A 72,089-nucleotide genomic window follows, 5' to 3' on the forward strand; every position below is an offset into this window, starting at 1 on the left:
CGGGGGATAGCGAGAGGAAATTGTGTGCACCATGACACAAAACTCCCTCTTATCCGCCACATTCCGGCGGCCGAGGGCACAGCTGGGTGCCGGAACTCCCAGTTCCGCCAGCCAGCTGCACGGCGACGTAGATCCCAGGGGGCCACCTGTGTCGTTGTGCCGACGTCCGCACCGCCTTCAATCCGCGCACTGGCCATGCGTACGCCGGTACTACGATGCAGGAGGTCCTCTAGGGTCCGAGACCCAGCCTTAACGGTCCACCTCGAACCTTCATGGATGGCACTTTGAGCCCCGGCATCGCTGCCTTTTTTTTTTCAGCGATGCAGGCAACGGGATTCGAACTGCCGTCCTGAAGGATACGAGATCAACACTCAGGCCGCTAGACCACCGGAACGGCACACCGTTTACAGTTTTTTTGTCGACCAGTAGCTTGGCCAGCTAGGCCGTTGTCGCCGCCCATGCTCTCACAGTTCGTTCTGCCGACGAGACAAGACGTGCTCCACCCCGCTCTGGCCATGCTTATGCGCACAGGAAGCCGCCAGTCACGCTGGCTGCGCGGTGACGCTACACTGTTCGTCGACGACTTTGCCGCGGCGTAGAGTAACAGGGTCTTGCCTCTAATGCACTCCAACCATTACATACGCTTGACTGGTGCCATTTTGTCCACGGCAACGTGATGTACACGGGAAGTACGGATGCGTTATTTTGTAGGTAGTGAACGCATCATTCGTATGCGAGACATTCGTGAGGAAAATAGTCAGACTGGACACGCACGGCGTTAATTCAAGGCAAGTTTATTTCGAAGCCAGTAAACGTTCTTACACGAGGCAAACCATTTTTCTGGTTGTGTGAAACAGCGTGCGCGCGCGCGCACACAAAAACACTTCAATCTCAGCTCTGCAAGAGCGGAAAGGCGGTAGCTGCTCGAGAAAGACTGTCCTCATTTTAGACGCAGAACATACATCTTTAAGGAAGCCTTCGGAATGAACAGCTGCACGCTTGGGCTTAGCCGAAGGACAGGGCACCCGAGAAATGCACGCTGTAGAACTACAGTAGAGCACCAAACGATCACACGGTTTTAGAAGAGAGTTTGCAGACATCCGTACGTTAAACGTAATCTGATTTGTGGGACGTCACGCTGTGCATCCTTTGAAGACTGTCAGTTTACCGCACTAGAACAGAAACGCAAGGAGTCCACAAAACAGACCGCCGTCTGGTGCCTCGTGCCGAACGTATCCACGCCAAGACTACCCACTAGCAAATACCTCGCCGTTGCTATGGAGAAGAGTCTGGTTAGGCCTACGGGCGCCGGAATCGCAGGCTGATCTCTGAAATTGCAGGAGCTATGCGCTAACGTTTCAGGAGAGTTCAGAGGAAGCGCAAACTCAGTTTTATAGGTACTGGCGACAAACGAGTCTCAGAGAGCGGTTATCAGAACATACGCTTAAGCTGGAGCATGTTCGACGCTACTAAGCGTACGCAGACGTCCGAACCTGAAACTCGTCAAATACCGTACGTTATCATAGCGCACGCAAACCGCAGAACCAGACTAACGTTCAGAACGTGTGAAGGGTCGACGACATTTCTTTACGTACGTAATGCTATTCTTCGGTTGCAAACGCTAAACTGAAATCGTCAATCGAAGCATCTCTAATTCTGAGATTGCTTAGCTCGCGCATAATGCCAGTGGCACGGTTAACTACCGGCTACACAATCGATAGGCACCAGTTCAGGCGCGCGCGTCATAAGCCATCGCGTAATTTTTTTTTTTTTTCAGCGTACTCAACCTCTGGAGAGTCCACAAGATTCCCTGTGAATGGTATTATAAGTAACGTGTCCGACCAGACTTCGTTGTCCGTTAACGAGACCTCTGGTTGCGGAAGTCTCCAAATACTTACTTTGCAGAGCTTGTTCAAAGCACACAACACTAACGCGAATACTATTAGGGAGTAGTTAACCCTGTAATGCCGAAACACATTTCTACATCAAAGAAAATTCCTAGAATTTGATCTATTTCTCGTCTTGGAGGACACATTTGTACTGAGAGTAAGTTCAGCAAGCACTCGTTTGCAATTAGATTCGAACCTAATCAAAACAGCCACATGGCTCTAACGAATTCACGAATTGAGTGAAGGCACCACTTGACTTCAGTAAAGAAAACAGGCTAGCTTCGGGATGTTCAACGGATCTCGTCCTTCCCCCCCTCCTCCTCCTCCTCCTCCTCCTCCTCCTCCTCCTCCTCCTCCTCCTCATCCTCCCTCTCCTCCTAGCCGTAACGAGAGATCGCTGGGAGAGGCCTTCGTCATGTAGTGGACACAAAAATGCCCTGATGGTGAATTAATACGACTACTTGTGTTCCACGTGCGCAAATTTAAATTACGAAGCCTCAAACGCGCACTATACAGAATCTGCGTTGTGCAGTACTGGGTTAAAAGGGTGCAAAAACACCTTGGTGACTGGATGAAGAACACATTGCGCGAATACGCTCCCGTGAACATCACATTTTGCCGTCGTGCGTGGTTTTCCGTTCTTTGGGCCATTCATGCCATCCACCAACGTTTCGCTCGTCGCGTTTCCTCTGCCGTTACCAACAGGGTAACTCCGTAAGCCTGTGTTACCGAGCTCTATTTGAATGACCCGCCCTAACATCTCCTGAGGCTACCGAAGATCTACCCCGCAAATACTCATTAGTTAGACTCGCGGTACGAAAGCGCGAGTTGTCTTGCACGTCATCGGCGCTGAACGCCGCCATCGTCGTATTCTTCTGGCCTTGTGGCCAGCGCTGTTTTGAGTCTTTATTTTTGTGTATGTGTGTGCGTAACCAGGCGTTTGTCGGGATTTCCAGCAATGGTGTCAGTTGCCTCGTTGTCGTGATGATAGATGTGGCCACTCTGACGCCGGTTCGATACTTGACGTTCCAGTTGAACTTCTCCAGCCTGGGTCAGCGGCTGTTCGGCGGTCCGGCAGCAAGTTGCTCCCGATCGAGGGATTGTCGTTCCAAGTCCGTGGTGGGGAGGTCCTCGCCATCATCGCCACTGACGATGAGCACATTGCTCTGAACGTGAAAAAAATAATTAGAGGGCTGCGAACACCTTCAGGCAGAAAAAAATTGATCGCGGCCTGTTTTCCTCAGTTTTCAGGATTTTGCCTACTGTTCGATAGACGGTAGGTGCTATCGACAATGGGAAGAGGAAATTTACGGACCCTGGTTCCTAGCGCCGGTCACAGTGGGCCGACCATGGATATAAGATAATAGAAAAATTGATTATTAACCTATTTATTTATGTATCTATTTATTAATGTACAGTACCTAACAGGCTACTCATCGACACAGTGAAAGGTACCTTTTTATTGTTAATGACAACGTGTGGTTACAAGTCCCCCCCAAAAAAGAAAACGTATGATTCAACATGTACGGTAAACAACAGTGATATTGAAGATACAACACATCATAACTTTCAAAAAATTTAGAAAGAACGTGGCCTAAACTGTCTACGAGGAAATATCACAATGCACATCGCCCAGCAAGGATACAAATGGCACCGTTCAGAGAAACTGGACGAAGAGCCATTATCTAAACCTTCGAACGCCGCAAAGTTCTCGCGCGAAACCACGTGACGTTCGGTGACATGCACGCAGCGCAACCCACGTGCTCCATGCGGGAGAATTCTAGCCTGGAAATATGAGCCATCTTATTGGCCATCCTATTAATAGGATATAACTTAGAATATTTCAAATATTGAGTTGTCAGTGGCATACTACTGCTTTGTGAGGGTAGCCAAAGTTTGTAAAAAGCATGAGTCCTAGTAATGAATCGGCCCAGTATGTGGATTCTGATACTGAAACGAGTGCTTTTTATCCCCTCCGACTGCAAGGCACACATCAAGCTAGCTTAACGATAGGCACTCCAGAAATTCCATGCGGTTGACATGAAGGCCTAATTTTTTTGCTATTCGGCTGCATTTCCCATTTTAACCGCTGTACCATCAGCGTAAACAGCAACGTGACCAGAAAATAATCGATCGGAATGCCTGTAGCGTAACCTGGCATACTACTGTGTTACATGTTGCTCTCGGTGAGCAGCAGTATGAGGAAAATGAAACAAATTGTTTCATGAAACAACTCCATTCAGAATAGTTTCCCACCATTCTGACACAAACTGTGCAAATTGACTTGTGTAAGAATGTCCCTCACCTACAGCTACAGTGGCTCAGGCCAACGTCTTTCTAATTCCAGTTTGACGAGAAAAGGTGTACACGTCACAAGATATCAACAAAAGGTTGTACAATAGCATTGGATACTTAATATTCGAGGGAAAACATCGTTTTTTATCCCCTTTGGCAACATTAAGTTCTCAAAGACTGTATAGGCTCGTACAGCTACACAGCCTGCTTCATTGCGTAACTTCACTTGTATGCCTAATATGGCTGCGGGAAAAATGTAACAGTGCTCTTGCTCGAATAGTATATTTGATCACAGATTTGCGAATTTGAAACTACTCGAGAAATATTGGAAAAATACTGTACTCAGAAAGTTTGACAATTTGATTAGACGACTGAAGTGAATCGAAAAATACCCAAGTTGCTATCTAATATTTTCAAATATTCGCCCACCCTCAATACCGCGCGAATTCATACCAATCAGTCATACCGTTCACACTGCTATTCTAAATGCCCACAGGCAACGGTTCGCACGTATCTCACCTTTGTGGATGTCACGGAGATTTCAGTTTACAACAAATACGTCAACTGCTTCCTTCAGCCCGACGTACAGCTTCCTGCCTGCTCCGCAACAAGCCTGCAAACTATTTCATTTTATTCAACACAGCATTCAAACTCCCCAAATATGTAATAGGCAAATCCACTTCGCATTCCTGTCACATACTCCATCATTGCTAATCCACCCACGCCTCACATCTATTGCCCTTGGACAGTAATGACCATCCCAGGGCTGAGCGTGCTTCTCACTGAATTCTTCAGTGATATTGACTGCGCTGCATTTAGGTTCAATGCTTCACTGAAATTCCCTATCCAACACCATGGTTGTCATTTACTTTCCTTCGTTGTTGCTAACCCACACTGGAACTGAATGTACAGCTGAACTGCAGCCTATCAGTGGCCTGTGCCATTTCTCTGGCCGCTTCACCAACTACATTAATATATAAGTGAAGTGTGAATCCATAAATATTGAGTTCGCAATATTCTATATTTCCTTGTTTGTACAATTTAAGATGTTCTAAGTTTGCAGCATTTCAAAAGCCGTGGCAACGGCTTTGTTAACTAGAGTAAAGGACCTTGAAGAGGAGCCCGGCTCAGTAGAATTTTTGGATGTCAGAAACAATGGGTTACAATTTCGTTTGCAGAAAAACTAACCACGGAAAATATACCTGAGTACATCCTCAAGTAGCCCTTTCTGATTGATAATTACGGCGAGAACAAATGGCCAGGTAGGGCAAGCAACAGAGATGGTCACAGGTAGAAAAACGCAGTATTGAAGCACAAAATTACAGTTTGTGCAGAATGGCCGAAGCAATGCACTCAATGATAGCGTTATTCCACAAGTGACAGAACAACAAGAGTCATGTGACGATAACGCATCACAAACTCCACAGCATATTTCATTCTACCTGAACTATCTCTCTCACCACACTTGACGGTTAAAAACATGCAAGGTTCGAGTTTCGTTGAACATTCGGCGATATCCAAATGCATAAAAGTTAGGCGCCACCAACATATTCATTTGTCAATTGCGTGGACGCACGTCACAGCTTCTGTAAATCCAAATACAGCGACACTAACCAAACACACCACTTAACGAAAAAAAAGAATTGTCGTGGAAAAATACGTAAGCCTATAGCCCGCTAGAATGCCTTTCCAGCCTTGTTCTCCCTTCTCTAAAAAGTTGTAACGGGACGAAAATATCACTACGAAAACGGGACGCAAATATAATTCAGCCCGTTAGGATGTCTGCCCAGTCGTCTGTGTATTTAACTAAAAAGCTGCACCTGGATACACGTGGCAACTTCTGCAAATTCAAATATACTGACACTAACTAAAGGGAATACAAACATTTAGAAAAAATATTGCTGAGGTAAAGCATAGCTTAATAAAGGTTGTTAGAATATACGCCCAGCCGTCTTCTGACTACTCTAAATACTTTAAATGGAAGGCCATATCATCACCACTGCAAATACACATATACCAACACTAATTAAAGCGAGGAATACTGGAATTTACGCAAAATCATTGTCGAGGAAGAACATGAGCCTATAGCCCGCTTGAAAGTGTGTCCAGCCCTCCTTGTATTTAACTAAAAAGCTGCACCTGGACAGACTTGATGACTTCAGCAAATTCACATACCTTGCCCCTAATTAAAGGCAATACAAAAATGTAGGAAAAATATTGCGGAGGTAAAACATAGCTTACTAAAGGTTGTTAGAATGTACGCTCAGCCCTCTTCTGACTTCTCTAAATACTTTACTGGAAGGACATATCATTACCACTGCAAAATTAAAGCACTAATTAACCAGCACTAATTAAAGCGAAGGACACTGGAATTTACGCAAAATCATGGTCGACGAAAAACATGAGCCTATAGCCCGCTAGAATGTCTGCCCAGCCCTCCTTGTATTTAACTAAAGAGCTGCACTTGGACAGACTTGACGACGTCTGCAAATTCACATACATTGACCCTAATTAAAGGCAATACAAAAATTTATGAAAAATATTGCGGTGGTAAAGCATAGCTTATTAAAGGTTGTTAGAATGTACGCCCAGCCCTCTTCTGACTTCTCTAAATACTTTACTGGAAGGACATATCATTACCACTGCAAATACCCGTACACCAACACTAATTAAAGCGAAGGACACTGGAATTTACGGAAAATCATTGTCGAGGAAGAACATGAGCCTATAGCCCGCTTGAAAGCCTGCCCAGCCCTTGTTAAGGGGAAATTATTCTTTGCCTAATCGTTCATTTATCGCGTTAGACGGCTTCTGCGTGTCCCCGGGGACTCTTATTTGCGGAGAACCAGCGCCTTAGAGGCACTTTATTTTTTGTTGGAAAAATGATGTTTTCATGGGCTATAGGCCTACCATTTTATTAATTTTAAGGGGAAAATCATTCTTTGCCTTATCGTTCATTTATCGCGTTAGACGGCTTCTGCGTGTCCCGGGGACTCGTATTTGGGGAGAACCAGCGCCTTAGAGACACTTTATATTTTGTTGGAAAAATGATGTTTCCATGGGCTTACCATTTTTTTAATTTTAAGGGGAAAATTATTCTTTGCCTAATCGTTCATTTATCGCGTTAGACGGCTTCTCCGTGTGCCCACGGACTCGTATAGGTGGAGAACCAGCGCCTTTGAGTCCCCGGTTTCTCCGGGTGCCCGGGGACTCATATAGGTGGAGAACCAGCGCCTTTGAGTCCCCGGTTTCTCCGGGTGCCCGGGGACTCATATAGGTGGAGAACCAGCGCCTTTGAGTCACCGGTTTCTCCGGGTGCCCGGGGACTCATATAGGTGGAGAACCAGCGCCTTTGAGTCCCCGGTTTCTCCGGGTGCCCCCGTGTGCCCGGGAAGCTCAAAGTCGAAGCATTCATCACGCCCCCTGAGAGCGCACGTCCACTGAAACTAACACATCGATGAACGAATTTGCACAAATAAGTTATCGCTGAGAAAAACATCAGGCAATAGTCCATTTGAATCTCAAAGCACTGCTGTTCACTCATATCTTTGGAAAGCTCAAATTGGATGCATCAAACACTACCTCAGCAAATGCATTTACACTCACGGTAACCAAAATGATTGAAAAATCAATTTGCCAAGTCAGCTGTTGTGGTAAAAAACAAACATATAGCCTATTAGAACCTCGATGCGCTCCTGTACCCTCATTTCTTTGAAAAGCTTAATTACGACGCATACTACCCCCTCTGCAAGTTAACATATCCTGACACTAACTTAAACGCTTCATTAACGAATTTGGACAGATCACTTACTGCTAAAAAAAACGCCAATCTCAACGCACTGCTGCGCAATAAAATCTCAGAAAGGCTATATTGGATGCATACAACACTGCCTCAATAAACGCAATTACACTCACGGTGACTTAAATGATTGAAAAACCAATTTGCCCGAATGAGTTGTAAAAAACATCAGCCTATGGGCCATTAGTACATAAACTCGCTCTTGTTCCGTCATTTTTATGAAAACTTTAATATCGACGCATTCATTAAGCGCCTTCAACATGCATATACTAAAGCTAACTTAAGCGATTGGCAAACGAATTTGGATAAATTAGTTACCGCGGAAAAAAAAACGCAAGGCTCCTCGAATCTCAACGCACTGTTGCTCACTTAAATATCTGAAAAGCTCGAATTGGATGCATACAACAGTGCCCCAGCAAACGCAATTAAACTCACGGTAACATACATGATTGAAAAACCAATTTGTCCAAATGAGCTGTCGTGGTTAAAAAAAAACATCAGCCTATGGCCGATTAGAACCTCGACGTGCTCCCGTTCCCTCACTTCTATGAACACCTGAATATCGACGCATACAATAAGCCCCTTGCATATGCATATATACTAAACTAACACAAACAATTGACAAATGAATTTGGACAAATTAGTTACCGCAGAAAAAACACCAAGGCTGTACCCTGTACCAATCTAAGAAATTGCTGTTCACAAACACACCTTAAAAGCTCAAATTGGATGAATACAACACTGCCTCAGCAAATCCAATTACACTCACGCTAACTTACATTACTCAAAAACCAATTTGCCCAAATGAGTTGTGGTTAAAAACATCAGCCTATAGCCCATTCTAAATTCGACGCACTCCTGTTCTCTCACTTTTCTTAACGCTAAATATCTACCCGCACCTAACGCACCCCTGCAAACGAACATATGCTGACACTGACCTAAATGATTGATAAACGAATATGCACATATTAGTTACCGGGCAAAAAAAAAAACACCAAGCTATAGCCTGTTCCTATATCAACGCACTGCTGTTCACTCATATCTCTGAACAGCTCAAATAGGATGCATAAAACACTGTCTCAGCAAACGCATTTACACTCAGGCTAATTTACACGAATTAAAAACCAATTTGCCCAAATGAGTTGTGGTTAAAAGCATCAGCCTATAGCCCATTAGGTCTTCGATGGGCTCCTGTTTCCCCAATTCTCTGCAAAGCTGAATTTCTAAGCATACATTACGCCCCGTGCAAATGAACATACGGTGACACTAACCTCAATGATTGACAAACGAATATGCACATATTGCTATCACAAAAAAATAAAACGCTAGGCTATAGCCTGTTCGCATCTCAACTCATTGCTGTTCACTGATATCTCTGAAAAGCTCCAATTGGATGCATACAACACTGCCTCAGCAAACGCATTTACGCTCAGGCTAATTTACATGAATTAAAAACCAATTTGCCCAAATGAGTTGTGGTTAAAAGCATCACCCTATAGCCCATTAAGTCTTCGACAGGCTCCTGTTCCCCCAATTCTCTGAAAAGCTGAATTTCTAAGGATAGATTACGCCCCGTGCAAGTGAACTCATGCTGATACTAACCTACACAATTGACAAACGAATAGGCGCATATTAGGTATCGCACAAAAAGGAAAAAACGCTAGGCTATAGCCTGTTCGAATCTCAACTCATTGCTGTTCACTCATATCTTTGAAAAGCTCCAATTGCATGCGTACAACACTGCCTGAGCAAACGCATTTACACTCAGCTAATTTACATGACTGAAAACCCAATTTCCCAAAATCAGTTTGGGTAAAAGCATCAGCCTATAGCCCATTAGGTCTTCGACGGGCTCCTGTTCCCCCAATTCTCTGAAAAGCTGAATTTCTAAGCATACAATACGCCCCGTGCAAATGAAATATGCTAATACCAACCTAAAAATTGACAAACGAATAGGCGCATTTTAGCTATCGCACAAAAAGAAAAAAAAACGCTAGGCTATAGCCTGTTCGAATCTGAACTCAGTGCTGTTCACTCACCTTGCCTAAGTGATAAACAAATTAGGGGAAACTACTTTTCGCAAACATAATCACCCAAGAACCCTCTAAGAAGCTCACTGCACTCCTTTTCATTATATTCTCTCAAACACTAAAACTGGACGCTTGTTTCACTACTCCTGCAATTGCATTATACTGCCACTAACTTAATTGTTTGTAAAACGAACTTGCTCAACTTATAGCGGAATAAACGACAGCCTATTGAAAGTTTGTACCTCACCGCTTTCCCTTTGACTGACACATCTTTAAAGCTAAAATTCGAGGTACACATCTTTCTGCCGACAAATGTACGAATACTGATGGTAAGTCGCCTAAGGGATAAATGAATTTGGGCAAATTACTTTTCGCAGAAAAGAATCAGCCTTTAGCCTCCTTAGAAGCTTGGCCTACTCGCTTCACTAAATTCTCTCATAGGGTCAAACTGGATGCTTGCTTCACTGCTCCCGGAATTGCACTTATACTGCGACTAATATGTTTGAAAAAGAGTTTGCTAAACACACAGCGGAAAAACATTGAATACAGAAAGTTAGCACTCACTGCATTCCTTTTGGCTGAATTATCTGCAGGGCTCAAATTTGAAGCATAATTCACTCTGCCTTCAAACGTACGTATACTGATACTAACTTGAATAATTGATATACTAGCTGGGGCAAATTATTTTTCGCAGAAAAAAAAATCAGTCTCTGCACCCCTTAGAAGCTCAGCCTACTCCTGTTTACTCAATTCTTTGAAGGGTTCCAACTGGACGCTTACTTCACTACTCCTGCAATTGCAATTATACTGCCGATAACTTCCATGTTTGAAAAACAAATTTGCTCAACTTAAAGCAGAAAAACCGACAGCCTACAGAATATAGTACCTCACCACATTAATTTCGGCTGCATTATCTGCAAAACACAAATTTGAAGCACAATTCACTCTGCCTTCAAATATACGTATACTAACTTGAATAATAATTATACTAACTGGGGCAAATTGCCTTTCCCAGAAAAGAAATCAGCCTATGCACTCCTTAGAAGCTCTTCCTACTCCTGTTCACTCAATTCACTGAAAGACTTCAACTGGACGCTTACTTCACTACTCCTGCAATTGCAATTATACTGCCACTAACTTAAATGTTTGAAAAACAAGTTTGCTCAACTTATAGCTGAAAAACCGACAGCCGATAGAATATAGTACCTCAATACATTCATTTTGCTGAATTATCTGCAAAGCACAAACTTGAAGCATAATTCACTCTGCCTTCAAATATACGTATATTGATACTAACTTGAACAATTAATATACTAACTGGGGCAAATTACTTTTCCTAGAAAAGAAATCAGCCTATGCACTCCCTAGATGCTCTGCATTCTCGTGTTCAATCAATTCCCTGAAAGACTAACTGGACGCTTACTTCACTACTCCTGCAATTGCAATTATACAGCCACAAACTTACATTTTAAACAACAAATTTGCTCAACGCATAGATGAAAAACCGACAGCCTATAGAAGTTAGTACCTCACAATATTCATTTTGTCTGAATTATCTGCACAGCGCAAATTTGCAGCATAGTTCACTCTGAAATATACGTATATAGATACTAACTTGAATAATACAATAACTGGTGCAAATTACTTTCCCCAGAAAAAAAATCTGCCTATGCACTCCTTAAAAGCTCTCGTTACTCCTGTTCACTCAATTCCCTGAACGGCTCCAACTGGACGCTTACTTCACTACTCCTGGAATTGCAATTATACTGCCGATAACTTCCATGTTTGAAAAGAAATTTGCTCAACTTAAAGCAGAAAAACCGACAGCCTACAGAATATAGTACCTCACCACATTAATTTCGGCTGCATTATCTGCGAAACACAAATCTGAAGCATAATTCACTCTGCCTTCAAATATACGTATACTAACTTGAATAATAATTATACTAACTCGGGCAAATTACCTTTCCCAGAAAAGAAATCAGCCTATGCACTCCTTAGAAGCTCTGCCTACTCCTGTTCACTCAATTCCCTGAAAGACTAACTGGACGCTTACTTCACTACTCCTGCAATTGCAATTATACTGCCACTGACTTAAATGTTTGAAAAACAAGTTTGCTCAACTCATAGCTGAAAAATCGATTGCCTATAGAAGTTAATACCTCACCACATTCATTTTGTCTGAATCATGTGCAAAGCACAAATTCGAAGCATGATTCACTCTACCTTGAAATATACGTATATTGACACTAACTTGAATAATTAATAGACTAACTGGGGCAAATTACTTTTCCCAGAAAAGATATCAGCCTATGCACTCCTTAGAAGGTCTGCCTACTCCTGTTCACTCAATTCCCTGAAAGTCTTTAACTGGACGCTTACTTCACTGCTCCTGCAATTGCAATTATACTGCCACTAACTTACATGTTTAAAAAACAAATTTGCTCAACTTCTTGCTGAAAAACCGACAGCCTATAGAAGCTAATTCCTCACCACATTCATTTTGTCTGAATTATCAGAAATCCACAAATTTGAATCATAATTCACTCTGCCTTCAAATATACGTATATTGATACTAACTTGAACAATTAATTTACTAACTGGTGCAAATTACTTTCCCCAGAAAAAAATCTGCCTATGCACTCCTTAATAGCTCTGGTTACTCCTGTTCACTCAACTCCCTGAAAGGCTCCAACTGGACCTTTACTTCACTACTCCTGCAATTGCAATTATACTGCCACTCACATGTTTGAAAAACAAATTTGCTCAACTTATAGCTGAAAAACCGACAGCCTATAGAATATAGTACCTCACCACAATAATTTTGGCTGAATTATCTGCAAGGCACAAATTTGAAGCATACTTCACTCTGCCTTCAAATATACCTATACTGATACTAACTTGAATAATAATTATACTAACTGGGGCAAATTACCTTTCCCAGAAAATAACTCAGCCTATGCACTCCTTAGAAGCTCTGGCTACTCCTGTTCACATAATTCCCTGAAAGACTTCAACTGGACGCTTGCTTGACTACTCCTGCAATTGCAATTATACTGCCACTAACTTACATGTTTGAAAAACAAGTTTGCTCAACTTCTAGCTGAAAAACCGACAGCCTATAGAAGTTATTACCTCGCCACATTCATTTTGTCTGAATTATGTGCAAAGCACAAATTTGAAGCATAATTCACTCTGCCTTTAAATATACGTATATTGATACTAACTTGAATAATTAATATAGTAACTGGGGCAAATTAATTTTCCCAGAAAAGAAATCAGCCTATGCACTCCTTAGAAGCTGTGCCTACTCCTGTTCTCTCAATTCTCTGAAAGGCTCCAACTGGATGGTTACTTCACTACTCCTGCAATTGCAATTATACTGCGGCAAACTTCCATGTTTGTAAAACAAATTTGCTCAACTTATAGCTGAAAAACCGACAGCCTATAGAATATAGTACCTCACCACACTAATTTTGCCTGAATTATTTCCGAAGCACAAGTTTGAAGCATAATTTACTCTGCCTTCAAATATACGTATGTTGATACTAACTTGAATAAACAATATACTAACTGGGGCAAATTACTTTTCCCAGAAAAGAAATCAGCCTATGCACTCCGTAGAAGCTCTGCCTACTCCTGTTCACTCAATTCCCTGAAAGACTAACTGGACGCTTACTTCACTACTCCTGCAATTGCAATTATACTGCCACTCACATGTTTGAAAAACAAATTTCCTCCACTTATATCTGAAAAAGCGACACCCTATAGAAATTAGTACCTCAGCGCATTCATTTTGACTGAATTATCTGCAAAGCACAAATTTGAAGCATAATTCACTCTGCCTTCAAATATACATATATTGATACTAACTTGAATAATGATATACTAACTGGGGCAAATTACTTTTCCCAGAAAAGAAATCAGCCTACGGACTCCTTAGAAGTTCTGCCTACTCGTGTTTACTCACTTCCATGAAAGGCTCAAACTGAATGCTTACATCACTACTCCTGCAATTGCAATTATACTGCAACTCACATGCCTGAAAAACAAATTTCCTCCACTTATATCTGAAAAAGCGACAGCCTACAGAAATTAGTACCTCACCGCATTCATTTTGCCTGAATTATCTGCAAAGCACAAATTTGAAGCATAATTCACTCTGCCTTCAAATATACGTATCCTGATACTAACTTCAATAATTAATATACTAACTGGGGCAAATTACCTTTACCAGAAAAAAAAAATCAGCCTATGCACTCCTTAGAAACTCTGCCTACTCCTGTTCACTAAATTCCCTGAAAGGCTCCATCTGGACGCTTACTTTACTACTCCTGAAACTACAATTATACTGCCGCTAACTTACATGTTTGAAAAACAAATTTGCTCAACTTATAGCTGAAAAACCGACAGCCTATAGAATTTAGTACCTCACCACCTTCATTTTGCCTAAATTATCTGCAAAGCACAAATTTGAAGCATAATTCACTCTGCCTTCAAATATACGCATACTGATGCTAACTTCAATAATTAATATACTAACTGGGGCAAATTACCTTTCCCAGAAAAAAAAGATCAGCCTATGCACTCCTTAGAAGCTCTGCCTACTACGTGTCTCGGACGTGTCTCGGTCTTCCGAGGTGTGCGTCTACAGCGGCAACGATTGTTATAGCTCGAGATCACCCAATATCAACGTACTTGGTAACCGACGCTCTCAGAGCGCATATTCGCCACGTTGCCCGACTACCTTCTCACCACCTTGCAGCTCTACCCGCAGAAAGGACACACGCAACTATCAGTCGTATGATTGTTGCCAATCGCACCTCATTGCCATGGAACTACTTGCCTGCAGCAAGACCATCCTCACCTTTATGGGGCCTGCACAGACCTCAAGTACGCCTCACCATCCCAGGAATCACTAAGAAGGCTAACATGCCGTCGTTTGCCCTGAAGCAGGCCACATTAGAACTTTTACATGAGGTGCACAGTGGCCGCGTACACGTTTACATCGATGGCTCAGTCACATCTGCAAGTTCAGCTGCTGCTGTGGTGATACCAACAAGATCCGTTGAAATACAGCTAAAAACGTCGCATGTATCATCAACGACAGCTGCTGATCTGGTAGCCTTGCGTGCGGCTCTTCATTTCATTCAGGAGGAACCACCCCATGCATGGTCAGTCTTCTGTGATTCCAAGGCAGCCCTACAGAGTGTACTCTCAGCACTGCGCTATGGATCACGTGAACAGCTCGTCGCAGAGATCAGAGAAGTACACCATCGCATAGTTGACGAAGGACACGATATCATATATCAGTGGTTGCCTAGTTACTGTGGCATACACGGCAATGATCGAGCAGACGCAGCTGTCCGATCTGCCCATGACGGCGTCAGCTGCGTTGCCATTCCTCTTTCGAGGGCCGACGCAGCGAAAAAACTTGCCGTACTGGCAAACGACCTGACATTAGCTCAGTGGAATTCATCCGATTTCACAAGTGCACGACTTCATACCCTGGGCCCTAATTTACAACGCCGTATTCCGCCCGAGCTTCCACGACGCGACTGTACCCTTCTAGTTCGTCTATGGCTTGGAGTAGCATTTTCAAATACGTACTCCTTTCTTATCGGAATGTCTAACAACCCACTTTGTGACTTCTGCGGGTGCAATGAAACAATCGCGCACCTTCTTTGTGAGTGCTCTCGTTTCGACCCGCAAAGTGCAGTCCTCTCAGCCACCCTAGACAAACTGGACAAGCGCCCACTGACAGAAAACAAGATCCTTGGATACTGGCCTACGCGAACATCAGCGCGATCGGCTATGAAGGCGCTGCTGCGGTATTTAAAAGACACTGGACTTTCTGACAGATTGTGACTTCACTGCGTGACGCAGGATTGTACGGTGCACTGCATAACACTAGGAACGCCTTTGCGGGCTACGTGACAGTGCTAACAGAAACAGTTTGTGTGTACGTGCGTGTGTGTGTAGTTTTTTTGAATCCTTCTCTCTCTCACCTATCGCATCCCCTTGCCCCTCCCCCAGTACAGGGTAGCCAACCGGAGATAATCTCTGGTTAACCTCCCTGTCTTTCCTTTGCCTTTCTCTCTCTCTCTCTGCCTACTCCTGTTCACTCGATTCCCTGAAAGGCTCCAACTGGACGCTTACTTCACTACTCCTGCAATTGCAATTATACTGCCACTAACTTACATGTTTGAAAAACAAATTTGCTCATGTTATAGCTGAAAAACCGACAGCCTATAGAAGTTAGTACCTCACCACATTCATTTTGCCTGAATTATCTGCAAAGCACAAATTTGAAGCATAATTCAGTCTGCCTTGAAATATACGTATACTGATACTAACTTGAATAATTAATATACTAACTGGGGCAAATTATTTCTCCCAGAAAAAAAATCAGCCTATGCACTCTTTAGAAGCTCTGCCTACTCCTGTTCACTCAATTCCCTGAAAGGCTCCAACTGGACGCTTACTTCACTACTCCTGCAATTGCAATTATACTGCCACTAACTTACATGTTTGAAAAACAAATTTGCTCAAATTATGGCTGAAAAACGACAGCCTATAGTAGTTAGTACCTCACCGCATTCATTTTGCCAGAGTTGTCTTCAAAGCGCAAAATCGACGCATGCATTGCTCCTCCTGCAAAGGTACGCGTACTGATGATAAGTCGCCTAAGGGATAAAGGAATTAGGGCAAAGAACTTTTCGCAGAGAAAAATCATTGTATAGCCCCTTTAGAAGTTCAGCCCACTCACTTTATTGAATTCTCTGAAAGGTTCAAACTGGATGCTTATTTCAGTGCTCCTGCAATTACACTTGTACCGCCACTAGCTGGCGGTATACGAATTTGCTCAACTAATAGCTGATAAAGCAACAGCCTATAGAAGTTAGTACCTCACCGCATTCCTTTTTGCCTTGACTATCTCATCACTATTGTTATCATCATCAGCCTGGCTACGCCCACTGCAGGGCAAAGGCCTCTACCACACTTCTCCAACTACACCGGTCATGTGCTAATTGTGGCGATGCTGTCCCTGCAAACTTCCTAATCTCATCCGCCCACCTAACTTTCTGCCGCCATCTGCTACGCTTCCCTTCTATTGGAATCCAGTCCGTAACCCTTAGTGATCATCGGTTTTCTTCCCTCCTCATTACGTGTCCTGCCCATGCGCACTTTTTCTTCATTTCAACTAAGATATCATTAACTCGCCTTTGTTCCCTCACCCAATCTTCTCTTTTCTTATTCCTTAACGTTACACCCATCATTCTACTTTCCATAGCTCGTTGCGTCATCCTCAATTTAAGTAGAACCCTTTTCGTAAGCCTCCAGGTCTCTGCCCCGTAGGTGAGTACTGATAAGACACAGCTGTTATATACTTTTCTCTAGAGGGATAATGGCAACCTGCTGTTCATGATCATAAAATGCCTGCCAAACGCTTCCCAGCCCATTCTTATTCTTCTGATTATTTCCGCCTCATGATCCGGAGCCGCGGTCACTACCTGTCTTAAGTAGATGTATTCCCTTACCACTTCCAGTGCCTCGGTACCCATCGTAAACTGCTGTTCTCTTCCGAGAATGTCAATCATTATTTTAGTTTTCTGCAGATTAATTTTTAGACCCACCCTTCTATTAGCCTCTTTAGATCAGTGAGCTTGCATTGCAGTTGGCCCCCTGAGTTACGAAGTGCAAAGCTCAAATTCGACGCATGCCTCACTCTGCCTGCAAATGTACGAATGCTGATAGCAAGTCCCCTAAGAGATAAACATGTTTAGGCAAATTACTTTTCGCTGAAAAAAATCAGCCTTTAGCCCCTTAGAAGCTCAGCCTACTCGCTTCACTCAATTCTCTGAAAGGTTTAAACTGAACGCCTATTTCACCACTCCTGCAATTGAAATTATACTGCCACTAACTTATATATTTGAATACCGAATTTGTTCAACTTACAGCTGAAAAAAAAACGACAGCCCATAGAAGTTAGTACCTCACTGCATTCCTTTTGCCTGAATTATCTGCAAAGCTCAAATTCGACGCATGCATCACTCGGCGTGCAAATGTACGAATACTGATGGTATGTCACGTAAGGGCTGAAAAATTTGGCCAAAATTTCTTTTGGCAGTAAAAATGAGTATTTAACCCCTTAGAAGCTCAGCCTACATGGTTCACTCAATACCCTGAAAGGCTCAACCTGGACGCCTATTTCACTACTCCTGCAATTGCACTTATACTGCCACTAACCTATTTGTCTGAAAAACGAATTTGCTCAACTTATACCGGAATGAACGACAGCCTATAGAAAGTTAGTACCTCACTGCATTCCTTTTGACTGAATGATCTGCAATGCTGAAATTCGAACCAGACATAACTCTGCCTGCAAATGTAGGTATACCGATACAAACTTGCCTAGTTGATAAACAAGATTGAGCAACTTACATTTCGCAAGAAAGAAAATCAGCCTTTAGCCTAGACGCTTAGCCTATTCGCTTCAATCAATTCGCTGATAGGCTCTACCTGGACGCTCATTTCACTACTCCTGCAGTTGCACTTATACTGTCACTAAATTATATGCCTAAAAAACGAATTTGCTCACCTAATAGCGGAAAAAACGACAGCTTTTGAATGTTTTCGTAACTTACCGCATTCCGTTTGACTGAATTATTTGTAAAATTCAAATTCGACGCATACATCGTTGTGCTTGCAAATGGACGTATATACTGAGGCTAACTCACCTAACCGATAAACGAATTTGGGCAAATTACTTTTCGCAGAGAAATATCAGCCTTTAACCCCCTTAAAAGCTTAGTCTGCTCACTTCACTCAATTCTCTCAAAGGGTCAAACTGGACGCTTTCTTCACTTCTCCTGCAATCGCACTTATACTGTCACTAACCTGCATGTTTGAAAAACGAGTTTGATCAGCATATAGCTGCAAAAGCGACAGCATATAGAAGTTAGTACCTCACCGAGTTACTCTTGCCTGAATTATCTGCAAACCTGAAATTCGACGCATGCACCATTCTGCCTGCAAATGTACAAATACAGGTGCTAAGCCGCCTAAGGGATAAAGGAATTTGGGCAAATTACTTTCCCAGAAAGAATCAACCTTTAGCCTCCTTAGAAGGTTAGCGTACTAGCTCCACTAAATTCTCTGAAAGGGTCAAACTGGATGCTTTCTTCAGTGCTCCTGCAATTGCACTTATACTGCCACTAACTTATACGTTTGAAAAACAAGTTTGCTCAGTATACGGCGGAAAAGCTAAAGCTTATGGAAGGTTAGTACCTCACTGCATTCCTTTTGACTGAAGTTTCGGCGAGGCTCAAATATGACTCATAATTAGTCTGCGTGCAAATGTATGTATCCTGATATTAACTAGAATAAGTGATAAACAAATTGTGGCAAATTATTTTCGCAGAAAAAAATCTACCTATGCACCCCTCAGAAGCTCAGCCTGCTCCTGTTCCCTCAATTCCCTGAAAGGCTCAAACTTCACGTTTACTTCACTACTCCTGCAATTGCAATTATACTGCCACTGACTTACATGTTTGAAAAACGAACTTGCTCAACTTATAACAGAAAAAAGGATAGCCTATCGAAAGTTAGTGCCTGACTACATTCCCTTTGACTGAATTTGCTGCGAGGCTCAAATTCAACGCATAATTCACTCTGCCTGGAAATGTACATATACCGATGCTAAGTCGCCTAAGGGATAAAGGAATTCGCTAAAATTGCTTCTCGCAGAAAAAAAATCAGCCTATAGGTCTCTTGGAAACTCAGAGTACTCCTGTTCACTCAATTCTCTGAAAAGATGGAATTTGACGGTTTCTACTCTATTCTTGCCGATGCGCGAATACTGCCACGAACTTATTTGTTTGAAAAACGAATTTGCTCAACTCATCAAGGAAAAAGCGACAGCTTCTTAAAGTTCGTACTTTATCGCATTCTTTTCGACTGAATTGTCTTAAAAGCTCAAATTCGACGCATACATCACTCTGCTTCCGAATGAACGTATACTAATACTAACTTGTCGTATAATTAAACGAATTTAAGCACACTACTTTTTGCAGAAAAACAATCAGCCTATCGCCCCCTTAGAAGCTCACCGTATTCCTGTTCACTCAATTCTCTGAAAGGCTCAAACTGGACGCCTATTTCGCAACTCCTGTAATTTAACATACACTGCCCCTAACTTAAATGTTTCAAAAACGAATTTGCTGAATATACAGCGGAAAGAACTAAAGCCTTCAGAAAGGTAGCACTTCACCGCATTCCTTTTGACTGAATCATCTGCAAGGTTGAAATTCGACGCATACATCACTCAGACGGCAAATAAACGTTACTGATACTAAATTGACTAATATAATAACGAATTTGGGCAAATTATTTCAGCAGAAATGAAATCAACTTAGAGCCCCCTTAGAAACTCATCGTATTCTTGTTCACTCAATTCTCTGAAAGGCTTAAACTGGACGCTTACTTCACTTCTCCTCTAATTGCAATTATACCGCCATTAACTTATACGTTTGAAAAACCAGTATGCTTAACATACAGCGGAAAAAATAAAGCCTGTTAAAAGTTAGTACCTCGCCACACTCCTTTTGACTTAAGATCTTCAAAGCTCAAATTCGAGGCATACATCACTCTGCCTGCAAAGGAACGCATAGTGATGCTAAGCCGCATAAGGGATAAAGGAGTTCGGGAAAATTACTTTTTGCGGAAGAAAATCAGCCTTTAGCCTCCTTAGAAGCTTAGCGTACTCGCTTCACTCAATTCTATCAAAGGGTCGAACTGGACGCTTTCTTCATTGCTCCTTGAATCGCACTTATACTGCGACTAACTTATATGTTTGAAAAACGAGTTTGCTTAACTTATAGCTAAAAAAAGCGACAGCCAATAGGAGTTAGTACCTGACCGCGTTCCTTTTGCCTGAATTATCTGCAAAGCTCTAATTCGACACATACATCACTGTCTGCAAATGCAAGGATACTGACGCTTAGTCGCCTAAGGGATAAAGAAATTTGCCAACAGCCCCCTTAGAAGCTCAGCTTAGTCCTGTTCATTCAATTCTCTGGAAGGCTCAAATTGGACGCTTACTTCACAACTCCTGCAATTTCACTTATACTGCCACTACGTAATTGTTTGAAAAACAAATTTGTTCAACTTATCGTGGGAAAAACGACAGCTTATAGAAAGTTAGTACCTCACCGCATTTCTTTTGACCGAATTATCTGCAAAGCTCAAATCGGACGCATACATCACTATGCCTGCAAATGTACGCATGCTGATGCTAACTCGCCTAACTGATAAAGCAATTAGGAGAAAATACTTTTTGCAGAAAAAGAAAATCAGCCTATAGCCCCCTTAGAAGCTCATCCTACTCCTGTTCACTCAATTCTCTGAAAGGCCCAAACCGAACGCTTTTTTCACTACTCCGGCAATTTCACTTTTACTGACACTAACTTCATTGTTTGAAAAAACAAATTGCCTCAACTTATAGCGGAAAGAACGACAGGTTATAGAAAATTAGTACCTCACCGCATTCCTTTTGGCTGAATTATCTGCAAGGCTCTAATACGACGCATACATCACTCTGCCTGCAAATGTATGCATACTGATACTAACTCAGCTATGCGAATTACTTTTCGTTGAAAAAAAAATCAGCCTATGGCCCCCTTATAATCTCAGCGTACTCCTTTTCACTTATTTCTCTTAAAGGCTCAAACCGAACGCTTTTTTCACTACTCCGGCAATTTCAGTTTTACTGACGCTAACTTCATTGTTTGAAAAACAAATTGTCTCAACTAATAGCGGAAAGAACGACATATTATAGAAAGTTAGTACCTCACCGCATTCCTTTTGATTGAATTATCTGCAAATCTCTTATTCGACGCATACATCACTCTGCCTGCAAATGTATGTATACTGATACTAACTCACCTATGCGAATTACTTTCCGTTGAAAAAAAAAGTCAGCCTATAGCGCCCTATAATCTCAGCATACTCTTTTTCACTTATTTCTCTTAAAGGCTCAAACTGGACGCTCACTTCACTACTCCTGCAATTGCACGTATACATACACTAACTTATATGATTGATAAACGAATTTGGGCAGATTACTTTTCGCAGGAAATATATACGCCTATAGCATCCTTAGAAGCTGAGCGTACTCCTGTTCCCCCAATACGCTGAAAGGCTTTAACTGGATGCTTATTTCACTATTCCTGTAAATGCACGAATGTTTGCACTAACTTATATGATTGATAAACAAATTTGTTAAACTGAGTTATAGCGGGAGAACGCCAGCCTACATACAGTTAGTACCTCACCGCATTGCTATTTACTGAATTGACTGAATCCACATTACAACCCCACAGAATCAGTCATTTAGACAGGATCTATGCGACAACTTTCTCGACGACTAACAAGTCTAGCTCGCCTGCCCACTATCAACCATGAAATACATTCACTTCGTAGCTCGCGTACGACCATTCGACAGCCTTGGCCATAACGGCAAGGTACGAGGTAACGGCAAGGTACGACGGCTCATTGTGAACGTGAGGAAACGCTCAGCTTAGGCCCCGGCGTAGGCTGCACGCTGGTCTACCTGTATCCGCACGTGCAGTCGGCATTACATGGCCATGGACCTTCCCGATGCGGCCACTTTTCTGGGACTTGTGGTGCTGGTGTTCTGCCCGAGTGACGGCTACGCCGTCCACCTCGAGGAGAGGTTGCGGGTCGCCTTGGTGGCTACGGCGGGTGTCACCCATTTGCTGAAGGCTCGAGCAGCTCGCGATAGTCGAGTTGGCCGGTGGGGCGACGCCAATGTATGACTGCCCGAGGGTCCAGTGGTCCTACAGAAGAACTGCACAGAGGTGAGCGGACAAAGGCAGGCGATTAGGTTGTGCGTCGCGCTGGGAAAAACAAGGTTACGGTTGCTAAGAACTAAAACTTGATGATCAAGTCATCTAGACTCTGAATTCTGCGATGAAGCGAAAGTGACATGTATCGAAAGACATCGTAAAATGCGCGACTTCCGGTTTACCCTCACTCCTGAAGCCTTTAAAAAACAGCAGTTTTCCAGCACTCCAACAGAGAAAAAGATGACCTGAAGACTATGCACTGCATTGTCTCACTTCATTCATTTGTACTGATTGATGTTCAATTTACACCATCCTTAAAAGAAACGATTGCTTAGTATCCATATTGAACAATTAATTGCAGTTTAAATACAGTTGATGAGCGTATGTAAATTATTTTTTATGCATTTTAGACATGTTGTTAAAAAATTGCAGAAGTTTACAAAACTAAATTAGATATCAACTTTACAAATCTATATTAATGCAATAGAAAGCAATATCACAATTCCGTAAGCTGTACCCAATAACACATCTAGAGTGTATTAAATTGACATATTACAAACAGTTCTAAAATATAGTATTATTTGTGATGACATTTACAAAACCCCTCTAAACTTTGTAATAACTTCCCATAAGCAATAAATTCACTGATCAGATTCATCAACTGAAGATCTTTAACAGCTGCAGCGTAGTGAACAGTGATATCTGTTCTTGCTGAAAAATTACGAATTTGAAAACTTTCAGCTTCTATTTTTGTAAATTACTGATTATCATCAATTTTTTTTATATCTGAGTTTCCAAACCAACATTTTCCTGCCTAGAGTAGCTATTATTGAACTATCTCTCATAATTTCCACAAGTTTTCTTTTTTTTAATGGTTGAGCGGTTGTCTGGGAAGAGCATTTCTGCAGTTTAGATACATTGGAATCGGGAAATCAGAATTGGCTCCGAGTTAAAGCTTTTTATAAAGGAAGCAAACTTTCTTATGTGGCAGATGTACTATCTACGCGTTAAGCTCGTGACCGATATAGAACACGAATCATGTTGCAACGATTGTCAGTTCAACCCTACAAAACTCTGCAGTTGTGATGCCAAGCGTATAGCACAAATAACCACTTTCTCACCATCTCATCGTACTGCCGAAACTTTGTGTACCCCTGTTCATGAAAGCAGAAACAATACTTAGCAGGCATGTCTCTTTGAAGCCACTTATGCGATTGCTTTCGATAAGCTTGAGAGACTTAATTATTGACATTTTATCTCTCTTCCCCCATCTAGCCCACATATGTGATAGACACTAGAAAGTATTACTTGCCATGCTCGAAATTCAAATTTTCAAACTACTTTATTGAGAGAGAATAGGTGCAACTAAGTTGCTCTTGCTTAAATCTTGCACTGCTGAGAAAAGAGATGTTAAGTGTATACGTGTCAGCGCAGTGTGTGTGTGGCTGTTGCTTTGTGAACAGCCTTGAAGCGCTGCTCTTTCTCTGCCCCACGACCACTTCGCAGTGACTGTCTTAAAAATTAGTTTTTTTCTCTCTCAGATCGCACCTTGTTCTATTCTTGCAAGTCAAAGAGATATGCGGCATTGTGACAGACAATCACAGCCTAGTCTTGTCCGGATATCACCGCGAGGTACCCACTGCGCAGACATCATCAGCCTGGTTAGGCCCACTGCAGGGCAAAGACCTCTCCCATACTTCTCCAACTACCCCGGTCATGTAATTATTGTGGCCATGTTGTCCCTCCAAACTTCTGAATCTCATCCGCCCACCTAACTTTCTGCCGCCCTCTGCTACGCTTTCCTTCCCTTGGAATCCATTGCGTAACTCTTAATGACAATCGGTTATCTTCCCTCCTCATTACGTGTCCTGCCCATGCCCATTTCTTTTTCTTGATTTCAACTAAGATATCATTATCTCGCGTTTGTTCTCTCACCCAATCTGCTCTTCTCTTATCCCTTAACATTACACCTATCATTCTTCTTTCCATAGCTCGTCCTCAATTTAAGTAGAACCCTTTTCGTAAACCTCCAGGTTTCTGCCCCGTAGGTGAGCACTGGTAAGGCACAGCTGTTATAAACTTTTCTCTTGAGGGATAATGGCAACCTGCTGTTCATGATCTGAGAATGCCTGCTAAACGCACCCCAGCCCATTCTTATTCTTCTGATTCTTCTTCTTATTCTTCTGATTAACAGGATCGCAGACGATCCTGATCCTTTTGCCGTTGAAGCTCTGTTCATCGTCGCGCCAATTATCCACATCGCACAGAAGGTGAGCAGCCCCGGTGCCTCTCCAGAAGCTGGCAAGAAACTGGAAAGAACCGCAGATGACGCAAGAACTCCTAAGAATTGGTTCATGTGTCTGCTACTTTTGTACGTACTTCCCGGTGTCGCGACTGGAAATGCTTTTCTCTGGACTTTGTCGCATCCAAGCGTAATTTGTTTTCTTTTTTTGGAATACTGAACTTGACAATGTACTTGCATCATTCAGGTTAGTTTCAAGAGTCAAGCTTGCTCATTGCCGTTGACACGAACAAGAGACAAAAGGAGAGCTCGCTTCATGGGTGGGAGCTGCAGCCAGAATGGCTCATCGGAAGTGAATAAAATGTGCAGTTAAGAACGGTGACCCTCCTACGTGGCACAAGCCTGTTCTCTGTGCCACAAATTTTATCACAGCTGTCTTTGCCACCAGCATCCTCCGCATCAGCTATTTAGTCATTGGCTAACCACCGACTCCAATAGACTATGCTGCTTTGCGTGAGCTGTGCTGCTTGTTCCAACACTTCTGCCTGAAGTTCTATAACTGTGCATGAAGTGCTTTTGAAGCGTCATTATGTTCCACTTTGCAGTCTTCCACGCAACTGTGCATGTTGAGTTGCAGCAATCTAGCTTTAGAGTGATAGTATGGAGGATATCTTTGCGGTGCTCAATATTTCAGACCTACCATCTTCCTCAAGAGGCCATCCCGACTTGCTCTGCGATGTCAGTGAGTTTCAACAATGTAGGTGTGTTTCTTCCACCGCAACACTACTTTCTCCTGGTCCTTTGGTGAGATCTTGCGGCATGCACCACGTACGTTGTTCTTTAAGAACTTGCAGCGCCTGTCCACCAGTGCTACATGAGAGCCCTCAGTTTGCCGCAACTTCTGATGATAATGCTCCTTACAACGATGTGCGTAATAATGACTACGCACTCTCTCTTCGACATCACAGGCAGCAAAGCCCACTGTGTGAAAAGGAAGTTTTACGGCATTCAGCTGCTGTACGAAAAAGTGACATTCAGAATAGGATGACTCCCAAAAAATTATAGGCCTAATTTTGTTTGTAATTTTATGGTATCACTACCTTTTCTCATGCTATGATAACTTGTTCACTGAAACAGATCCTTGGTGCAAAATGTGCTGCATGAAATATAAAGGCCAATGGCATGAACACGACGAAGCTTTACAACGTCTTGGCTTGCACCACCATCGATCAGGTAAAAGCCTTGAAAATCGCAGCCTGCTTCAAAACATTCCAAAGTAACAGGTAACATGAGGGACGCTGTACTATGTTGCTCGGGACAAAATTTCACCACAGATTTTCTAGCCGGAAAGCGGAGTACGCGTACAAGATAAACTTCACTGCTGGGATTCTAGAGTGACAGCTGTACAAATTGAATCAGCGCACACGAAACATGGAGAAGAAGATCGTTATCTCACACGTAAAACTTTAGAGGAAACGATTGCAAAGTTTAAAACCACGTCAAACACATACTGGGGACAACGCAGAAGATTTCACGGTTTTTTCCGATCAAATTTCAATTGCAAGACGGCGTACCGCTACTCTTCCTACATTGTTCATGATGCGCTGCTCATCAAGATAAGTTCTAGAGCTGCCAGTTTGGAACTTTCGTGGTCGTAACATTAGTCGGGTGGGATAATTGTCGCTGTGTTAGTTAGAAATTGTTACTTGGAAATTATGTAAGTTTGGTATAGCGTCTAGTTCAAGCTACATTGCTAAGAAGTGGAGTGCTCGGGTTTAGAGATTGTGAAATAATTTTACAGGCACTTAGTAGGCTTGCAAAGCGAAGGGCTAGGAAGGTTATAACACAAAAAGTATCGTCATCAATGAGCTCACCTCACTGGACTGGCTCGTACAGTTGGCCACGTTGCTGCCTCCCAAGCTGGACCTAGTAAGTATGCACGAAACACCGGCATCCTCTTTGCACGACACGACCAGGTCCATCACGTGCCGGCCGTTCACGGCAGCGATGAGCCGTAGAAAAGAAAGCAAAGCATTGCGTACGTATGTGAGAAGCACGGCAAAAAGATGTGACAACACGAGACACTGGGTTACTAGTCTGGATGCATCAAACTCCACTATGCTCTCAGATTTCGCCATGTTTCTTTTTTCTTTCTCAGAACATAAGAGAGGGCTTCACCGCCTTATGAACCAATCGCACTAGGAAGGATGGTGAATTCGTTAATGCAGCCTAACCTCTCGATGTCCAGAACAGCTCTACACCATCCCCACGAGGGCTTCAGCGAGTGTAAACCATAGTCGAAAGCACAGTCCTGGACACGAAATTAAGTCTAACACGTGATGCCATCTGGCATGTCTTACGCGAGCAAGAAACACATCGCCCCATTTATGGGCGTCACACTCGTGATTCACCCCGTAAGGAGCTATATACTCCCGCTGCACAAACGACAGGGCAATGATCCCCGACATTGGTCGACTGTTCTTTTATTACTCAGCTTGTGCTTTCAAACACTTGCGCTTGTTTGGAAGCTTTTAAATTTATTTCTTCGGTTTAGTGTTAGTTATTCACCTACGAGCACCTTATTTTAGGCCAGCTGACACGCAAGGGCAAGTGCATTTCCATTCTGTAACGGGAGAGTAATATGATGAGGGGCATTAATTAGACGTCTTTACTCTTTGTTAAGTAATAGTTGGGTATATACTAACGGGCAAGAAGAGGCCAACTCAAGAGAAGCACACCAACAGAGCGCCAAACCACAGCAATAAAAAAGAAGTCGTGCAGAGCCACCGCCAGACGCGCTTGGTAGTTTTCAGTGAATGCGGATCAACTTTCCGAGACTCCACAGGGAGTGACCGATGGACGGACCATCCGAGTCGAAACCACAGGATCGTAGACAAAAAAATCTTCGCCTTAAGATTGAATAATTCTACAGAAGGCGAAGATGAATGATATTTCTCTTTACAGCGAAAGGAGAAAAGGGAGGAACAAAATGGCCAGAAGTAGCTTTTTCCGGAATGACCTCGGTCATCCAGTCTATGATACCATAATTCATTTCATGACAGCACAAACAAGGGAGCCTGCACACAGTACAAAACAACTGAAGCAATGCTGACGCACGACAAAGCCAACCGACATATGTATTTACGTCTAGTATTTCTGTCGCAATAATTGATTCAGGTATTGTGGCTATGCCAGGTTAGAGTTCCTCTGAACTGAGGACTATAACTGTATTGTTGGCAATGGGGCTCCAAGAGCAAATTCTACTGCATTTGGCTCACGCTCATTCGACATTTTGTTAACGAAGCGTCAAGTTTGTGCCTGTGCAATGTTTGCGGACTTATCGTCAGATGTAACCAATCCTACCTTCCGCCACGCCACGTAATGACTGCGGTGCGTGTAATGTGCTTTCCCACAAGGATCTATTATTGGAGGTAACTGGTGTTTTTTGTGCCGAGAGTGACGTATATGTCTCTGCGCTTTGTAATTTTTTTCTGTTATGGAAACGGAGGTTGAAACGTATGAAATGGCTGCTTCTTTATTGCGACAGAAGTTATATGAACAGCGTAGGTGAATCTTCACCGTTGTCCTAAGCATCCTCATCGTTGGTATGTCTTGTGTAAAATCCAAATGCAATGGGATCACACCCAGGATGCCATACCCTATGGGTGCGAGGTAGAGCGTACTAGATGAGCAGAAAAGGATGCGCAAGGTCTTATCACGCAGAAGTGGGGTGACGTGGGTGTGAAATCACTTTATTTTTTGTGGGAGGTTGGCTTCCTATTTATGACTTTTTTACCCTCACCTTCTGATACCAACGCTATGAGGTGCAAGAGTAACCAGACAAACTGGTGTGGTCAGATTGGCCAATTCCTGAAAAATAAGTAAGAGATATTCGAGAAGAGATATGCCGGCTGGTCCTATCCTGCACCACCTGGCTGTGCGCACTGTCTTTTTCGCCAGTTCACAAGAGAAGCAGCATGAACGATGGGGAAGCGAAGCCTTGACCTTCTATTTTGTACGTCATCACATAGCGAGCTTGTCAGAGTCAGGAATGCTTTCGGTCGAGCACGCGCATAGGACCGGTGTGATTGCCTCCGAAAGTGACGGCCCCGGATGTTTCTCCCGAACCGCTGGCCGTCCAATCCTCGATGATAGTTATTAAGCCATGTAGTCTTTATACAGCAATGACAGCTGAAACGCTTTGACAGGGGCCGTGGTGTTTTCTGACAATACAATAGGCTGATTGACAGCAAATGATGGTGAGTAAAAGAAAAACAGGCAAACGAAAACGAAGCATGCAAACGTAGTGCTAACTATCAACAAATAAGGCATTCTGTAGAAGGCGAGTATATACTGTCTCATCAATGTGAAAAAGCAAAACGGAGCAATGAAGCGCAAAAGTATAGGTCGTGCTGAATCGCCAAGGCCATCCACTCTAATAGTGCGATTCCTCGCGTGAGACAACAGCCGATGTCATACGATGCTAACGCACAACAAGTCCACCCAACATATGCTTTTTGCCTCGATTATCCCTATCACCGTAGTTGATTCTTATGCATATGCAAGAATTGAGATTCCTTAAACTTTAAGTGATATCCGCATGCCTTGAACTTCGACACCACCAGCATATTCTTCTGGCATTTGGCTTATGATCATTCGACCTTTCCTTAACACAGCGTGCAGCTTTCCCTACGTGATGTCAGTCGACTGATTGTGCAATGTCATAGATTTCAACTTCCACCCACGCCACCTAAGGACGGTGGTGCATGTGATGAGCTTTGTAAGACGGATCAATTCTTGGTTATAACCTTCCAGCTTTTTGGTTCCGGCATTCTCAAGTGTATATGATCATTTCTCTCTGTTAAAAGTAAGGCATGACTGATATGTCATGACTGAGCTAACGGAATGAAGGAGTAAGGTTTAAGGCTGACATGCAAAGAATAAGCCAACGTTGAACCGCCTAGCCTGAGAACGTAATTCGCAATCGGCAGTTGGCCCCTAGAACAACATTTATCAAGGCAAATTAATCAAATGTGTTTCTGCTCAAGGGAAGGAAATTTACAGGAAATGATTAGATCGCATTTATCACGCTTTACCAAACAAGATTGGCAGCATACACCTATCCTTCAGATGGGTACAATGACTGCATTATATGGGTACAAATATAAGGACCCGAGACTTCGAGATTAATAAGAAATCTTGAGAACAGGGGTAGCCGATATTTTAGTTGACTTACGAGGAAAACAGAGCTGGTTGGACAATGAAATATGTATGAGAGATGGCCGGTGGCTCATTAGAGTTACTGCATGGGTGCCAATAGAACGGAAGTTAAGACGAGGAAGTTCAGTCAAGGACTACTCCTGCAAATGCGCGTATACTGCCACTAACTTATACGATGGATAAAAGAATTCACTCAACTTAGTTATTACGGAAAAAACGCCAGCCTACAGACAGTTAGCACCTAACCGCACAGCTACTGACTGAAGTCTCTGAAAAACTCAAATTCGACGCATACATCACTCTCCCTGCAAATTTACGTATACTGACTCTAACTTGCCTAAGTGATAAACGAATTTGCGCAAATTACTTTTCGCAGAAAATAAAATGAGTGGGTAGCCCACTCAGAAGCTCAGCGTACTCTTCACTCAATACTCTGAAGGGCTTAAACTGGACGCTTCCTTCGCTACTTTTGCAATGGCACGTATCCTGACACTAACTTATATGATTGATAGACGAATTTCTTCAACTTAACTATAGCGGAAAAAGGAAAGCGTATAGAAAGTTAATACCTCACCGTAAGCCTCTTGAGTGAATTATCTGCAAAGCTCAAATTCAACGCATACATCACTCTGCCCGCAAATGTATGTATACTGATGCTAACTCGCCTAAGTGATAAACGAATTTGGGTAAATTACTTTCCGCAGAAAAAAAAATCTGCCTATAACTCCCTCAGAAGTTTAGCCTACTCGCTTCGCTCAATTCTCTGAAAGGCTCAAACTGGACGCTTACTTCTCTACTCCTGCAATTGCACGTAAACTGACACTAACTTATATGATTCATAAACACATTTTCTAAACTTAGTTATAGCGGAAAAAACGCCAGCATATAGACAGTTAGTACGTCACCGCATTCTCTTTGACTGTGTTCTCTGAAAAGCTCAAGTTTGATGCATACATTACTCTCCCTGGAAATGTACCCATATTGACACTAACTTACCTAATTGATAAACGAATTTGCGCAAATTACATTTCACATAAAAAATCAGCCTATAGCCCGCTTAGAAGCTGAGCATACTCGTGTTCACTCATTTCCATGAAAAGATAAAACTAGGACGCTTACTTTACTACTCCTTCAATTGCACATATAAGGAAACTAACTTATATGATTGATAAACAAATTTTCTAAACTTAGCTATAGGGGAAAAAATGCACACCTACAGACAGTACCTCAGCGTATTGCTATTCACTGTATTCTCTGAAAAGCTCAAATTCGACCCATACATCACGCTACTCCAAATGCACGTATACTGATACTACCTTGCCTAATTGATAAAGGAATTTGCACAAATTACTTTTCGCAGAAAAAGAAAATCAGTCTATAGCCCCCTTAGAAACTCAGCGTACTTCTTTGCACTCAATACTCTGCAAGGCTAAAACTGCACGCTTACTTCACTACTTCTACAAGCAAGTATACTGACAATAATTTATATGACTGATAAACGAATTTGCTCAACCAAGTTATAGTGGAAAGAACGCCAACGTATACAGAAAGCTGGTACGTCACCGCATTTCTATCCACCGTATTCTCGGAAAAGCTCAAATGCGATGCATACATCACTCTCCCTGCAAATGTACGTGTAGAGACACAGACTAGCCTAATTGATAAACGAATTTGCCCGAAAAACTTCTCGCAGAAAAAAAAAAAAAACCTGCCTTTAGCGCCCTTAGAACCTCACCGTCCTCCTGCTCACTTTATACTCTGAAAGGCTAGAAGTGGACGCTTACTTCACTGCTCCTGCAATCGCAAGTATACTGACACTAGCTCATATGATTAATAAACGAATTTGCTCAACTTAGTTATAGCAGAAAAAACGCTAGCCTCTAGATAGTTAGTACGTCACCGCATTCTTTTTGACTGAATTCTCTGAAAACCGCAAATTCAACGCATACGTCCCTCTACCTGCTAATGTACGTACACGAATACTAACTTTCATAATTGTTAAACGAATTTCCGCAGATTACTTTTCGCAGAAAGAAATTCAGCCTATAGCTCCGTCAGAAGCTCAGCGTACTCCTGTTCATTCAATTCCCTGATGGACCCAAACTGGACGCTTACTTCAAAAGTCCTCAAGTGAACGCATACTGACAATGATTTATATGATTTATAGACGAATTTGGTCGACTTAGTTACAGCGGAAAAAAACACCAGCCTACAGACAGTTAGTACTTCACCGCATTGCTATTGACTGAATTGACTGAATCGGCATTACAACGCCTCAGAATCTGTCCTTTTAACAGGCACCATGCGGTAACTCCCTGGACGACCACCTTTACTCTACTTCCCCAGCCCACTATCAAATATGAAATACATTCACTTCGTAGTTGACGTACGACCATACAACAGCCTCGGCCATAACGGCAGGGTACGTTCATTGGACCTACTCTACGATGGGTCAGAGTCAGCGTGTGGAGACGCTCAGCTTCGGCCCCTGCATAGGCTGCACGCTCCTCTACCTGTATCCGCGCGGGTAGTCGGCATTACATGGCCATGGACCTTCCCGATGCTGCCACCTTTCTCAGACTTGTGGGGATGCTTTTCTGCCTGAGCGGTGGCTACGCCGTGCACCTCATGGACCTGTCGGTGGTCGCCCAGCGCTGGACGCTGGAGCAGCTCGCGATAGTCGACTTCGCCAGTTGGGCGACGCCAACATATGCTGGTGTTAACAGCGCAAAACGTAGACGAGACACGAGACGAGAGGACGACACCACAAGCACTGTCCTCTCGTCTCGTGTCTCGTCTACGTTTTGCGCTGTTAACACCAGGATGGAAAACCAACAAGCCCAAGCTGCTATTCTAGCCAATAGATGAAAGCGCGTCAGCTTTTATACAGCAGTCGTCGAATGTTCCGGACTAATCGTTGGGACCCGCGTGCCTTCCACAAAGTTCTACACCATTCGCGTCAGGCGATGAAATAAAATAACACAAGGTTCGGCGACAACAGACAGCGTATAGAAGCATCGATAACTTTCCAGAAACTTCGGATACATGCAGGCGCGTCCCGCGCTGTGCGATAACATTTGTTAGGTGGCGAAACGTGGTCGCCCGATAAAGATAAGTACACGTGTCAATATGACTGCCACGGGGTCCATTTGCCCTACGGGAGAACTGCACCCAGGTGAGCGGACAAAGGCAGGCGACTAGGTTGTGCGTCGCGCTGGGAAATACTAGGAGACCGTTTCTAAGACCTAAAACTTGATGATCTAGTCCTCTCAACTGCGTATTCTGCGATGAAGTGAAAATGACATATGTCGGAAGACATCGTAAAATGTGCGATTACCCGTTTACACTCGCGCCTGAAGCCTCTAAAAAAGCTGTTTTCCCATCTCCAACTGAGGAATAGATGACCTGAAGGCTATGCACTGCAATATCTCATTTCACTCATTGATATTGATTGATGTGCAGTTTGCACCATCGTTAGAGGATTTGGCTGGTTAGTATTCAGATTGAACAGTACAGTTGGCATATATATAATGAGGGCCTGTAAATTATCTTTTAAGCATTTTAGAAAAGTTCTTCCAATATTGCAAAAGATAAAAAACTAAAATATATATCAAGTGTATAAATCTGTAACGACGCAATAAAAAGCATTATCACAATTCCGTAAGCTGTACCCAATAACACATCTATAGTGTATTAAATTGATATGGTACACATTCTTAAATATAGTTTTATTTATGCTGACCTTTGCAAAATCGTTTTAATCTTTGAAACCATTTCCCATAAGCAATAAATTGATTGATCAGATTCCTCAACTTCAGATGCTTAGCAGATGCAGTTTACTGAACGGTGATATCCGTTCTTGGTGAAGAATGATTTGTAAACCTTCACCTTCTATCTTTAGTAAATTACTCATTATCATGAATTTTTTTAATCTGAGTTTTTAAACCAATATTTTCATACCTAGAGTTGCTCTTATTTCGCTTTCTCTCTCAAATTCCACAAGTTTCTTGTACAATGGTTGAGCGGTTGTCTTGGAAAAGCATTTCTGCAGTTTAGATACATATCAGAATTAGCTCCGTGGTAAAGCGTTCTATTAAGGAAGCCAACTTTCTTACGTGGCAGATGTACTACCTACACGTTAAGGTCGTGATCAATACAGAATACGAAGCAGGTTGCAGCGATTTTCCGTTCAACCGTACCAAACAGTGATGCCAACCATAATAAAGTACCAATAACCACTTTATCACCATCTGGTGGTACTGCCGAAACTTTGTGTACCCCCTTCCTTAAAGCAGAAACAATGCTTAGCAAGCATGTCACTTTGCAGCCACTTGTGTTACGGCTTTCTATAAGCCTGAATGACTTCTAAATAGTGAAATTTTGTCTCTGTACCCCATCAAGCCCACATATGTGACCAACATTAGAAAGTATTATTTGTCATGCTCGAAATTCTAATTTTCACGCGACTTCATTGGGAAGGAACAGGTGCAACTAAGTTACTCTTGCCTACATATTCCATTGCTGAGGAAAGAGATGTCAAGTGTACACATGTCATCACAGTGTGTGTGAGGGTACCTCTTTTGTGTCCTATATTGAAACGCTGCTCTTTTTGTGCCCTTGTAACACTTCGCGGTCAGTGCTATCAGAATTTGTTTTTCTCTTGTTGATCGGACCTCTTTCTATTATTGCACGTCAAAACGATATGCGGCATTGTGACAGACAATCACACTCCAGCCCTGTCCGGCTTTCCCCGCGAGGCATCCACTGCGCAGCCAATCCTCATCATTTTGCCGTTCACGCTCTGTTCGTCATCGCGTCAATTATCTACATGACACTAATGGTGATGGGCCCTGGGGCCTCTCCAGAAGCTGATCCGACACGGTGAAGTACAGCGTTGACGCAAGAACTCTCAGGAACTGATTCATGTGCCTGCGACTATTGTACATAGTGCCTGGTGCCGCGACTGAAAATGCTTTTCAGCGGACTGTGCTGCATCCTAGCGTAATTTGTTTTGGAATACTGATCTGGACAAGGAGCTGGCATCATTAATGTTAGTTTCACGAGTCAAGTTCGCTCATTGCCGTTGACATGAAGAAGAGACCGAATGAGAGCTCGCTTCGTGGATGGGCGCTGGAACCAGGACGGCACATCTGAAGCGGATACAATGTGCAGCTTAGAATGTTGATCCTCATTCGTGGCAGTAGACTGTTCAATATGCCACCAATTTTAACCCAGCTGTCTTTGCCGCCATCATCCTTTGCATCAGCTATTTCGCCATTGGCTAAGCGCCGACTACAATAGATTATGCTGCTTGACTTGAGCTGTGCTGCTTGTTCAATCACTTCTGCCTGAAGTTTTGTAGCTGTGCATGAAATGCTTTTTAAGATTTTTTATGTTCCACTTTGCAGTCTTCCACACAACATGACACGCTAAGTTGCAGCAATCTAGCTTTACAGTGTAACCATGTACGATATCTTTGTGGTGCTCAATCTTTCAGACTTACCATCTTCCTCAAGAAGCCATCACGACTTGCTCTGCGATGTCAGTCAGTTTTAACAATGTGCATGTGTTTCTTCAACCTCTACAGCAGTTTATCTTTGACTTCAGTGATATCTTACCGCATGCACAACGCACGTTGTTCTTTAAGAACTTGCAGCGCCTGTCCACCGGTGCTAGATCATTGCCCTTAGTTTACAACAACTGATTGTAATTTTCCTTATAACAAACTGTAGTAATGACTATGCACTCTCTCTTCGACATCACATGCACCAAAGCCCACCGACTAAAAAGCTTTACGGGATTCAGCTGCTGCACAAAAAATGACATTCAAAATAGGTTGACTCCCACAAGATGGGTGTTATACGCCTAATTTTGTTACTTGTTTTATGGTATCGCTACCTTTTTTTATGCTGTGATAACCTGTTCACTGAAACCGATCCTTGGTATAAAATGTGCTGTTCTAATTATTTTAAAGGCCAACGGCAAGAACACTACACAGCTTTACTGCGTATGGGGTTGAACCATCATCGATGAGGAAAAAGCCTTGAAAACCGCAGTGTTCTTGAAAACGTTCCGAAGCAACTCAGATAACATAAGGGACGCCGCACTTAGTTGCTCAGGACTAAAGTTTACCGCAGATCTTATGACCAGAAAGCGAAGTTCGCGCACAAGACAAACTTCACTGCTGAGATTCTTCAGTTACAACTGCATATATCGAATCAGCCCACACGAAACATGAAGACGATCGTTACCTCACATCTAAAACTTGATTGGAAACGAACGCCAAATTTAAAGCCACGTAAAACACATACTGTGGCAACGCAGAATATTTCAATGAATTTTCCGATCAACTTTCAATTTAAGAAGGCGTACCGCTACTCTTCCTAACTTGTTCATGATGCGCCGCTTATCAAGATAAGTTCTGGTGCTGCCAGTTTGCAGTTATCGTGGTCGTAACATTAGTCAGGTAGGATAATTGTGGCTACGCTAGTTTTACTTGAAAGTTATATCAGCTTGGTATAGCCTCTTATTCAAGTTGGATTGCTAAGAAGTGGAGTGCTCGGGTTTAGAGATTGTGAAATGATTTTACAGGTACCTAATAGAATTGCAAAGCTAAGGGCATTAGAAAGATTAAAACAGAAAAACTTTCGTCATCGATGAGCTCACCTTACTGGACTGGCTCCTATAGCTTGCCACATTGCTGCCTCCCACACTGGACCTGGTGACGATGGTCGAAACGCTAGCGTCGTCCTTGCCCGACAGAAGGGTGCACGACACGACCAGGTCCATCACGTGCCGGCCGCTCACGGCAGCGATGAGCAATATAAGAGAAAGCGGGACATGGCGTACGTATGTGAGAAGCACGGTGAAAAACGTGACAACACGAGACACTGGGTTGCTAGTCTCGACGCATCAAACTCCACTATGTTCTCAGATTTCACCATGTTTATTTCTCACACAATCAGAGAGGGCTTCACCGCCTTATGAGCCAATCACACCAGGAAAGATGGTGAATTTTTTAATGCAGCCTAACATCTGTATATACAGAAGAGCTCTACACTGTCCTCACGAGGGCTTCACCCAATGTATAAACCATAGTCAAAAACACAGTCCTGGACACAAAGGTAAGTCTAACACGTGATGCCCTCCGGCATGTCTTATGCCAGCGGGAAACACATCACCCAATTTATTGGCGTCTGGCTCGTGATTGGCCCCGTACGGAGCTATATACTCCGACTGGAGAAACGACAGGGCAACGACCCCCGACATTGGTCGACTTTTCTTTTATTATTCAGGTTTTACTTTCAACCACTTGCATTTGTTTGGAAGCTTCCAAGCTTATTTCCGAGATTTCGTGTTAGTTATTCACGTACGAGCACCTTATTTTAGGCCAGCTGACACGCAAGGTAAAGGGCATTTCTATTCTCTGGCGGGAGAATATTATGATGATGGGCATTAATTAGGCATTTTAGAGCGCAGCTCTTTGGCGTCCGTTCCTGGGTTTCGCGTCGTCGTCGGCGTTGTCGTCGGCCTCGTAACCAGCTCCGCCCCCCTTTCATCCCCCCAGCGCTAGCAGCGACCGACTGATACCGCTGGATGCCGCTGACGCCGCTAGAGAGTCAAGATAACGTGACTGCATAGAACACCGCCGCCGCCATGCAGAAAGAGGAGGAAAGGGTCCCCCCCCCCCCTGTTCTTGTGTGGCGGATAGGGTGCTCTTCAGTTGCCGACGCGCCGGTTATTTCACGTAGGCCCCGGCACGTCGACGAATACGTGACCACCTTCCCACGGCTAGACCTGGTTCTTAGCGCTGCGGAAGCGAGGGTATCATATTGTTTGTGTCGGCATCGGCGGCGTTGTCCCTGAAACCAACTCCGCAGCTGGGGTTGACTCACTATCGGCGTCAGCGGCATCAGTCAGTCGCTGCTATCTCTTCCCTCCTCCCTTTATCGTGTTGTCCGCTTGCTGCGCGCGCTTCTGCCCCCATCGTTTGCCGCTGGGTGTACACGCCGCCCCCCTCCCCCCTCTTCCTGCGAGTCTCCGGTTGTCAAAGCGCCGGCTCGAACTTAATTCCTTTCTTCGCTCCTCCTCCAATGCAACCCCTGTGCGGTGGCAATCAGAGAGCCAGATCGGTGGCGGCGGATCTGTATATGTGCACCGCCCGAGCCGAAATTGCCGCTGCCGTTCGCCCTGTGCGGTGGCAATCAGAGAGCCAGATCGGTGGCGGCGGATCTGTATATGTGCACCGCCCGAGCCGAAATTGCCGCTGCCGTTCGCCACTGCGAAATTATCTGCCAGTTCTTTCTGAGCCATGAGCGAGACGACCGATGGAAGTCCTCCGTCTGCTGCTGCTGCTGCTGCTGCTGCTGCTGCTGCTGCTAAACGAGCTGCCAGAGCAGAGGCCCAGCGCCGTCGCCGTCAGAATCCAGAGGTGCGTGCCGCCGAAGCAGAAGCTTACCGTCGCCGCCGTCGAGATGATCCAGGAGTACGCGTCGCCGAAGCAGAGGCTAAGCGCCGCCGCCGAGAAGACACTGCCGTTCGCGCCGCCGAAGCGGAGGCTCATCGCCGCCGTCGAGAGCAACCAGCAGTAAGCGAGGCTGAAGCAGAAGCTCATCGCCGCCGCCGAGAAGACCCTGCCGTTCGCACCGCCGAAGCGGAGGCTCATCGCCGCCGTCGAGAGCAACCAGCAGTAAGCGAGGCTGAAGCAGAAGCTCATCGCCGTCGCAGAGAAGACTCTACCGTTCGCGCGGCCGAGGCCGAGGCCAAACGCAAACAAAGGCTCGCAAACAGTCAGGGTGCAACAAATGCTTTCCGGCGACAGTTTACAGACAATCCGTTTGGAAGTGTGTGTTCAGTGTGTGATCGGCTCTGGTTCCAAAATGACGTGAAACCGCTTCCGGATACGTGCCCTGAGAATCTCCGGTGTGCGTTTCCCAACTCGAACTTGTGTCAATTCAGACTGTGTTCTTCATGCATGCAATGTAGTAGCTGCCTACTTCGCCCCTACCGCACTCACGAAAGACGTCGTGCACTTCCTGCAACTCGCATTAACCGTCCATCGATCCACACCGATGTTAGTAGTGGGGGACTTTAATGTTGACATAAAGACAAACAGCAATTTCCTAACACTTACGCGGGAGAACATCCCGTTCCTCTCGCTCGTAACGCGTCCCACGGCTGTGACATCCTCGCGAGGCACTTGTATAGATCTCGTCTTTGAGAATCAAGCATTGGTGTACCAAGTCGAACATATATCAGTCTATTTCTCCGACCACAAAGCTTCCTTCATGACTGTCAAGAACTGTTAGTGGAGTCTTTGTTAAAGGAATACGTGTGAAAAATAAAAAAAAATTCTGTGATAGCGCATACATGTGTTGCTCGATTTCTTTGCCTCAATCTATCGAAAAGGTGAAACAGCTTATTTGCTGCGCTCAAATTTCGCATTAGGAAGTAACGTAATCGTCGGTAATTTTTTTACTATTTGCCTTCCTTAAGCAATCGTTGTGTATGCACTAATAGGCAAGAAGAGGTGCACGCAAGCGAAGCCCACCAACAGAGGGCCAGCCCACAGCAATAAGTTACAATATCGTGCAGTTACACCACCAGACGCGCTTTATAGCTTTAAGGGATGCGAATCAAGTTGGCGAGACCTCACAGCGACCAACCGATGGACGGACGAACCAAGCCGAAACCACAGAATGGTAAGCAAAAAAAGCTTCGCCTTAAGATTGATTAATTCTACAGAAGGCGAAGATGAATAATATGTCTCATCAAAGCGAAAGAGGGAAAACGGAGGAACAAAATGGCAAATAATAACTTTTATAGCTTTTTGAGGAATGACCTCGCTCATCCACTCTATGATACCGTAATTCCTTTCATGACATTACAAACTAGACTGTGCGCACGCAGCACAAACGAAGCGAAGCAATGCTGACGCACCATAAAGCCAACCGGCGTATGTATTTTACATCGAGTATCTATTTCGCTGTATATGATTAGGGCATTGTGACTATGCAAGATCAGAGTTTCTCTGAACTTAAGACAATAACTGTATTCATGGCAATGGCTTGGCCAAGAGCGAATTCTCCCGTATTTCGCTATGCTCCATCAGCCTTTGGTTAACAAAGCGTCAATTTATTGACTGCAATATTTGCCGACTTATAGTCAGATGTAACCAACCTCACCTTCCGTTCATGCCACGTAATGACTGCGGTGCGTGTAATGTGCTTTCCCACAAGGATCTATTCATGGATGTAACTGGTGGTGTTGTTTTCTTCGTGCCGAGAGTATCACGTATATGTATATGCGCTTTGTAGTATTTTTCTTTCTATTATGCGAAACGGTGTTAGAACGTATGGTATGACTGATTATTGCGACATGAAATATCGGTCGATTTTCACCGTCGTCTTTAGCGCCCACGACGGTGTGATGTTTTGCGTAAATTTCAAATGCAATAACATCACGCCCATCACACCGTACGCTGTAGGGGGTAAAGAGTACGAGATGAGCAGAAAAGGATGCGCACGGTCTTATCGCGCACAACTGGGCAGAGGTGGGTGTGGAATCCCTTTTTTTTCTTTGGAGTTGGCTTCCTATTTAGGACTAAGCATTATTTAACATCACATCCTGCTACTGACGCTATGAAGTGCTATGAGTAACCACACAAATCGATGTGGTCAGTTTGGGCAATTTCTGAAAAATAAGCGACAGATATTCGAGAAGAAACTAGATGTGCAGGCCTGTCCTGGCCTGCACCGCCTGGCTGCGCGCACTGTTTTGTTCGCCAGTTCCCAAGAGAGGCACGATTAACGATGGGGTGAGCGAAGCCTTGACCTCCTTTTCTGTACGTCGTCAGATAGCGAGCTTGTCAGAGAGCCACGAACGTTTTCGGTCGTACACTCGCGTAGGTCCGGTGTGATGGCCTCCAACAGTGATGGCTCCGCATGTTTCTCCCGAACCACAGGCCGTCCAATAGCCGATGATAGTCATCAAGCCATGTAGTCTATACACAGCGATGCCAGATCAAACGCGATAACAGGGACCGTGGTGTTTTCTGACAATACAATAGGCTGATTGAGAGTAAATGATTGTCAGTAAAAGAAAAACAGGCAAACGAAAAAGAAGCATGCGAACATAGCGCCAACTACCAACAAATAAATCATTCTGTCAAAGGGGAACATAATTACTATGTCTCATCAATGCGAGAAAGCAAAACGGAGCAATGAAGCGCAAAATTATAGGTTGTGCCGAATCGCCCAGGGCATCCACTCTAATAGTGCCATTTCTCGCGTGAGACAAGAAACGATGTCCTACGGTGCTAACGCATAACAAGTCCACCCACCATATGCTTTTTGCCTTGAGTATCTCCCTCACCGTAGTTGATTCTGATGACTGTGCAAGAATTGAGCTTCCTCAAACTTTCGGCGATATCCGCATGCCTTGAAGTTGGACACCACCAACATTTTCTTCTGACATTTGGCTTCTGCTCATTCGACCTTTCCTTAACACAGCGTGCAGCTTTCCCTACGTCATATCTGTCGACTGATTGTGCAATGTCATAGATTTCACCCTCCACCCACGCCACCTAAGAACCGTGGTGCATGTGATTTGAGCTTTGTAAGAAGGATCAATTCTTGGTTATAACCTTCCAGCTTTTTTGTTCCGGCATTCGCACGTGTATATAATCATTTTTCTCTGTTATGAGAATCTGTGTTAAAAGTAAGGCATGACTGTTATGTCATGACTGAAGTAACGGAATGAAGAAATAAGGTTGAAGGTTCACATACAAAAGAATAAGCTATTGTTGAACTGCCTAGCCGGAGAACGCAATTCGCGATCGTTAGTCAGCCCCTAGAACAACATATATCAATGCAAATTAATTAAATGTGTCCCTGATCAAAAAAAGGATATTTACAGGAAAATAAGATTGGTTGTATCGCATACAGCACGCTTTACAACATCAAGATCGGCAGCTTACTCGTTTTCTTAATATGGGTACAATCACTGCATTGTATGGGTACTAATACAAGAACCAGACACTTCGAGATTAATAACAAACTTGATTGGGTTGGATTGGAGCCAACTTTATTTGTGCCTGCAGTGGGGCGCTCGCGCGCCCCGACGAGGGCCTAAGTCATCTACGACGTCGCCTTTACTCGGCGTGGGTCGCCGGTCGCCGTTGCCGGCTCGCTGGGTCCCTGCCTTTCGAGCGCTCCGATGGCCTGCCGGATGGCCCAGAGCTGTTCGTCTTGGTCGTAGCTCTTTGGGGCGGCCTCGAGCCACGGCGGGATCGTTCTTGATCTTGCTTCTTCTAGATTTTTAACGCAGTCCCACAAGATGTGCGTGTAATCTGCCGTCTCCCTCTGGCAGGCTTGCACTTATCGGTCGGATATGTCTTGGGGTACATGCGATGCATCAGTCCTGGGCTCGGTAGCGATCCGGTCTGGAGCTGTCTCAGTAGTACCGCCTCCGCTCGACTCAGCCTCGAGTGCGGGGGGGGGGGGAAGGGGGGGAGAGTACTGCGAGTAAGGCGGTAGGCCTTCGTGATTTCGTTGTAGTCCGTCATGCGGTCCTTGGTTCCAAACCACGTCGAACGGTCTGTCGCCGGGGCGCGGTTGGTTAGCGCTCGCGCCGCTGCGTGTGCCGTCTCATTGTGGTTCTCATTGCATTCCGAAGCGTCGCCCGCGCGCGCCAGGAACCACTTGAGTGTTACTTTTCTGTCTTGTAGCTTGGCCGCTCGTGGCACGCGCTCGGCCTCCCTGCAGATTTGGCCTTTGGCGAAGTTTCGCACCGCCTGTCTCGAGTCACTAAGCACCGTGTGGCAGTCTGCGTCGGCGATGGCCAGGGCGATGGCTACCTCCTCCGCTTGTTCCGCTCCGGCGCTTCTCACACTCGCTGCCGTCCTCGTGGTGCCGGTTGACGTCTCTATGACGACCGCTGCGAAGGCGTTTCGTTGGTATTCGGCCGCGTCCACGTACCGCGCGTGCTCGTCGTTGGCGTGCTGGTCGATGAGAGCCTTGACCCTCTCCGCCCTTCTTCCCTTGTTGAACTCGGGATTCATGTTCTTCGCTATGGGGTCGATTCTGGTCTGGTGTCGGTCTTCTTCGGGGACGGGGAGCTTCATCTCCACCTTGTTCGAGCGTCCTATTCCCAGGTTGTCCAGTATCTTCCTCCCGGCTTTTGTCATGGACAGCCGCTCCAGTTGCGAGGCCCGTTGCGCTTCGGCTATTTCTTCGAGCGTATTGTGTATCCCAAGTTGTAAAAAGCGGGTCGTGCTCGTGGACTCGAACAGGCCCAGCGCCGTCTTGTACCCTCTTCTGATGATCACGTCGATTTTGTTACGTTCGTGTTGCAGCCATCTGTGGTAGGCTGCAACTTACGCGACGTGGCTGATGATGAAGGATTGGACGAGCCTAATTAGGCTCTCCTCTCTCATGCCAGCCTTCCGGGAAGTGACTCGATTGAGGAGTCAAATCGCGTTGGCTGCTTTTGCCGTGAGACGGCTGATGGTTTCGCCGTTTCTTCCGTGCTTTTCGATGACCATGCCTAGGATCCTAATTTTGCCGACCTCGGGGATCACGTTGCTGGTTCTGGTTACGATTCTGATTCTTTCGTGTTCGCGTTGTCCGGTCTTGTTTCCGCTGTTTTTGATAGCTGGGAGTATGAGAAGCTCCGATTTGTTCGGCGAACATCTCAGTCCGGTGCCTTCCAGCTGGTCTTCTATTGCGTCGACGGCGGCTTGCAGCGCGCCCTCCATGTGGGCGTCGCTGCCACCGGTCACCCACAGCATGATATCGTCCGCGTAGATGGTGTGCCTGACGTCTTCGATGTCCGCGAGCTTTTCGGCCGCTCCGATCATTACCATAACTCTTGGACATAACGTCCAGGTACAGCAAGACAGCGCTTTAAATGAGCAAACAGGGGTAGCCGATATTTTAGTTGACTTAAGAGGAAAAGATTAGATAGTGTGAAAAAAATTAGATGATGTGATAAAATTAGCAAGTTGGCAGGCATAAGATAATGTCAACTCGCGCAGGAGAAAGGTTATCGGGAATTTTGGGGAGAGCAGATAAATACGCTGACTGTGATGAGGATGACTGATTTATTTTATTCCATTAGATATAGCTTTCTTTTTCATTGCTTAATTTCACAGTGGGCTCCTGTTCACTCAGTTCCCTGAATGGCTCAACCTGGACGCTTACTCCACTACTGCGTCAATTGCACGTATACAGCCACTAACTTATAAGTTGATAAACGAACTTGTTCAATTTAGGAATAGTGAAAAAAATGCCAGGCTATAGAGAGTTCATACCTAACCACATCCCTATTGACTGAATTTCTGAAAAGCCAAATTCTACGCATACATTCCTCTCCCTGCAAATGTACATATACTGACACTAACTTGCCTAATTGATAAACGAATTAGCGCAAATTACTTTTTCGCAGAAAAAGAAAACCAGCTTACAGCTCCCTTGGAAGCTCAGCGTACTCAATTCACTGAAAGGCTCAAACTGGACGCTTACTTCACCACTCCTGCTATTCCACGTATACTCACACTAACTTATATGACTGATAAACAAATTTACTCAACTTAGTTATAGCGGAAAAAGTGCCAGCTCATAGACAGCTAGTACCTCGCCGCGTTGCTATTGACTGAATTCTCTGAAAAGCTCAAATTCGACGCACACATCACTCCGCCTGCCAATGCACCTATATAGGCACTAACTTGCCTAGTTGATAAAGGAATTTGCCCAAATTATTTTTCGGTGAAAAAAATCTGCCTATAGCTCCCTTAGAAGCTCAGCGTACTTCTTTTCACTCAATACTCTGAAAGGCTAAAACTGGACGCTTACTTCACAACTCCTGCAATTGCACGTGTACTGACACTAATTTATATGATTGATGAACGAGTTTGCTCAACTTAGCTATAGCGGAAAAAAACGCCAGTCCACAGACAGCTAGTACCTCGCCGCATTGCTATTGACTGAATTCTCTGAAAAGCTCAAATTCGACGCATACATCCCTCTCCCTGCAGATTTACGTATACTGACACTAACTTGCCTAAGTGATAAACGAATCTGATCAAATTTCTTTTCGCAGAAAAAGAACATCAGCCTATAGCTCCCTTAGAAGCTCAGCGTACTTCTTTTCACTCAATACTCTGAAAGGCTAAAACTGGACGCTTACTTCACAACTCCTGAAATTGCACGTGTACTGACACTAATTTATATGATTGATGAACGAGTTTGCTCAACTTAGTTATAGCGGAAGAAACGCCAGTCTACTGAAAGTTAGGACCTCACCGCATTGCTACCTCACCGCATTGCTATTGACTGAATTCCCTGCATCTGCATTACAACCCCACAGAATCTGTCATTTAAACGGGCACTATGCGATAACTCTCTAGGCGACTACCTTAAGGCTACCTCCCCTACCCACTATCAACTATGAAATCTATGACGTCACACTGACGTATCGGTAACTGGGCTTTCGGTGCGAAATATACAAAAAGAAAGGAGCTTATTTTCTTCTCCTTATATTTAACCCATTACTGCGAAATTAGATAGTTGTGTTTTGAAGGAATACTTAGGAAGATTAAGCTGTTTCATTACTTCTCCTCATAGTGTCCCTCTAACCACTTCTCTGTAAAATAAATCGGCCCTTAATTCCCCTAACTAACGCCACCGAAAGACAAACGCCAGACGACGCCGGTGGTGGCGCTGTCGGGGATGCGTTCTGCGTACAGTCGAGAAAAAGCATTGTCGTTATTTTGTTTAGACACGAATTACTCACTCGTCCGCAGCGCGGAGTCTTTTGTAGAACGAGTTGTTTAGTGCTAACCGGCTAGTCGAGACATGGCGTGCCCAGGGGTCATTCGTTGTCAAGCGCGCAGCGTCGGTGGGTGAAAGGTCAACACAGCGAGTGAGGGATACTCTCCTAATCGTCACCTCACATGACCCGCGTCTGCGAAGCGTGCAAGAAGAAAAACAAATTAGATGTGAAACTGAAGCGCCCTCTCTGCTTGCTTTCCAGGGATGCCGCCGCTTCGCGAAGCACCACTGCATTTGCAAATGACGTCGTCGCGCTCATAAACAACCGTTTTCTCTTTACGGCGGTGGCTTTCGCTTGGCATGCGCTTAGCACGTGCACGCCGCGTGGTGTGTTGGCACAGCCGACGCGAGGTGGCGACCCGAGCGCCTGTGTTTAGTCGCACGGCGTGTTGCGCCAAGCAAAAAAACGGATGTTTGCTCGGCGGCGTGAATCATGTGCGGTTTGTACGCGCAGTCGTAATGGTGTACACGCGCTGCGCGTACAACGCTGCACCGTATTATTTACTTTTTGTCTCCGCAACCGGGCAGACCTCGCTGTCTCACTGCGCGCGCGTCGCTGTGCTTCATTTAGTTTTGCATGGTGTAAAGAATGAAATGAGTGGACAGCGGCCGTCTTTTTTTTTTCTCTCTTTCTTTTTCTCTCGCCAATATCGCTAATGAACTTTGGCCCCTCTATACGCGAGCGTCGACAAACGGCGCGCGAGAGCTATCGCTTTGCTTGGACAACGCGCGGAACGATGTCGGAACACGCTAGTGGAACGTAGATGCTAGCTTTCTCTACGGCCAAAGACCGTGCCGAAGCTTCGTGCATGCGAGGAGTCCACACAACTGACATCCTTGTTTGCCGTTGTGGAAACCGATATTTAGCACTCTATCTTTTGCGAATGACGGTGTAACTTTTGTTTAGAAAGTGTTTATGGGCATTATGAAGACGATCGCGGTTGCTTCTTTTTTTTTTTATGAGATGAAGACAAAATGCTACTGACAGGAAGCACAACGCATTTTGGAGTCAGAACATGCGTTCAGGAATACGCGGAACGTTGAAGGGCGCGATGATATCGACCCTCGAGTTTGCAAACGCAGCAACATGCATGGCATCACATCAATTCTATAGCCTTGAAATTAAGCAGAGGACTGGTATTTGGCCAGCTTTGGGCACAGTTGTTGGCTCGACACAAGAAGCTTCCCGAGAAGGCATCAGGTGGCGAACAACAAGCTACATCATGATAAACAACAAGCTACATTATGAGGCACCTGTTGAGGCGAATTGATGAGACGTGACGAGAAAGGAAAGTTGTTTTCTTGTCAACTCATTGAATGAGAGCTTCGAGGTGCCTGTATTGCTGAGTGGTGTGGATACTTGATGACGAAGAACACAACGGCGGGCAAATAAATAGCCACACCTTTCTGTGACAACTCTTAAGGGAGTGCTTTACGTTTTGGGGCTAGGGCTGGGTGTTTGAAGACTAAATGCTGTACGAATGCGAATTTTCTCTAAAGAAAATGTTCTCTCTAGACTATGTGAATTTTCTCTGAGTTGCTTACAGCTATGGTTGGTTCTCCCTTTAATGTATCTTCCTGTTCACATTTGAAAAATAACGGACGCTATGGCCATCGCCACGCCAACGCATATCCAAACGAGGTTGTGCTCGCGCCTGGTCCGCATCCTGCACAGAGGAATATGATTGAGAGGCGCCATGTGTCCGACAGGAAAAAAAGCTTCAGCTGAAAATTTAACCGGTGCGTCATTTCTCTTCGTCGTCTAGCAAATGTAGTTTTAATGGCGCCTGAGATTTGCCATGGCATAACAATAGACTGCACTGCCTAACATTAGACACTGTTCTGTTGCATATAATAGCAATAAAAAAAAGAAGACAGATCATTCGTTGTTACCGGCTATGAAATCATCTTCCCCCTTTTTTTCCTGTCGTCGAGAAAAGAAGACGATTGCGCAAGCTATCACCGAGCGCTCGAGGCTCGAGGCGGAACTGCACCAAAGTCGCGCGACCGGTGACGCACTCGTTCAATTCGAGCAACGCGAACTGCTCAGTTATTAACGCTACTAGCCGTTGAGTAGCTGTTGAAGAGGACCATGTCGGTAAGTTCGCCATACGTTCATAGTTAAATTTAGGGCATGCATTCTTCCCGTGCATTGCGTGAGGTATTCGAGAACTGTTTTGGAGCCCGAACCACAACGAAGAAATTGACGACCGATTTCCGGCTTGGGCGTCGGCCTGTGTAGGCCTACAACGAATATAATTGGCGTCCACTCAATCGCAATCAACACTCAGCTTCGTCATATTTTAGGGTGGTGTAGCCAATCGACAGACTGGGTAATACCAGGTGTCGGAAATCCATCGTGCGGCTTTTATGTAAATACTGTGCAACCCTTTTTTTTTCACTTAAGGATGTTTATGGTTAAAGTTAAGCAAATTGTCTGGTCTTTGATTGGCACATGGCCTCTGAGATTCCGCGCGCCGTTACCTGTATGGGGCCTCGGCTCAGAGACCATGGTGTGCACGATTTGCTTGCCTATTACAGTTTCACTGGCATCTGGCATGTACAGACATCAGTGCCGAACGAATGTGACGCCGAGTCCCGTGGTTCTTGGTGACGCCATGAACAGTGGCCAGCGTCTATACGCCGAAAATCAATTGGACGTTTGTTCGTTCTGGTTAGGACTTCACGCTTACCCGAATTTTAAATGCAATATATAGATGAAGATAACAGTACGCCCATAAAATGGGCAAAATGTGACATTACAACGCTTCGCAAGGTTTTGCCGATACTCAGTTTGTAAAGATAATACCATGCACTGCCCAAAACAAAAACTCAGCACGTTTTACTCGTACGACTGGCTTATACTTTACAATGGCTAAATGAAGAAAAGGTTGCTTAATTTGGACTCATTGTGACTGAAGTGTAAAACTCTAATGCATCTGTCTTCGACTGTGACGTTTCTGGGTGTTACAGGGGAGAAGCCAGACATTGGGTATGTATTTGCTATATTTACGTTATTCAGTGGTTCTTTCAAACCCATACTGCTTCTGCATTTCCTTTCCTTCAACTTAGTAAGCCTGCAACAATTGTTTACCTCCATTTCACATCTTTCCGAACACAATAAAAGGTGACTGAATTGCTTAGCCATGTAAATTAGAAGAAAGATGCAGACCTTCTGCAATCAACTTGTCGATAGCAATACTAGAACAGGGCTCGTTCTCAGTTATTTAGCCCGTACAGAAAGTAACTCTAATTTTATGAACAAGTGGTAACGTAACTGCGAAGCATGTAGAAGTCATTAACAGGCCATCTGCTACAAAGAAAAATGCAAATGTACACATTATTTTGGGTTTGGCCCGCGGGTTCGTGTGTTAAAGAGGTATGTGACATTGCAGGTGGAACAGTAAGCGTCCGCGTAGCAGGCAGAACGTTTGAAGTTGACCTGGAGCTTTTGAAGAAGCACAGTTGCTACTTCGCAAAATGCTTCCACAAGCTCCCCCAAGAAGCGTTGAAAATACCGGTAAGAACTGTCGCACCAAGCTGTTACTAAACTTGTTTTTTTTTTAATTTTCTGTCAAGCTCCACAAATGGTGAGTCATACTACATGCTTCGGGATGAATTTACATCTCCAAGGTGCGAAGGCACGTGGCAAATAAAGTTAGAGTGGAGTTCACGCTATGTGCTTATCGTATGCTTCGGCGGTGACTATTTCATTACTCTTAAGGGGGTCCTGTCGGCATACTATCTGTCGGTCAAATCAAATTTGAACTGCGTGCCACGGTGACATCAGCAGGCAGCCGTTGTGGGCCACTCCGCCGTAGCCATCGCAATGCACGACGTTCAAGAAGGAAAGGGAGCATCACGATCTTTGCGAAAGCACATATTTGATTGCTAATAAGTACGCTACTGCTGAACGTACCGAGGTACTTTTCACTACAAAGTATTTTTGAAGTAGTCTAGTTTAACTCCAAATGCATTTCTCGACTTCGATAAAAGATGTTTCATGGCCCTCTTTAAATAGAGCTTTAGCTCACGGCCAACTCCCCTTATTCAAGTACATGTAAAACCCTCAAATGCTTTGATGCGAAAGCCATTGGACAGATTTGGATAAAATTTGTCCCACTCTAGATAAATGATTTAATACTAGTGATTATAAAGACTCTAGGAAGCAAACATCTGATCTATAGAAGCTCCAATTATTTTTAAATATTCACTAAAATTTAAAGTTTACAAACTTGTAACTCTTCGCCTAAAACAGATATATTGTAGTTCTGTAAGACGCATATTTTAGATAATCCGAAGCAGACAAATTTGATCTAAAAATTTATAGCTTAGGCAAGTTGTTGCAATGTTTACAAGGATTTTCGCAAACCTCCTGCCTAGAAATGAGTGGTGCATTTCAAGCGGTGCATAATGCATCCATTTTGCTTGCTATATATCTACTAGTAGGGGCAACTGATAGAATTACAATGTCATCTTTTACTGCTTCGTTACTGAGTTCTACACTTACACTGAATATTTTGTTCATTTCGCAATTTTTAACAATTCTTGCGAAAGAAATTCATAAACGGCCACTACATTTTGACTTTTTTCTTTCAATTAAAGTACAACCAACTTGATGATTTTGGTGCAGTGGTATCGGAGGAAAACTTTCAGCGTTCGCATATACTTAGGATCGCCCGACTTGATAGAAGCAGCAGGCGGTCTATAACAGGCACAGAAAATAAACTCGCGGTTTGCAATGGTCGCTCGTGCACAGTCCTCTTAAGTCGAAGCTCCTACAAAAACAAATGATTGGCGGAAACGTTGCGGAAATTTTACCGTTAAGCTAATTGCAGTTAATACCAAGATGCCAGCATAGTGATGAAATCATGGACCCTGCCATTGCAGCTGGAGCTCCAAGACGTCAAGCCCGAGGTGTTCGAAGCACTGGTGCTTTTCATGGAGACCGGGTTTCTGGACGCGGACCCGTTCACGGCCTTGGATATCTACGAAGCGTCCATGCTGCTCGGAGTTCATCGAGCCATCAAGGAGATTAAGAGGGTGAGCCGCTCCACGGGACGAAATCGGCGGACGTGGAACACCTTTGTCGAAACTGTCGCATACAGCTAAGGAACGGTCGTACGTCACTTGAAATTCACCAACTTTGGAATGGGTTTGCTGGGCGCACCCAATACTAGAGTTGAGAAAATCAAAAGGTGCCTAATGGCTCTACATTCGACTGGCCGAGTATCAGACTCGTATCATATGATTCACCTGCAACCCCGTATCCATGCTTTAGAGAATTTTTAAAAACGACGGAACAAGGCGGAAACCCACGAAAACAAAGGTGTAGAAAAATTTCATTTCAGAGCAGTTGTAGACATTTCGAGATGCTACAGGATCAATTAGCGTTCGATGGTATTCAATCTCAACGAAAAAAAATTTTAAAGGTCAGCTGAGTGTTGAATAAATAAAGAATTGAAAGTCGCCCTGGAGGTTGACGAATGAATGCCGTCGTTGGGGTTGTTCCGCAACTTAGACCTGCGTTATTTTGAACGCAAAGACGAACACAAACAGTAGAATGAAGCAGAACACAAGAAGCGTTATGTTCGGATTTGTGTCGATTGTTGGGCTATTAGTTGTGCAAACCTAAAATGTAAACGGCTACCAGCCATTACGTAAGTGTCATTGTCATAGATAGTATGTTGACAGGGCAAAAGAGAAATCAACGTGTGCAGCAAACATAAAATGCACATGCCTACCAAACATGATGCTAGTGCAGTTGGATGATGTGGCAGTAAATTGGCACGAGGCATTCTATAAACGGTTGTGAGAAAAGAACAAGGTGAAAAGAAATATAAATCAGTAGGTACAGAAAGAACGACGTGGTAAATACCGCATGATGCAATTATAGAAGAAGAGGTGAAAGGTTAGGAAAATCAGAGAAGCAAGCGTTGGTAAAGCTCCACCGCGTTAACTTGCATATATGGTACGCGGCTAAGTGAGTTCGGCACATTGTATTTCTGCGAACTTTCCTCTCGAATTAGTGCCAGCGAAGAGATGACTCCATGGCATATGCTCTGAGAGATTCGCTGATAGGGATCTGGGAATCGTGCTGACCACGCAATAACTGTCTACGTAGCTAACACCTGTCAGCAGAGTAGCGAACAGAAGAGAAAAGTATAGATAGGGGGACAGGCAGATGAGGAGGGGGAGCTGGCGACTCAGCTCGCAGATACGGCCCACAAAGAACTAAAACGCACTCATTCAGAAGTTTGTATTGAAGAAGTCGGTCAGAGACACTTACCCAAAACTCTTGCGACCTAGGAGCTGCCCCACCGGTGAAAGGTGGATATTGGGCCGCCGATTATGCCACGGCTGAGATGCCCTGAAATCACGAAAGCTTCTAGTGACGGGCATCGCAAGCATGTCAAGGTTCGCCCTTTATAGTTGTTTGTGCTTCGCACAGAAGGAAACTTGCAAGGTGCAATCTTTGGTCAAAGAGCGCGAAAATTCAGTGTCCTTGCAGCTGTACGGCGTTTAGGAAGCTAAACTGTCTCCGCTTTCCTCGAAAGTGATTTTGTCAACATAAACAGAGACAGTGAAAGTAGACTGGTGGCACTCGAATGTTAAGCGTGCACTCATTTATACTCATTGCCCCTCATTACTATCGGGCTTTGCCTGAGACGTTGCGCTGGCATGTACACGCTACCCTCAGGCGACATGTGCCGTCTGGCGACACGTCTCCTGTTCATTTCGTGGAAAAATTATTCCCAGGTTTATACCACAGTAGGGGTGAACAGACAACTTTGAGAGATCAATTAAGATTGTATGAGGAGATATATGGCATATATTTCAGACAGCTTTTTTTTTTTTAAAGCAGCAGAAAAAAGAAACGCTACTATGCATACCGTCTCATCTCACAACTGCCTCTCACGTTTCTTCAGATAACGCTGATAGGGTCCAAAATGGAGCGCCTCCTGGTGTGGTACCGCACAGCCAATAAAGGGAGCAGCGGCCGAGACCGCCAGGCAGCTCTGCGCCTCGTGGCCTCTCGCTTCGACGAGGTGGTGGCCGACGAGCGATTCCTGCGTCTATCGGTCGCCGAGGTTGTGCCACTGTTCAGCTGCTCACGGCTTGGAACTTCAGGGTGAGCACTTATTTCGCTGCGTTTTGGCTCGAAACGATCATGAGAACGGTCCGTAAGCCTGGGTTTTCAAGTTTTGTCTATCTAGTTCGAACAGGGAATGTCACTGGAGCCAAGGTGTTCAAAAAGGAACTTGCAGCTTTGTAGCTTCATTCTGCGATTACGTAATGCCATTTTCCCCCCATTCATGCACGTTATTCCACGTTACGAGTTTCCGAAAAATTATTTGCCGTGTTCAGCGTTCGAATTAATGATTAATTCGGCCTCACACTACAATCTGCTAGCCTCTTGGTTATCTGAGATGTTTGAGCGACCGCCCTGAAAAGCTGTTATTCCAGAGTTCGAACCCCGGACGATAAAGGATCGTTCTTAACTGCTACGCTCACTTCCTGACAAGCCCATGCTGGTTTCTTTAGCTTCGGGATCGGATGAATTTCTTTTTCTTTCAAAGAAAGTTGTCTTCGTGAAGGCTTTTCGATAGGAGCAACTTAACCTTAACATTCGTGCCTCTTATAAAGAGCGGAAAGCTGAAAAAAAAAAAATTAAGTCGACGGAAAACTAATCTGCAATGTGTATTTTGCTCTTACCGAAGTTACTTCCTCCCCTCAATGTTACTACTACTGACAGTGTATAATATTTCGTCATTAGCTTTGTGTTATTGACACAAATCTACAAATTCCACTGATCTTTGTGCATTTCCCTGCAATGTTTAACGTGTCTGTATTCCTTACGTCTTGAAACCTACTTGTGTCGAGAAGCTGTCACTGCGGTCACGGTGACATGACCAAGTCGGGCAGTTTATTTCCTTTTGCCATGTATTCTACTACGACAGTTTTCGCAAAATTGTTTCGAATAAAAACGAAATGAACTGAATGAAATTAAGTCAACTTTTGGCACATTGAGGGCTCGCTAAATAAGAACGATCGAATAGTAGAGTCCCGCGAGTGTTCTAAAGATTGTCGAGGTTACAGGGGCGCTACAGCGGTGACATTTTTTTAAAAGAAAAGAAAATAGGATTCGTAGATGATTTGAAAATAAATGTTTCGTTAGGAAATTAGAGGGAAAATGTTAGAACTCTGATCTCCTCCTGGTAAACCCTGCCACTCTGCGCACGGGCGCATGCATTGGAGCACCACGATGGCGATGGCACTGCTCCCAGGGTGCCACCAAGCTACGTATAAGTAACGATTTTCTTCAACCTCCGCACTACTATTCCATTTATCACGAATAACAAATTAGTTTATTATTGCGTGGCAGAATCTGCAATATTTAATCCGTACGTAGCAGTAATGCAAACGTGGTAACTTCATTAGGGGATGTTATTGCAGGAGTGACAGCGCCCCGCAATTTGATTTTATGACAAACGATGAAACCCAACCCTCAGAAATTTATAGAAGAATCAAGGTGTGACGTGAAGGTCAATTCTGCATGTCAAAGGTGAAACAGAAAATGCCTGAAAGACAGCCTGCGAAAGATTTACTTCTACCAGCCCATGTGTTCGGAACAATTGTCTCAGCGGGTGCCAAAACAAATAAAATAGTACGTCAAACAAAGTTTAACTTTGTAGATCTTATTTTGCTGTAGCGCAAGCTGAACAAGAACAGATAGGCACATCCGACACGCATAGCGCTAACTTTTAACAATAGATTTAGTTTCACTTCTCGTCGCTATATATACACCCTTGAAACATAATATACCACGTGTAAAACTTCGGTAAGAATGAACACACACACACACAATTTTTTTTTTTCACGTGTTGTATGGCATTTCGAGGGTGTATATATAGCGACGAGAACTGGAAATAAATCTCTTGTTGAAAGTTAGCGCTGTATGTGCAAGATGTGCCTTTCTGTTGTCGTTGTTTAGCCAATGGTTTAGCTTGCGCTACAACAAAATAAGATATGCCGTACCAACAAGCCCCTATAGCTATCCTCATCACTTCTTGGAGTTACGCGGCGGATAAAATAGATATATGCTGATAAAATATCGTTTAGAGATTTAATTGTTAGTTTCAAGAGGTACATCTCTAGAATAGAAAAAGAACCAAAGCCGAGCTTCCATTTCTCGAATTCCGCGCCAGGACCTCAGCGTGAGAACGCCAATGTGACGTCACAGATTCCAGGGTGTATTTTCGTATTTGGGCCATTATGGGTCAGTAAGAATTCTTAAAATGTGTTCAGTTCAGTCTCTGACTTCTTTTAGAATACGATGAAGTTCATCTTTGCTGATCAAAAAGAATTACCTAAGGCCCCTGCAGACGCCGTCAAAAATCTATGACTTCACGACGAACTGGTGTGTGATCTTCACGGCTGTGTCGGCACCCGTCTTTCGTCTTTTGCGTATTTTCTGGCTTACCGAACCTCGTTTCGGCGTAAGCGTTTGATTTCTTTCTAATTATACCAGGCTAATTTCACTCACAATGCTCTAATTACACGCTCTTTGGTGTCTAAAGAAAAACCGTGCCTGCGCGTCGCACGCAGGGAGGTGTCGGTGTTCCTGGCGGCCCTGCGCTGGCTGAACCACGACTACTGCAAGCGGCAGCAGTACGTGGTGCAGCTGCTCAAGTGCGTGCGATTCTCGCTGATGAGCCGCGAGGAGATCGTGCACTGCTTCCACCCGCCGCTGCTGAGCAACATCACGCGCTTTCCCTCGGTCGCCTTCATGGTGCTCGCCGCCTACGGGTACGCATGGCCCACCGCTGTCGCACGAGTTCGGGCGTACGGACGTACCGCAGTTTCCCAACCTGCATTTAATTTCGTCGCATTTTGTTTGATAAGAGGGGGGGGGGGAGACGAAGCTAGTCGAGCCTCATTATCCCGCACAATTGGCGATCACGGCGCATGCTGTATCACGACACTGTATGTAGCTCTGTTTCTGTAGGGAGTTCTTTTAAAGGCTAAAGCTTACGACTCGTGTAGATGTGTACACACTCCTTGCGACTGTCGTTATCAAGGGAGGGGCGTGGGTGCCTGAGGAATATGGAGGGATTGACTCGCTGAGTGATCGTCCGAAGCAAACGCCCGAGCAATAAGACACTGCAGGGGTGGTTTTCAGATTAATTTTGTTGAGATGACGTGCCTGTGAATGTAGCTTTTGGAGCATTTCTTTCTTTCTTTCTTTCTTTCTTTCTTTCTTTTAGAATTCCGCAATCTTTGGTGCTAGCCCTGTGTGTTAATGCGGAATGCGACTGGAGCCGCCGCAAACCGTATCGACGACTTCGGGTAGAGCAGAAGCGAAACATAGCCACAGTCATACCGCGGCCGGCCGAATAAAACCACAATCTTAACACAAGAGAGAACTGCAGTGTGCATTGCCTTGAAAGCATTACACGTGTTGTGTCAAAGGCAAAATGCGTTGAAAAACGAAGATTCATGTTTTCATTCACGCAGCTCAATCTCCCACGTTGAGATAGAGGTTTTCGGCGACTTGCAAGCTATTTACAATTCTCGTGTGATATAGCTTTTGCTGTATTTTATACGAAGTGGCGTCGGAAACAACGAATTTTATGTTCGCGAGATTTCTGATGACTCAACACCGGACATTTCGAGGTACACGGCCAATAGCGACCGCTCCCAGAGTGTTACTTTGGAAGCGGTCGTATTGCGCGACTTTTTTTTTTTAATAGGGGTGTGCGAATATTCGGAAAGTCCGATTATTATCGATTATTTCTATTATTCGTATTCGATTGGGAAAAAATACATTACGAACATCTTCGAATATTCGGCTGGATACGAATATTCGAATCCAATCGAATATATTGCTGGCTGTGCGTGAGCAAACACGGTTCTTAGCATTTGCTTCTATCTAATCTAAGAATATTGGCGCGATATTATGCTGACTTTTGCAATAATATCGTGCTACAGAAATTTTGCCTGTAAAGCACACCTAGCCACTAAAAGTATTACTTTGCAGAAAAGACAGCTTTTCAGTAGTAAGGGGTGAGGGTACAGCAAAAGTGTATTTCCTTCAATTTTTTTTTATTTTTTATTTTCTTATCGCCACCCACAATTCTGAGCTTATTGCTTGACAGCAAGTGCGATGAGTGACGACCGATACAAGGTCAAATGCCTCCGATTTTACGGGTATTTACGCACGATGACGTATTTGATCAGGCTGGTGAGGACAATTTTATTTAATAATGGGGTTTTACGTGCCAAAACCACTTTTCTTATTATGAGGCCCGCCGTAGTGGAGGACTCCGGAAATTTTGACCACCTGGGGATCTTTAACGTGCACCTAAATCTAAGTAGACGGGTGTTTTTGCATTTCGTCTCCATCGAAATGCGGCCACCATGGCCGAGATTCGATCCCGTTACCTCGTGCTCAGCAGCCCAACACCATAGCCACTGAGCAACCACGGCGGGTGGCTGGTGAGGACAGCTAGTAGGAATTACAAAATTTTCCAAGTTATCATGAACTAGATGCACAATGTTTTAGTATAACGGCTTACTAGCCTAGTTCTTGAACATTGTCAATGTTAAATAACTAGACTAGCAATTGCAATATTACAAAATAATAAATAAACCCAACTTTTCTATTCTATTCGGTATTCGAAGCTAAGTATTCGTGTTCGATTCGTTTTCGAAAATTGATATTCGCACACCCCTAGTTTTGAACAAATTAGAAAGGGCCCCGCCTAGCAGCAAATCAGAGCAGACAGTTGGAAATGGACGCTGTTCAGCATAACTCTGACGAAGTCAGAACTTCGGCATCAAATAACTACTGCGACTCTTTGTTGAGGCATCCAAGCAGTATTAGTACATTACAGTACCGAATCAAGATATAGGTTACTTTACGAAGTATAGATGCTTGATAGGTTAGAGATAGCGGAGCCACCTTCTGATTCTTCAAGGTATTCAAGGTATTTAAAATTTGATTGTATTGATTGTATTGATTTTCAAGGTATTTAAAAACAACTGGACCGTTACACCCGGCGAGAAAAAAATGACACCTCGAAACGTTTGTAGTCCTAAAGAACTTGTACCTCGACTAGTTTGTAAAGATAATGTTGGTAAAGGAAGGTAATTCGTAAAAAACAGGTATTTCTATCTTGTTATATGAGATTTAAGGCGACGGCATCAGAAGGCAGTCAGTCGACATGCCTGCCTTTCCGAACAATCTTCTCTGTCTCTCTTGTTCTGACACCGATAATTGTTCGTGAAGTGAGTGAGATTATACGTGACTTTAGAGGTGGCCATCTTTGAGAAGGGGCTGCTTTTCCCTCTATTACTCAAGTTCCCGTTGTCCCTTGCTGTGTGGCGCACAGGGTGGTGTCCCTGCAAGAGGAAGGCCGTGAGCACCTGCTGTCCAGGTTCGCCAGCCAGCCGCGGACGTTCCTCTGCCCCAAGCCAGAGGGTCAGCAGCAGACCCCCTTGTGGGTGCGTATTAATAATGTCGCTCGCGAGTAGGATAGGCGGGGTGCTAACATGGAGTAACGAAAATTACTAGGAGGGAGCATGACGCCAGGCAGCTAGCCTCGGCAAGCGAGCGTCATGTGACGCCCTCCTTCCTTTAATTACACCTGGTCTTTGACTATTAGTAAATATGCCCTCCTTGGTTTGCCGAACCTTCTACGTTAGGTGGTGTTTCGTTCGCGATAACTTTTAGCAACGCCCTCGCCACCCGCTTTACTCTCATGCATACTCTCCGCGAGCTTGTCGGATAAAAATTACCGCTTGCCTATCACATGGTGAGGTCCTATTTCCCATGGTTCTTCATTTTACATTTCGATTGGTAAGCTCCAGTATTGGCGCGTGACGCTCACTGTTACCCTTTTTCCCCTTCACCCATGGGTGCCGAAGCGCGGCTTTTCTATTTCCCTTATTGCAACGCTTAAACAGTTTGCTTAACCACTGAGTTCCTTTAGCCGTCTATTCAACGGCAACTCACTATCGTGACGATCGGGATGGAATTCCAATTGACGTTCGTGGCTAGTCCGCTGTCGCACGCGCCACACGCATTCTGTGGAATTGCAGCGCCATCTAGGGACACGCATATTAAACGCCTTCGGCGAATAATTGAGGTCCGTGCAGGGTGGTCCACACGATCTGGCCGTCCGCTGTTATGAAGTCTTTGGGGTTACCCTACGCATGCGTAGTAGATCAAGTGCTTAACAAAGAGGACCTGTAGTGCACGACTGCGTGATGACTGAACGGCAACGATACATGCAGCATACGTAGAGGCACACTGTCTCCCGTCGGGGATGGTTATTCACCATGCCATTATGCAGTTGTCTATTATTGCTTGTCGCTGACTGCCGGATACAGCCCGACAAGCCGTCATGGCTTGGCCTGACCAGTTCTCGAATGTGTGATAGTTTCATGAAATGAAGCATATAATAATAATAATAATTATTATTATTATTATTATTATTATTATTATTATTATTATTATTATTATTATTATTATTATCATCATCATCATCATTATTATAGGTTGAATTTTAACAGATTCTCTTAATATACCTTCTGACATGTAGCACAGATTTCGATCTCATGAATTGGTTACGCAAGAAGGCAAACAAACTTGCATGTAAACTAAATTAGTCATTATTTGAACATTTTACGGACTTTCATTGATTCACTTGAATTGCAGGCCGGTGAATGCTCATTCATTTAAATAATGCCCTTTTAGAGAGGACAATGCGAACTTCAAACCGTGCAGCGTATTTCGTCACACATTTAGTTAACGGACGTCTCGACAATGGTGCCAGCCTCAGAATTCCTGCTCCAATTCGTACACAGCAATGTACACCAGAAAAATGGGTACCTTAAAGTTAAATATAACAATTTTGTTAATTCGTCAAATGTTAATTCTATTTCTCGCACAAGTTAAGTCTGCCTCTTTGAATAAGCCAGCTCGATAATAAAAATTGTGCCACCTGCCACAGGCGATACTGATTGTGTTTAATAAACAAAAACATGGTGCATTCCGATACAAATCAATCCAGTAGGTATTGCTGATGCAAACAGTTTTACGTTAAGACCACTTATGTAACGTCGTACTTCAAATAGCAATGCCGGCGACTACTCTGCATCTGACATATCCAAGCGAGTTAAAATCTCTTCACAGCTATTCACGGAAGAAAAAAAAGTGTGGTGCTGTGCGCCTAAAATTGGAACGATATTTAGTGGCACGACGTTTCAACATGAATTTACATGGTAGTGTGACTACAGCGTTATGTCTGAGATAGTGGACTGGTCAGGTTTGGGGACCACTCGTTGGGGATGTGTGTGTTTTACGATTCATTCTTATTGGTCGTGTACTACAAGTACCACAGGCTTACGTGTAAGAGAGGTTGTGCAAGTGATTCTTGCTTAGGCCGCATTTGCCACATGTCGAGTTTATTGCAGCCGCTCCCGGGGCCGCCGGAAGGAAGCGTGGCACAGCGGCGTCATCGGGCCGCCACCGCTTTGCAGACAGCCTGGCGCGTTAAAAAGGCACGCCGAGATCTATCCGCGAGACGCCGCCAAGCGGAGGGCGTCTCAGAGACTGGTTAGCGCATGCAAAAATTTTTATTGGCGGTCTGGTGAAAAGTGACGAACACTAGCGTGCATACTGCAGAGCGTTTCTAGACGACCAAGGCGGAGCACGAGACTTCCGTGAGACATCACTTGCGTGCCATTTTATTAGTCGTTGAATTTGAACAAGTCATAGCTATCGCATCCTCTTGCCTCGTCAAACATATTGTTTTATGTGAGTGAGTGAGTGAGTGAGTTTAGTGAGTGAGTTTAGTGAGTGAGTTTAGTGAGTGAGTTTAGTGAGTGAGTGAATTTAGTGAGTGAGTGAGTTTAGTGAGTGAGTTTAGTGAGTGAGTTTAGTGAGTGAGTGAGTGAGTGAGTGAGTGAGTGAGTGAGTGAGTGAGTGAGTGAGTGAGTGAGTGAGTGAGTGAGTGAGTGAGTGAGTGAGTGAGTGAGTGAGTGAGTGAGTGAGTGAGTGAGTGAGTGAGTGAGTGAGTGAGTGAGTGAGTGAGTGAGCGTGCTCATTCAGTTATTTAGTTACATATGTATCTGTTTATTCATTTTGTTTATTTGGATGAAATTGAAAATGTTGGCTACAGCTTCGTCGCAGGCTTGTTTACAAACAGTAAATCGTCCAATATTTTTTTTTCCAACTCTGAGGCTTTCTTTTCGAGGAACCCGTATGGGTTTCCTTTGTAGCAATCGCTACGAACGGGTGGAAGTCTGATTTTTCCCTTTATTAATTACTTCTCTCCACCTTGTGGGTTTCCGCATAACTACTACGTCAAATATGAGGGAATACAAAAAAAAAACATTCCAGCAATAAAGCACATTTCGTAAATCAAGCTTAGTCAGTCAGTATGTAAAAGGAAGTAACAAAATGCCACATTGTGCACTCTCTGCAATTAAACAAGTCAATGAATAATCAATGAAATAACACAAATTAAATAAATAAACACAAAAGGACATACTATGAAATGGAAATATTGACATCAACCCGCCTTGTAGCACGAAGCTACAAAGGGAACGCATGCAGGTTTACCATAGGGAAAGCCTCCACCTTGCAGGCATACGCAAACTGATTTACCACATTCAGTGTCCCAGTGCTTCTTTCTTTTTCGAATAATTCGATCTCGATCTGCGGTGTGCTAGCTCCCTGGTTTACTCGGATGCCAGTGCGACCGCACGGGAAAGGCATTGGGCCGGGGTACGAATCCCGGACCAGGCCTCATTTTTCTTCACCTGCGAAGCTTTCTTCGTGACAAACCCGTATGGGTTTCTTTTATAGCCTTATGCTACAAGACTAGTGGATGTCAATGTCTCCCCTTCATGAACTTTCGTTGACCTTGCGTCCTTCCGCAGAACTGATTTGCCAAGGACACACTAAGTGCGAATACGGAGATACGTCACTTTAAGTTAAGAAGGCTATTAAAGCTTTCAAAGCTGGTCGCTGCAGTGATACGATATCCCATGGCTCAAGAAATTTTCCTAGGTTGAATGGACACTCATCAATTAAGGGACATCACGGTTGTCTTCAAATCAGAGCTTTACTTTTGAAACTATGGACAGCTTTTTGGAACGTGTTCTACGTTCTCCCATGAATGGCTGCGGTTTTCAATAAGCTTTCTTTAGATTTGATACAGATTGCACGACGAAACGGTACACGAGGTCCGAAGGTGTCACAGCTAAGCTAGGACAGCGTCTAGCATAAGAAATCTATGTACCATGCAAAGTGGCGGTGGGAGACAAAGTGGCGGTCGTAACACCGGGAAAAGTAGGAGATGCTTTAACCTGCGAATAAGGGAACACGAGCAATCTCTTTCCGGGAGGTCAAGATTGCATTTGTCATGACATTGCCGAGACTGCGGGTGAGCCAGACGCGTTGATTCTTTCAAAAGATAGCAGATTCATAGGGCGTAGAATCATCGAGGCATTTCATATCAAAATGAGAGTAGAGGGGTGCATTAACCGTCCTTCAGTTAACTTGTCAGACGAGGAGCATGCCTATTTACGCTCCATGTGTTACCATGTTGTCTACTTACGTTTGTTTTATATCTCTTACGCGTATATCTTTGAAACCACGAAGGTGAGAGGACATTCTGCACACACGTAGGGCTGGTTTTCTTTTTTTTTTTCAGTAAACGCAGTTGTACGACTTATCTCGCCTGTCCCCTTCTTACATGGTGCACACAACCCCAACCCCCACCCCCAACTCGGCCAGCTGTCAATTAAGGATGTTTCTTTCGGTTACGTTATGTATTTGGCACCAGAGTAGTAATTGTTCTCGTTGGTTGGAGTCGTGCTAGTGCGGAATTCTAAAAAAACTTTGTTCTCACTGCTAGCCTCCTGTTTTGGGCGCGCTGTGGGCACCGTTGCTTTCACCGCAATAGCTGTGTCATTGCGCACGTGTTCGTATTTTCTTCGTATATACGGTGAACGCCGAGAGAGCACTAGAGAACGGAGGGACACAGTAGAGGATCGTGACAGAAATCTTTGAGCGGTGACACTTCGTCGGGGTTTTAGACCTTGCAGACACGGAGCCAGGCACCACAGACTCCCATACGCGGTCGACGAACCTACAAGAAAGCCCTCTCAAGACGGTCCCCTACACAACCGGCGCAGAGGCATCCACAGAGGCGCAGTCGGCAAAATCAAACGGTAAGCGGCACTGGCAGTAGGGATGTGCTTCCAACAAGAACAGTGATCTGTGCTAAGTTCAGGTTAATGATATCCACTTGGGTACAGCGTAATAATACGTTTGCACAAGGACATTGGTCATGAGAGCGATGTTATTGTCACAGCAGCATTAATCCTCGCGACAGGCATGAAAGACATGATGTTGTTTTACTGTAGTTTCTTAGACATGGGTGCGCGCTGATAACGCGAGTGAATAAAGGTGAACGATGGCGGTGAATAGAAAGTAGCGAAAGTAATCGCTTGCAGTGGATGAGCTGGCAATATTACAGACGGCTAACATACCCAAGCCGCTGCCAAAGCACAGAGTATACAGCAGTTACATACAATATTACTTCCCATGTTTTCCAGAATGGTTAAAGCTACACGTGCGCTATGCTGCCATGAGCGCACGCCGAAGTACTAATTATGAATGCGAAGTTTAAGCGGAATTTGCGCATAAGTTACTGCGCATTAGTTTGATCCTGGTCACAAGAAAAAAAAAAAACAAGTTACGTACAAATACTGCTCTCAGGATTTATAGATGTAGTTATCAATCCTTGCACGACCCACGTGGCTAACTAACTGACATGAATGCTGTATATGTTTCTAGAAAGCGTTGCATCTGATTCTTCGACCAAGACGATGCCCAGTCCCGTGAAGGAACCCTTCACGCCTATTCTCAAAGTGGTCATCAAGGACGGTAAGCATAATTTGACTACAGTGACAGTTCTAGACTTTTATGTGCCTTGACTGTGCGTTTGACTTGTCCTGATCGATCGTAGCTAAAACACAGCCAGTGGGCCTTCGAAATATTAAAGAGACGCTAAAGATTAAAACTAACTGAAATATAACGTGATAAAGTATCCTTTCGAAATTGTATTTATTTTATTTAAAGATACCTTACAGACTCCTAGAGGCATTGTATAAGGGGGGGGGGGGGGGGAGAGTATACTCAAAGATTATAACATATTCAAGTATTAGAATACATATGTGAATACATACACAAAATATACAGGCGAAGAAATGCGCAAACATACAGTAATGTGCTGTTACAATATGTAAAATGAACAAACCGAGTTCTTTTGAACGCGACAAATTATTGAACAATAAAATGTCACACAGTAAAATATAATCAATAGAATTACAGGGCGAGTTGGACATGATTAGGCAACAACGAAATAATATTTAACGCCCAGTTGCACATTATTAACGGGAAAGACAAACGACAAAAAATGATACGTTAGGTTATGTAGAGTTTGAAAAATCCGTTGTAAGCCGGAAATTTTCTTGGTCACTCTCATAAGCTATCATAAGCTATGGCGTTAGAAAGGCAAATGGCTCTTGGAAGAGCGGAGTCGTTAAATGAATTAGTCCGTTGACGCGCATGAAATTTAACCGACTGTACAACCATAGGGGCCTGTAATGAGGAGCTTCAAGAGGCAGAAGTGATGGCGCTGTATTAAGGAAGTATTTATGAAATGATAGCAGTGCTACATCATGACGATCATGCGAGGGCTGTAGTGAGAGGTCGAGTTTAATTTGTGTTATGTTTTTGTTATAGTCATAACAACGGGAAATAAATCGCGCAGCCCTATTCTGATTATATTTGAGTTTTCGATCAAATATTTTTGATGGTGAGACCAGATGGATGCAGCGTATTCAAGCTGCGGTTGAACAAACGTTAGGTAAGCTAGTTTACGAATGACTTCAGTAGAATTATGCAACTAGCGTCGTTGTACCCTAATGATGTCGAAGAATTGGCGCATATGTATTCAAAGTGCATTCACCACGGAAGAGTCGAAGTTAGGTTAACACCAAGATATTTATATTGAGTTTGATGTAAAATAGTGGTGTTATTCATGTGATAAAAAATGTGGAATTAGTAAGCTTACAGCTAAAAGAGATTTTACATTTAGAAGCGTTAAACTTGATTAGCCAGGTGTTACACCAAAGAGAAATAAGTTTTGGATCTTTTTGGAGGATTGGAGGATCATTGACACACTTAACGGAAAGATAAAGAATGCAGTCGTCGAGAAAAATGCGCACGTGTGTGGAAATGCTTTTCGGTAAGTCAATTATGTATATTAGAGTAACGGCTAAAGAACGCTGTCTTCTGGTGCACCTGAAGTAATGTGTGAAAGAGGGGAGGAAGAATTAACTGCTGTGAATTGCTGACGATCAGGTAGGAAATTGCGAATCCATGTTAGTGTAAGAGAATCTAAAAATAGACAATTTCAAAAGCAAACGTCAACGTGCTACAAGGTCTAACGCTTTTGAAAAGTCTATAAAAGCGCAATCAGGTTATAGATCTTCCATATTAGTATGTAAATCAGTTGTTCGAAAAATTGTCTCACTTGAGAAGTTTCTCCGAAATCCGTGTTGATGAAAAAAGAATTTGTTGGCTTCCAGGTGGCTGTAGACATTTGATGCAGTCACATGTTCTAGCATTTTGTAGCACATAGATATTAATGATATTGGGTGGTAGTTTTCCGGCGCGTATTTATTACCTCACTTAATTATGAGTATGACATTTGCTATCTTCTAGTCATAGGGCAGCACGCCAGTCTCTGATTGCCTGACGATGCGAGACAGTATTTTAGAACTAATGCCGTCAACGCCACAGTATGTGGTTAGCCAGAGGTTATTTATCAGGCATGCGACACCTTCAACTGATTTCTATAGGTAAAATGTATTGGTAGTTTATTTCCTATTCATCCGGCGGATGGTGAATATACAAAAAAAAACCATTGAAAGTAGAAGCACAGTGAATAGATAGAAGGGGAGTGATATTATTGTTATGTAAAGAAATGTTATTGTGGTCCTGATCTGGGCTTATAAGGTGCCAGCACTTTCTGGGAATATATTTTAGCAGAGATGATAGGTCATGCTTGAACTGTTCAGCGTTTAGCACTATCGTGTACATATATATATATATATATATATATATATATATATATATATATATATATATATATATATATATAATGTGCAGCATACATATGTATAATGCGATACATACGTATCAGTAAGTCATAAAAGCAACTGTCAAGTGACGCTAGTGAGATCAACAGTCGAGTACAGTGGCCGCACGGTTCTGTTGGAAGAGCGCAGTGTCCGAGACAAGTGCGGACTCGCGGCGGACGACTCCCTGCTGCGGTCGCAGGCAAGCCTGCTCAAGCTTGAGCCGCCGCCGAAAAAGGAGGACAAAGGTGAGAGCACAAGAACCGCCGGTGTAAAGAAGACCACGGTTCGCCATACTCGCTCGTCAGTACACGCCGACTCAGAATATTAGTTCCGCAGTCATCACGCATACTTGGGATATTTTTTATTTATTTATTTAGGTGCCCCAAAGACCCCGAGGGGCACTGAATAGCAGGGGGGGATTTGAAAAACAACAGAGATATCGTGCAACACTGCAACATCGAGAGAAATGTTTACGATCGAAGGCAAAAAGAAATGTACACTATGTGAACATCGGTTCACCGATGTTCATATAGAGGGTGAGTGAATGATGAAAGTCGTGTATGGACGCCGGCATGAACGACAATGAGATGGCGGTGACCTTTAGCGCACGTATGAAAAGAGTGCCTGTTAACGTATCAACGAAAGTCAGCGAGTTTGAATTAAGTGCCAGTGAGTGTGAATGACATCGAGTATTAACGGAAGTGAAAGCCCAAGTGAGTGTCAATAAGTGGAAGTATACGCGAGTGCGAGTGAGTGTGTAGCAGTAAAAATTATTGAGTGAGTACGAGGGAGTATTACTGAGCCGACCTATGGGCACACGCATGGATATTTCAGTTTCGACACGCTGGTGCTATAATTGCAGGGATGGTCAATTAAAGATTAATAGTATGCTCGGCTGGTAACTTTCCAGTGTTCTGGTGACGCCCTTTATATTGAACTGGTCGAAATCCAGCGCTAGGAAGATGTTCGCATTGTTCTTTCAGAGCGTCGCCTCTCTTGCTCATAGCGTTTCGAGGCGCTCTCACCTCCGACCTTGGATCATGGCCGAGTTCCAGGGGAATTCTGGTCGTTTGCTTCCTTCCGACTTAACGTTCGGCAGCGTCTGGCAACGTCTAGGCTCTACTAGAACCACGGAACAAGTAAAGTAGAAGGAAACGACAAAGGATAAAATTAAAGCCAGGAAATGTTGGCCCGGCACGTGATCATGTCGCGGTTTGTCTCTGGGTGCTCTACTTCCGCACTCGCGCGTTTCGCACGCTCTGGCCAAAAAAGCAAGAAGTGCAACATCAACATACTCGCACGTTGAAACGAATACGGTAAATGTCTACATCGCAATAAGTGACCCACGCTGTACAAGTATATTTACCGGTAAAAAAATGTGCAGGGAGCGGTTGGCAAAGCACCCGCACGAGGGCGCATCTACCAAAATCTACCAGGAACCAAACACTCGGGACCGAGTCCGCCGAGCTCAGGATCACGTGTTGGGCTGACTTTTTGGAGGCATGTGTTTGAGGGGGAGAGGGAGAGAAAAAAAGCGAAGGGGACCGCTTCACTGGAACCTGCCTCACGAAGGCTGGCTTCCTGACGTCACGCTTCCGCCTCGTTCCTCTCCTTCCCCCACGGGCATAAAACGCCTCAATAACTTGAGGCCTGCTTTCGCGTCTGCAGTAAGGACGCCGGAGAAGGCGCTTCCCTTGCCTGTGAAGCAGCAGCACAGTCCGAGAACGTTCTCTGTGGCCTGGAACCAAGGAGTAGAGAGCAGCCAGGATCTCGGAGTCCCGTCGTCGACGTCGCTGCAGCAGCCGCAGCAGCAAGCCGAGACACCGCGACAGCAGCCTGGTCCGCAACACGCACAGCCCCAACCGCAACACGGGTCAGCGGGCACATCCGTGTTCACGGTGCAGATCATGGGGGACGTGCAGACGACGCCCACAATGCCCAGGGCAAACCGAAGCTTCGAGTTCAGCTTCCCGGAGAAAGGTTCGAGAGCGCGCCGTTGAATTGCGCGCCTGACTGAAATGCAGCGTGCCAGTACGTTCAGACACCCATTGTACCTAAGTAATTTATCACGCAAAGCTGTTTGGAGCCGTTTGAGTGCGGCCGCCCTGTGGGCTCCGGTTCGTTCGCCTTTGGTCTGACGACGAGAGAAAAACTTTTCTTAATTGCTCTTATCGTGGAACCATTCTGGACTGAGTGCCATCTGAAGCGATTGCTTTGTCAACACAGCCCCCTTTGCTTGGCACCGCATTCGCGTACATCTCTCATGACGTCACGCGGCGGGAACAGGAGACCCCGACTGATTTGTAGAGGCTCCGACTGCGACATATGTTTACCCGCAGCACTTGGTCGTGAATTATGCGCTCGAAGACGTACAGTTGTTGCAGTGACGATACTGTGAGGATATATTTTATCTCATTGCTCAATTCTGTAAAGAACAGCGCCGGTCACGGGACACAACCTTAGGGGCAGCCCAGATCGCAAAGTGGAATCGTCATATACGTGCAGTCGCGTGCAGGTGGAGGATTGCTCTTCCACTCCCTCGCCGTCACCCTTGTACCTCCTCGCACTCTTTCACAATATCCCCACCCTTAAATACTTCACGCTTCCCACAGCACATTTCTCATCGCACTGTATCGGACCGACGATCCACATGTTCTACTGAACCAGAAATGTGTCACGCATCCAGGAGCTTGCTTTTGCAGCCGATGTGTCTGTTTCAAACCAGTAAAGAATTTATAAATGAACAAAAAAATTAAGCTGTTGTAGAGAATACCCGTCTACAGTACCAAAAGAAACAAGGCACTGTAACCATGAAAGGAAATTGATAAGCTAAAAAAATACACAGAAACGAAAGACGGATGGTGGTGCAACCTTGACGTTCCCGCACCTGCTCCCTGTGATATCATGAATTTCGGCTATCGAATAATGCGACCTACAATATAATTTCCATGAGTCATAGATTGAACCTAAAAAGCTCCGAAACATTTTACTGTTCCACAAATGCCCAGATATAGAAGATATTCTTTAAATCAGTGACGTCACGCTGACGTCTCGCCTCCGGAGATTTAAAAAAAATCAAATTATGGGGGTTTACGTGCCAAAACCACTTTCTGATTATGAGGCACGCCGTAGTGGAAAACTCCGGAAATTTTGACCACCTGGGGTTCTTTAACGTGCACCTAAATCTATGTACACGGCTGTTTTCGCATTTCGCCCCCATCGAAATGCGGCCGCCGTGGCCGCGATTCGATCGCGCAACCTCGTGCTCAGCAGCTCAACACCATAGCCACTGAACAACCACGGCGGGTACCGGAGATTTGGCGCAAATTTCAAAAAGTTGGTGACTGACGTTCATCTTTTTTTTTTTTTCTTTTCTGGCAATCGACCTCCAAACGAAAAATGAGCGGGAATGGAGTTTTGAAAGACTACGTCGTCAGTGCAAACTGACGTGCTTTTTTTTTAGGGTCCCTTGAAACAAATTCCTGAAAAATTGTGAAATTTTATGCAGGAAAGTAATACCGATTTGCGAGGAAAGTACTGCGCGATGCGTATATTAGAAGATAGCTGAGAGACATAGCCTTCATTTTTTTTAGGGCAGGATGCCATCGAAGGAAAAGCGACTTTACCGCGGAAACATGGGTCCACGCTGCGACTGCGTCGTGTTTCGGCGCAACAGCAACAGGTGGCACCGCCGTTCTGCGGTTTTGCGTTGACGCGGAGTGGTGGCGTAAATGATCGTGAAAAGCAGGCTTGAGACAAGTATAATACGATATGGTATGGTGGTACGGCAGTGTATTCTTGGGTTGATTAAACGCCGAGTACATTCTGTACTGCACATTCAGAGAGATAGTCGACTTGGTGCAGAGTGAACGAATCTGTTAACTAAACTTTTCGTAAAAAAAATTTGACTTCGCAGTGTTTAAGATCATTTAAACAACTACGAGGCGCAGATTTGGATTCGATTGAAAACCCAGCGTCCCCTCCCCCTCCCTGTCCTGAAGTGATCTGAAAAACTGTTTTCATGTTTTCACGTTATAACTGCACTCTTAGAGCCCAAAGCGTGACTAGTTTCTTGGAGAAGACGACGGCAAGACTTCAGTGTGTGCGGTCGAATAATAGAACTAGACGATAAGATAGGCGTCTTTCTGGTGCAATTGCAACAGCTAACTTCCAAACAATGCTACAGTTATGGTTTATATCATGCTCCGTGAGTTGCCTTGAAGTTGATGTGTGCGTGGAGTGTGTTGCATGGATGAAAAAAAAAATCATACGGTGAAGGGAAACGCCCATTTAGGTCAGTTAACAGTGTTATCAGTCAATATGCCCATCAGCCGTGCACTTTTCAACTTATGGGATCACCTTCTGCGCGGACCTTTTCAGAAAAGATGACAACGCCTTTCCCGTGCGACTTCGACAAGGAATTTGACATGAAAAGTGAGTTTCGCTTAACTGATTAAGTGTTTCTACCTACCTGTGGCTGAAGGAAATCACCAATTTCGAGATATGCGCCGCCAAACTTCCTCTACAAATGCACTGTTCCACTTACGTTTTTATGAAAGCGCTGTTTTACACATTAAACCACAAAAGTAACCGGAACGCCAATGCGTCTCGTGGGACACGTTGAAAACTAAAATTTCGAAACTGGTGTAGTCCTGAGAATGCGTTACAAGGGGATTCGTCTTGCGAACTTACCGGCTGTAGTTTGTATGGTAAAATATTTGTAAACGCAATTAATTCGAAAAGTTAGTGTGACTATGTTAATTATTCAATTAAGCAATTTGATTTCTCGTATGGGTAATGAAATTTAGTCGTGAAATTTAGTCAAGGGCTAGAATTATGCTATCTGTCACAGGTATTTTTTTCACTTCGGTGCAGTAAAAAAAACCTGGTATATCGTGAAGGTTACTCTGTCTTCGGTTTATCATGCGTGCGGTCGCCTAAATGCACCATCACCGTAGCAACCTAAGAGAAGGTATATATTAACCAACACAATCTCAAGCGATATTGCTATTGGCGTTTACGAGATGCTCTTCAAAGACATTCGAGCATGCGTTGTCTTTGTTGCTGAAAATACAGCAACCACGTAATTACGTTGAGAAATGTCATGCAAGCTTTTAAGCATTGGCGCAGCGTCGCGCAAAAACTAATCACGACATTCAATGGAATCCTCCGGTGTAATGACGACAGACGCGCCACTGGTAAGGCTTATAACACGCGTGATCAACACACTATTGACAACGGTAATATTTATCTAAGCTCCTTCAAGCTGGTAATTACTGTTCAGATTATAACTAACCTTAAGATTTGTTGTTTTGTAATGCAGTAGCCGGGTTTGGAGCAGGACAAGCGTGTATGAGTCGCTTTTTCACAAAAAATTGAAAACTTTTCATTACATAATTCAACTGATTGAAAGCAGCCAACCAATTTCTTCATAACTAGTAGAAATACTTCGCTTACACGGGAACCTTCGCCACGCACAGCGCAGCTGGCGTCATCTGTCAAGCCATGCTAATCGTTAAAGCGTAATGAAACAAAAATACTTATCACGAGGATTTAGCACCCAACGAAGGAAGCACAAGAAAAACTTATTGCAGAAATAGCTCAACATATAGCGGTCGAGCAAAATACTGCTAAACAGCGACGAGGCCATGGCACAGCCTTCGTGAACGTTGTCTATGTATACGTG

The 72,089-nt window shown here is 44.2% G+C and overlaps 1 long non-coding RNA gene across 1 annotated transcript; it reads right to left on the reverse strand.

The window, feature by feature from the left end:
* Positions 1-2,253: 2,253 nt before the first annotated feature.
* On the reverse strand, positions 2,254-37,368 carry LOC129381701 (uncharacterized). The gene is made up of 5 exons (XR_008609815.2): positions 37,011-37,368; positions 26,999-27,081; positions 22,627-22,884; positions 4,704-4,804; positions 2,254-3,055 (listed from the first exon to the last, which is right to left on the reverse strand). It is a non-coding gene; the product is annotated as an uncharacterized lncRNA (long non-coding RNA).
* Between the last annotated feature and the right edge of the window lie 34,721 nt (positions 37,369-72,089).

The sequence above is a fragment of the Dermacentor andersoni genome, chromosome 11 (assembly GCF_023375885.2).
Source record: "Dermacentor andersoni chromosome 11, qqDerAnde1_hic_scaffold, whole genome shotgun sequence".
Classification (NCBI taxonomy): domain Eukaryota; kingdom Metazoa; phylum Arthropoda; class Arachnida; order Ixodida; family Ixodidae; genus Dermacentor; species Dermacentor andersoni.